General features: G+C 46.1%; 1 protein-coding gene across 2 annotated transcripts; it reads left to right on the plus strand.

The window, feature by feature from the left end:
• The first annotated feature begins 26,406 nt into the window (after positions 1-26,406).
• Positions 26,407-57,786, plus strand: LOC141094287 (oocyte zinc finger protein XlCOF7.1-like). 2 transcript variants are annotated; one of them, XM_073580124.1, is made up of 8 exons: positions 26,407-26,554; positions 26,684-26,863; positions 26,947-27,070; positions 27,154-27,251; positions 27,450-27,540; positions 38,221-38,318; positions 38,513-38,603; positions 54,806-57,786. In XM_073580124.1, the coding sequence occupies exons 1-8, from the start codon at positions 26,477-26,479 to the stop codon at positions 55,756-55,758; spliced, it is 1,713 nt and encodes a 570-aa protein (XP_073436225.1). In that variant the 5' UTR covers positions 26,407-26,476; the 3' UTR covers positions 55,759-57,786. The 2 variants fall into 2 exon arrangements, with proteins under 2 accessions (XP_073436225.1, XP_073436226.1); XM_073580125.1 differs by lacking the exons at positions 27,154-27,251; positions 27,450-27,540.
• The last annotated feature ends 14,303 nt before the right edge of the window (positions 57,787-72,089 follow it).

The following is a 72,089-nucleotide window of genomic DNA, read 5'->3' on the forward strand; positions in this document are numbered from 1 at the left end:
CCCTTCCGAAAGAGAGCAGCCAAGGCATTATCATTCCAGGTAGTAAGGACCGCCCACTTTCGGAACTTTTGACAGTACAACTCTGCAGAATCTCGACCCTGGTTCAATGCCAACAGGGTCTTTTCAGCCTGATCAATAGCATTAGGTTCGTCATACAACAACCCCAAAGCTTGAAAGAATGCGTTCACATTAGTCAGAATAGGATCATCTGGTTTCAAAGAAAACGCCCAATCCTGGGGATCGCCACGCAGCAAAGAGATAACAATTTTAACCTGCTGCGCGGAGCTCCCTGACGAGTTAGGCTTCAAGGCAAAAAATAATTTACAATTATTTTTGAAACTCAAAAATTTAGATCGATCCCCAAAAAATACATCAGGTGTAGGGATCTTTGGTTCAACAGCATTCGAATGAGCAAGGTAGGCGGAAATTCCCCGCACTTCCGCAGCGAGCTGCTCCACATGATCAGACAATTGCTTTATCTCCATTGAGAGAAAAAAAAAAATTCCCCCTACGGCCTCAGAGATATAGAGGAAAGAATATACACACACCTTTTTTTTTTTTTTAAACACAATTCTTTCCTGCTATTGAGTGCCCTAGCATCTGCGGTATGGCGGGTGATTCTGTTATGATTGAGTCACCGTAGGAGGCAAAAAACAGAAATGCTAGCTAAGTCCAGAAAACCAGAGAAGTTGGCAGCTATCGGACTGCAGACCCCTGAACCTATCAACACAACTAGCAGTAGCCGTGGGGGGTTCCTACGATGCCCTAGACCCCTCGATCACAGCCGGAGAATTAAATAGGCCTAAAGAAAGAAAGGGGAAATCTAAACTGCCCCAGAGCAGACCCCAAAGCAATAGGCAGCCCCAACATATAATGACGGTAAAGCAAGATGAAAATACTAACACAGACAGAAAGATAGACTGAGCAAAGACGGGGCCCAAACTAACTAGATTGAAAAGGACAGGAAGGCTGCTGTCTGCAATCCGTGAAAAACCCTATGAAAATAAGAGCCAACAGACTGACAGTAAAAAAGGCCCTGAAGACGCTAGGCTTCAAAAAAGCTATGTAAGTACTCAGGAATATTCTGAAGACAGAGCTACAGGCAAAAGGAGTTCAGCTCACCCCAGCAGGGAATGGCAGAATACAGAAAAGCAAGGAAAACAAAAAACAAAACAAAAATGCAAACAGGCAAAACAGAAAACTTAGCTTTAGAGGAGCAGGAATCAGACTGGTGTCCTAGAAGTCCACAGAGAAATCACCCGCAGGGCAGAAGGGCGTCGGCAGCCTTATATCCAGTCCGTGACTCCACTCAGCCAGTCATCCTCATTAGGCTCAGGTGCCTGATAATCAGGCTCATTACCTTCCTTTACCAGAATAGGGAGTTCACCAGACCTCAGTGACGAAGGGGAAAATGAACTCACAACACAATGAATATCAGGCGGGTCCCGGAGGATCTCATCAAGACCTACAGGCAGAAACCGCCTACTGCCCCCATGTGCCAAGCTAGATGCGCACAAGTCCTGCAGCCAAGAGTCCAGAAAGCTACCAATTTTACCCCTTTGGAGGAAGAGTATCTGAAGGATGCCAACGCATTTATGACCCCTGGAAGCAGTTCCAGTCCAGAAACCCCAGGAGGGGACAACAACTAGTCAAGATACTTACTTAATTTAACTCTCGTTACCCAGGAGGGTATTTGCACCGTTGTGCCTTTGTTTCCTATTTTTTGTACAAGGTTTTCTATTTTTGGCTATCATGTTCTAGGTTTGTTTTTCCAGTGTTGCCCAGTTGTATTGGCAGCCTCCATATTGAACTGTGGAGATCATGAACGCTGAATGATCCAGAACTGTAATTTGTACATAGTTTGCACCTCTTTAGGTGCTCTCTCTTGGTTTAACATAGGACTCTTTTCCTTGAAAAGGGATTACCTCATCATAAGGACCTGTCCAGACATGTTGGCCGGACCAGTGTCTACAATTGCACTTATTGATAATGCTTAATGTTATTCTTTGAATAGAAATGAGGAAGTGATATAATGAATGTATTATTGACAGATTTTATAGGGTTATATTGAAAAAGAAATAGTATTCTACAGTTTTGTTAATAAAGATATCGTGAATCTGAATAAAGAATTGAAGTTACAGGTGATGAACCAGGCACCCACGGTTGTCACTTAGAGAAGCAAGTAAGAGAAGGTGAAAAGTAACAGAAAGCAAATGTGTTGCTAGAAAATGTGAATTGATATTGAGTTGCTTCCATAGCACTTTAAATTAGGTAGCATAACTTTGAATTTAGATAAGTTACTTAACTTATTTGTAACGTTCAAGAAACCGTGCCTCCCAGATTGGGAAGTTTAGTATACGACATGTTTATTCAGCATTACAAAATTTTGTATGTTCCTGTATTGTTAACTCTGTTTGACTTGCAGCCCGCGGACGTGCTGTGTTTAACAGGGGGGAGTGTGGCGCCCCTGAGGACTCAGTTGCCACAGAGGTACTGCACCTCCTCCTGAGGTGTGGTGCCCCACGGTCCAGGTAGGTTGGGAGCTCCTGACCACGCTCCAACACTTGCATCCCACACAACACAGTAGTTCAGCAAAGCCACATTGCGGCTCCCTGCTTGGAGTGTAGCAGAGCACCTTTGGTGGCTCCCTGCTTGGAACACTAAACATGCTGGGAGGCGGGTGGAGTTAGAATACATAAAAGAGCGGGGAGGTTTAGAGTTTCGGGGAGTTCGGAGTCAGTCAGTGAGGAGTGAGGAGTGAAGATCCCTAGGAGAGGGATGGAGGAAGGAGGTGCTGCAGCAGATCTCAGTGACCTGGGTCTGCTGGCACAGGAAAGGAAAGGAGAAAGACATTGAACAGAAGCCTGATCTTCCATAAGAAGGAAAGACTAGTACGTAGGAGTAAAAGGGAACAGAGGATGTGGGTTAGAGGAAGAACCCTGCCTAGAAGTTCTAAGCGCAAGGCCGGGGCCCGGTCCCCGAGGTTGTATGGACACTAATGGTTCTGCAGCAGACATCGGTGGAGTAGTGGGCTGTAAATGCACCACTCCCATCTCAGACTTGGGGGGCACAACAGCAACATTGATAGTGAGCCGGGACTTAAGAAGCAGGGAGTCCCCGAAGCAGGCTACAGCTGTGTTATGATTGAGTCACCGTAGGAGGCAAAAACAGAAATGCTAGCTAAGTCCAGAAAACCAGAGAAGTTGGCAGCTATCAGATTGCAGACCCCTGAACCTATCAACACAACTAGCAGTAGCCGTGGAGGGTTCCTATGATGCTCTAGACCCCTCGATCACAGCCGGAGAATTAAATAGGCCTAAAAAAAGAAAGGGGAAATCTAAACTGCCCCAGAGCAGACCCCAAAGCAATAGGCAGCCCCCAACATAATATGACGGTGAAGCAAGATGAAAATACTAACACAGACAGAAAGATAGACTGAGCAAAGAGGGGCCCAAGCTAACTTGATAGAAAAGGACAGGAAGGCTGCTGTCTGCAATCCGTGAAAAACCCTATGAAAATAAGAGCCAACAAACTGACAGTGAAAAAGGCCCTGAAAACGCTAGGCTTCAAAAAGCTATGTCAGCACTCAGGAATATACTGAAGACAGAGCTACAGGCAAAAGGAGATTCAGCTCACCCCAGCAGGGGATGGCAGAATACTGAAAAGCAAGGAAAACAAAAAACAAAACAAAAAGGGTAACAGCCAAAACAGAAAACTTAGCTTTAGGGAGCAGGAATCAGACTGGTGTCCTAGAAGTCCACAGAGAAATCACCCGCAGGGCAGAAGGGCGTCGGCAGCCTTATATCCAGTCTGTGACTCCACTCAGCCAGTCATCCTCATTAGACTCAGGTGCCTGATAATCAGGCTTACTACCTTCCTTCACCAGAATAGGGAGTTCACCAGACCCCAGTGACGAAGGGGAAAATGAACTCACAACAGTACCTCCCCCTTGAGGAGGGGTCACCGAACCCTCAACCACGCCACCAGGGTGATCAGGGTGAGCCCGATGAAATGCACGCACCAATCTTTTGGCATGAATATCAGAGGCAGAGACCCAGGAATTATCCTCCTGACCATAACCCTTCCACTTAACCAAATACTTGAGTCTCCGTCTAGCCAGACGGGAATCCAGTATTTTCTCTACCTCATATTCCATGTTACCTTCAACCAATACAGGGTCTGGAGGTGCCACCCCAGGAACAACTGGTTCAACAAACCTCTTCAACAAGGACTTATGGAACACATTATGGATTTTAAATGTGACAGGAAGAGCTAAACGAAGAGACCGAATTAATAATCTCCAAAATCTTGTAAGGTCCAATAAATCTAGGCTTAAACTTAGGAGAAGCCACCTTCATAGCAATATTTTTTGATGATAACCACACCATATCACCAATCTTAAACTGGGGACCAATGGTCCTATGTCGATTGGAAAACCGCTGGGCCTTTTCCTGGGAGAGAGATAACTTATCCACCACTTGGTCCCAGATCCGGTGCATTCTCTCCACCACAGTGTCAACACCTGGGCAGGCAGAAGGCTCCACCTGCCCTGAAGAAAATCGAGGATGAAACCCAAAGTTACAAAAAAAAGGTGACATCAAAGTGGCAGAACTAGCTCTATTATTTAAAGCAAATTCGGCCAAGGGCAAAAATGAAACCCAATCATCCTGATCAGCGGAAATAAAACATCTCAAATACGACTCCAAGGTCTGGTTTGTTCTCTCTGTCTGCCCATTGGTCTGAGGGTGAAAAGCAGAGGAGAAGGACAACTGAATTCCCAGCTTGGAACAGAAAGTCCTCCAAAATCTAGACACAAACTGAACTCCTCTGTCAGATACAATGTTCTCAGGAATCCCGTGTAAGCGAACCACCTGTTGCAAAAACAGGGGCACCAACTCAGAGGAAGATGGCAACTTAGGGAGTGGTACAAGATGAACCATCTTAGAGAACCTATCACAAATCACCCAAATAACAGTCATTCTTTGAGAGACTGGCATATCAGAGATGAAATCCATTGAAATATGGGTCCATGGCCTCCTGGGGACCGGCAAAGGCATCAACAACCCACTAGAGCGAGAACAAGATTTAGACCGGGAGCAAGTCCCACAGGACTGCACAAAATTCCTGACATCATGAGACAAGGTGGGCCACCAAAAAGAGCGACTCACCAGATCTCTAGTACCAAAAATACCTGGATGACCAGCCAATGCAGAGCAATGAACTTCAGACATCACTCTCTTCTTCCACTGGTCAGGAACATACAACTTTCCACTGGGACAACGCTCAGGTTTGTCCTCCTGGAACTCTTGCAGAGCAAGTCTCAAATCGGGCGAGATGGCAGAAAGAACTACCCCTTCACCTAAGATGGTAGCAGGCTTGATCACCACAGGAGAATCAGCAAAGAAACTCCTAGAAAGGGAGTCTGCCTTGACATTCTTAGTTCCAGGAAGAAAAGAGACCACAAAATCAAAACGTGTAAAAAAGAAGGCCCACCTAGCCTGTCTAGGGTTCAAGCGTTTAGCCGACTCTAGGTAAATCAAATTCTTGTGGTCAGTGAGGACCACAACTTGATGTTTAGCTCCCTCCAACCAATGTCTCCACTCCTCAAATGCCCATTTCATGGCCAACAGTTCCCGATTCCCCACATCATAGTTACGTTCAGATGGAGAGAACTTTTGGGAAAAGAAAGCACAGGGATTCATTTTAGATGTTACAGGATCCGTTTGGGACAAAACAGCTCCTGCACCAATCTCAGAAGCATCCACCTCTACCTGGAACGGGAGTGAGACATCAGGTTGCCGCAAAACCGGGGCGGAGGTAAATCTTCGCTTCAGCTCCTGAAAGGAAGCAACAGCCTCAGGAGACCAATTCAACACATCAGCACCCTTCTTAGTCAGATCGGTCAATGGCTTGGCAATACTAGAAAATTTTGCTATAAATTTCCGATAAAAATTAGCAAAACCCAAAAACTTCTGGAGGGCCTTCAAAGAAGTGGGCTGAACCCAATCATAAATGGCCTGTACCTTGGCCGGGTCCATTTCAATAGTTGACGGAGACAAAATAAATCCCAAAAATGAAATCCTCTGTACTCCAAAAAGGCATTTCGATCCTTTGACATAAAGGGAATTCTCCCTCAAGATCCGGAACACAGTCCGAATATGTTCCACATGAGAATCCCAATCCTTGGAGAAGATCAAAATATCATCCAGATAAATAATCAAAAATTTATCGACAAAGTCTCGGAAAATATCGTTCATGAAGCACTGGAAGACAGAAGGGGCATTAGTGAGCCAAAAAGGCATCACCAGGTACTCAAAATGTCCCTCCGGAGTATTAAACGCCGTCTTACATTCATCCCCCTGCTTAATGCGGATAAGATTATACGCCCCCCTGAGGTCAAGCTTGGTAAACCAGCAAGCACCTCTAACGCTAGAGAATAGATCCGAAATCAGGGGTAACGGATACTGATATTTAATAGTAATTTTATTGAGGGCACGATAATCAATACAAGGCCTTAAAGAACCATCCTTTTTGGCCACAAAAAAAAACCGGCACCTAAGGGTGAAGAGGATTGTCTAATATGACCCTTCTCCAATGCCTCCTTAATATAGGACCACATAGCCTCGTGCTCGGGTACAGATAAATTGAAGAGCCGACCCTTGGGAAATTTACACCCCGGGCTTAGTTCAATTGCACAGTCATAACTCCTATGAGGAGGCAAGGACGCAGACTCATTCTCACTAAATACATCATAAAAGTCCGCCAAATAGTCAGGAACATCATGCGACTGAGGAGAGGTGGAAAAAACCGGAGCCTCACTAAAGGCACACCGACAACCCCAACTCACCACAGACACAGATTTCCAATCCAAAACTGGATTATGAATTTGCAACCAGGGAAACCCCAGAACAACGGCATCATGCAGACCATGCAATACCAAAAATCTGCAATTTTCTTGATGGTCTGGGGCGACCCGCATGACCACGTGGGTCCAAAACTGAGGTTTATTTTTAGCCAAAGGAGTAGCATCAATCCCCCTCAAAGGGATAGGCGTCTGCAGAGGTGTCATCGGAAATCCACAACGTTTAGCAAAATCCAAGTCCATTAGGTTTAGCGCTGCTCCCGAATCCACAAAAGCCTTGGCGGAAAATGTGGACAGGGAGCAGATCAGAGTAATTGCCAGAAGAAACTTAGGTTGAACACCACCAACAGAAAACATGTGTGCAAAGCGTTTCTCTCGTTTAGGACAAACAGAAATAATATGCGAGGCATCTCCACAGAAAAAACACAGCTTATTACGCCTTCTGAACTCCTGACGTTGCGCCTTAGACAAAACTCTATCACATTGCATAGGTCCAGACGTCTGTTCAACCGGTGGCAACACCTCTCGTGCAATCCTGCGTTCACGTAAACGCCGATCAACCTGAATGGCTAATGACATAGAATCGTCCAGACCAGAGGGAACAGGAAATTCCACCATAGTATCTTTTACGGCTTCTGACAAACCCTTCCGAAAGAGAGCAGCCAAGGCATTATCATTCCAGGTAGTAAGGACCGCCCACTTTCGGAACTTTTGACAGTACAACTCTGCAGAATCTCGACCCTGGTTCAATGCCAACAGGGTCTTTTCAGCCTGATCAATAGCATTAGGTTCGTCATACAACAACCCCAAAGCTTGAAAGAATGCATTCACATTAGTCAGAATAGGATCATCTGGTTTCAAACAAAACGCCCAATCCTGGGGATCGCCACGCAGCAAAGAGATGACAATTTTAACCTGCTGCGCAGAGCTCCCTGACGAGTTAGGCTTCAAGGCAAAAAATAATTTTCAATTATTTTTGAAACTCAAAAATTTAGATCGATCCCCAAAAAATACATCAGGTGTAGGGATCTTTGGTTCAACAGCATGCGAACGAGGAAGGTAGGCGGAAATTCCCCGCACTTCCACAGCGAGCTGCTCCGCATGATCAGACAATTGCTTTATCTCCATTGAGAGAAAAAAAAAAATTCCCCCTACGGCCTCAGAGATATAGAGGAAAGAATATACACACACTTTTTTTTATTTTTTAAACACAATTCTTTCCTGCTATTGAGTACCCTACGATCTGCGGTATGGCGGGTGATTCTGTTATGATTGAATCACCGTAGGAGGCAAAAACAGAAATGCTAGCTAAGTCCATAAAACCAGAGAAGTTGGCAGCTATCGGATTGCAGACCCCTGAACCTATCAACACAACTAGCAGTAGCCGTGGGGGGTTCCTACGATGCCCTAGACCCCTCGATCACAGCCGGAGAATTAAATAGGCCTAAAGAAAGAAAGGGGAAATCTAATCTGACCCAGAGCAGACCCCAAAGCAATAGGCAGCCCCCAACATATAATGACGGTGAAGCAAGATGAAAATACTAACACAGACAGAAAGATAGACTGAGCAAAGAGGGGCCCAAGCTAACTTGATAGAAAAGGACAGGAAGGCTGCTGTCTGCAATCCGTGAAAAACCCTATGAAAATAAGAGCCAACAAACTGACAGTGAAAAAGGCCCTGAAGACGCTAGGCTTCAAAAAGCTATGTCAGCACTCAGGAATATACTGAAGACAGGGGGCATGGCCTATGCCTTGTACCATGAGGACATAGGAACCGGGTGCTCCAGTGAAACCCGCAAAATCCGACTTAATCTGCGGCGGTTTTGAACCATCCAAGCTTAGATGCCTCTTTATTAGCTTCCCAAAATCTACAGGATCTTTCAAGATCATTTTGGACTAATTTTGGCCCTTATTGAAGATGTTGCGGCCTATACCTCATTGCAGACCTGAAGCCAGGGACTAAATTTTCTACATGAGGCCTGGCTCCTCCTCCCCTCTCTCCTAGGAGATCTACAACCATTGGAGATGCCGCAGACCAGGAGAGGAAGACCGGGAGGAGCAGGTGCCACTGCCGAATTCTCGTCACCGGGACACTGCCACGCCAGCAGCTAAAGAGGTGGGTCATCTGCAGTGGCACAGGATCCCCCTAGAGCTGACGAGCACAGCAGGCTCTGAAAAAGCTCTGAAAGATCAGCTAGCCAGCGCTGATATAGAGACAAGGATCACCGCTCACTACGAGCCAGGGAGTAATGCTGTGGTTCTAATTGTGCCAACATCAGGGAAAGGTCTTTCCTTAATAGACAGCTGGGAGCTTAAGAAGCGGACTAGTAATAATACTTAATACTTACCACAAACTTTATTAGCAGGGAGCCGCTGTGGTTGTATATACTGAGGATAACAGACCCTCACATCCCTCTTGCCCCAAGAAATACTAAAATCTGAGGAGGGGTTAATCACACTGCCTGAGTGGGAAGCCCTGTTGTGTTACTATAAAAGCAAGGGTTAATCTCACTCCCTTAAATGGTCAGAGAGCTAAGTTGTGATAACAACAAGCTCAAAGCACACAATTCCTATTAGAGAGACTGGTCTGGGGAACACTCAGCACAATAGCACCACCTGGTGGCTTATATCTTAAAAGGTGAAGCTCTTTTTCCCATACTCTTTGTGAACCTATATCTTCTAAATCAGCCACCACTACTCAAGTAAAAAGGGGGAAACATAAAAACAAACAAGGGGGGTGAGTCGGACAACGCTTTACACATCCATAAAATCTCTCCTTATCTCCAGAATGAGCGCCACTAGAAACAAAGGTTCCTCTCCTGCCTCAAAAATCCCTAACCTACCAAGAGGCAACAAAGCTCTCCCACAACGCCAAGTTAACAGCGATAGAGCTACTACTACTAATAGAAGCAGATCATGCTCACCACGCAGGCTTAACTCTCCCACAAAGCAAACCTACTACCCCCAACACATACCCCTAAATACTGGTAAAAATAACCAGTTCCTCGTGGAGATGGACACTTCTCAGAGACTTAAAAGAAGTGCTCCAGGAGTGTGGGGAAATGTTCATACCTCTTCACACGAACAATCTGGCTCGGACGAAGAGTCAGAGGTTATCTCTCCGAATTCCTCCCCCGCGAAATCCAAGGCCAAGAAAGATCTCCCAAGTTACAATTATGAAGAAGATTTTCCATCTTTAAAGGGTTCCAAAGCAAGTCTCGAATCGCTACAGGGAGACGTACTTTCATACTTGGTTAATCTATCTGAAAAAATGGAAAAAATGGGAAGGGATATGGACAAAAACTTCAAAGACCACAGTAAACAGCTTGACCTCAAATTAAATTCAATCTTCGAAAAGTTCTCTGAAAAAATTATCAATCATGAAGAGAGACTACAAAAACTCGAACGCAAATCAACTGATTCGTCCTTTGACTTAAAGGAACTTTCTGCTGAGGTCTACAAACTCAAACTCAAACTCTCAGACGTGGAGGATAGAAGCCGCCGCAACAATCTAAAGATACGTGGCATCCCGGAAAGCATTCCTCCAGAACATCTCTCTGACCATATTAAAGATATCTTCAAAACAGCTATCCCAAACCTCTCTTCTTCCGATCTCGAGATAGACAGGGCTCATAGACTTCCACGGCCATCAAAACTAGCAGCTGATATCCCCAGGGATACAATCCTGAGGGTACACTTCTTCCAAACGAAGGAAAAAATTCTAAAGTACCTAAAGGACCAAAAAACATTCCCGGACCCGTACAGTGATCTGAAGGTCTTTCCTGACCTGTCAAAATTCACATTGGACGCTAGACGCTCCTTTTCCAGCGTCACCTCTGCCCTCAGAGATAAAGGAATCCCGTACAATTGGGGGTTCCCCCTCAAGCTCCTAATCCACCACCAGGGCAAAGTTATCCCTGTCTTCACCCCAGAGGAAGGCGCCAATTTTCTAAAATCCATCTCCAGACCAAGACAAAATACTGGAAAATGATAAATAACTTTAATGTCTACTAGGTTCTTTTCACGTTTACATTGGGTTTCACTATTACCCGTCCATGTGTAATACCCCGAGTGCTTAGTAGCAGTTCATTATTTAGTGTTCTGCTTATGTTTACTGTTTATTGTTCACAATCTACTTTTCTCTTTATAGGTTGTTTCTTTTGCCGATACATACCGATTGTATTCGAGTATTGGTTTATTCTCTATCATTGTATTCATTTGCTCCAGGTTCCAAGCTACATAGCTCCTTACTGATCATCCCCATACCTAATCCAAATTAGATCTATCATGAGTTTTAAACTCACCTCCTACAATGTGAAAGGCCTAAATAGCCCATGGAAGAGGTTCTCCCTCTGGAGGGAACTAGAAAGATCACACATTGACATTGCATGTATTCAGGAGTCTAAGTTCATGATTAACAACCATCCACACCTCCACCACAAAAAGTTCCCCCACATTTTTACATCTTGTGGCCCTCAGAAAAAAGCAGGTGTAATCACTATGATAAGTTCTTCAACTCCCTTTGAAATCATAGATGAACATAAAGATACTAACGGTAGATACCTCATCTTGATCTGCAAAATTAATGAACAAATCTGTACCCTAGTTAACCTATACGCCCCCAACCGGCACCAGCTTCGCTTTCTAAACAAGCTCCTGAAAATCATTTCCAAGGTTAGAAAAGGTGAACTAATTCTTGCTGGAGATTTCAACATTACACCGGATAGCACTGTTGACTCTTCCTCACACACCCGTAGTCCCTCAAATAACCTAAATCAGTGGATCTTTAAAAACGAACTTTTCGACGTCTTCAGGTGTCTAAACACGTCGTCAAGAGAGTACACTTTCTTTTCAGACGTACATCAGTCCGCATCCCGGATTGATCTAATCCTTACAGACGTGTTCACTCTCCCCAGACTCCAGGAGGTTTCTATAGGCAAAAAGTCCTTCTCTGATCATTCACCAGTACACAGTCTTATTCAATTAGGTCCCCCTCTTAAGAAAGCTAATATGTGGAGATGTAACTCCAACATCCTTCACGACACCTTTCACAAGCAAAAAATAGAAAAGGCCATTTCCCAATTCTTCCTAGATAACAAATCCTCCTCAACCAACCCTTTCAATAATTGGTGCACCCACAAGGCTGTACTTAGAGGTATTTTCATTGATATTTCATCAAAAATTAAAAAAGAGAATAGAAGGAATATCTTGGAAGTCCAAACCAAAATCCACAATAAAGAATCCGAATTATTAGCCCATCATTCCCAATCTTCCTCTCTCCAACTTGAACTCTTGACTCTGAGACAAAAGCTCAAATCACTTATCAGCACTCCTTATGATGCTGTAGTAAAATCCTCAAAATTTAAATATTATTCTGCACTAAATAAACCAACTTCTTTCATGTCAAATAGGGTAAAGAATAAAAGAGTTCACAACAGAATCAACAGAATAGTAGCCACCTCCAAAAACGGCATTCTATCCAACCCCCAAGACATAGTTAACGAATTTGCCCAATTTTACCAAAAATTTTATAACCTCAAACCAACTTCTTCCTCTTCCCAACCTAACTCGCAAGATATCAATGACTACCTCAACTCAATCAATCTTCCCTCTTTATCAACCGACGACCTGGCCTTTATGTCTGCCCCTTTCTCCCCTATTGAAATAGAAGATACTATTAACAAATTCCCCCTCCACAAATCCCCAGGCCCCGACGGCTTCAACAATTCATACTACAAAACCTTCAGTAAACTCTTATCTCCTCACCTTGCAGAAGTATTCAACTTTGCCGCAGTTCGGGGGCTATTTCCAAAGGAAATGCTTGAGGCCTCGATTGTCCTGATTCCAAAACCTAAAGGTAACCCTGAACTAATGACCAATTATCGCCCCATTTCTCTCATCAACACAGACATAAAACTGTTCTCCAAAATAATAGCCAATAGGTTGAGTAACTTTCTCCCGTATCTTCTGGCCAATGACCAAATGGGATTCACCCATGGGAGACAACCCGCAGACGCCACAAGGAGATTAATAAACGTTATTAGGTACGCCAACTCTACTAAAACTCCAACAACTTTAATATCACTAGATGCCGAGAAGGCCTTTGACCGCATAAATTGGGACTTCCTTAGACACACTCTTTTCAAATTTGGATTCAATCAAAAATTAGTGACCACTATTATGGCACTATACTCAAACCCAAGCGCGAAAATAACCTCCAACAATCATATCTCAAACCCCTTTGCTATCTCGAACGGCACCAGACAGGGGTGCCCTCTATCACCCCTACTTTTCAACTTGGCTCTCGAACCCTTAGCCGAACACATTCGTAACAATGCCAAAATTAAAGGTATCCATACCCAACACAAGGAACACAAAATCAGCCTATTCGCAGATGACATCATTTTGACTTTAACTGACCCCCAAAACTCTTCATCTGAGGTTTTCAATGAACTAGACAAATTCTCGGACCTATCTAACTACAAAATCAACCAGTCAAAATCAAACATCCTTCCCCTTAATCTTGACACTAAACAAACAGATGCAATAAAGGAAAAAACATCCCTTAACTGGTGCAACAGAGAGATTCCTTACCTAGGTATTTCCCTCTGTAATAATCTCCACCTTATGGGGAAGATAAATCTGAGAAATTTGACAGATTCAATAAGCAAAGATTGCTTAATCTTTAAAGAGAAAAATCTCTCTTGGTGGGGAAAAAATTATATCCTTAAAACACACATCCTTCCAAAAATTCTATATGTTCTCCGATGCCTCCCTCTGCCCATCCCGGTCATACTTCTGACAAACATCCAATCTTTGTTCAAAACCTTTCTGTGGGGAGGAAAAAAAGCTAGGACTTCTTCCTCATCATTACACAGGAAAAAAGGGAATGGGGGGATGGGCCTTCCCAACATTATTGCCCATTATCAAACTCTTCTGATTAAACAAAGTGTCCATTGGATTTCCCAACATGAACCTCCGGCCTGGTTTGACTTGGAACTATTTTTAAACAATGGTAAACAGTTAAGCAACATCATCACTCAAGCAATCTCAAATCATCTTCCTAACTTTAACGCTCACCCTCTATTCCTGGCCATTGCTCAAGCTTGGTGTAAATTCTCCAAACCAAGCAGACGGACACACAAATTCCCCATTCTAAAAAACATACCCCTTACTCTTATTTTTAGCCTCTCTAACGTAACCCTCCCTACTATTTGGCCAGAATTAAAAATCACAAAATTGGGAGATATCCACAACGGCTCCAATTTCGTAGACTTTGCATCGCTAAGAAAAAACTTTAACGTCCCTCATTCCTTATTCTTAGAATTCATCCTCTTAAAAGATAATGTCCTCGCTTTTCTTAAGTCAAAAATGAACTTTACTCACGCTTCCATAAAAGTCTTACTCAATCCTCATCATAAAATATTTTGGAGTCATGGCTTTCCCTATGACTCCTTCAACAACGACGATAGTTTGTCAAAAAGCCCTTATATGGTTACCTGGGAAAAAACCCTAAAATCCACCTTTTCTCCTGAACAATGGGAAGAGGCTCTCTCCAAAACGTACAACTCCACAATCTCATTTCCACTTCAAGAGACATACTTTAAAACTATTAGTAATTGGTACCTTACTCCGGCAAAATTAGCACACTTCGGTCCTTCAAACTCATCCTCACCCCTTTGCTGGAGAGACTGCGGCTTCAAGGGAGACCTATTGCATATGTTTTGGGAATGTCCCAGAGTCAAAACAGTCTGGTCTTGGATCTCTACCTCTCTCAATAAACTCTCTAACAAAACTTTAACCCTCACCCCTCAAATGGCCCTTCTTTCCCTTAACCTAGACGAACTAGACTTGGCACTCCAACCCATATTCATTCATCTTTGTCTTGTAGCAAAAAATTTCATCACTTTCCACTGGAAAAACAAAATACTCCCAAATCCAGAGGTTATCTTCCACCTAGTCCAGCAACATAGAGCACATGAACTGAATTTTGCTCTGATTAATAATCAGTTTGGAAAATTTTATAAAAAATGGAACAAATGGGACAAGTCCTTTCCGTCCCCTATAACTTAATTTCTCTCACCACCAACTTCTAGGCGCTACCATTTAATTGTATATTTCGTCTACTAATCCTTGTTAAATATTTGCTCACTTATGATTGGCCTTAATTGGCTACAATCTCTCGTTATGCGTTTGTTCGCAGCTGTTTTGTTTATACCTTTTACACCCCCAGTGACCTGGGCATTATATACCCTATAAGTGTAATATCACTCTTGTTATATTGTTATATTGTTGCATTGTTATTTTACCTATGTCCCTCCTTTTTTTTCTTTCCCTCCCCATCCCTATCCTCTCCCCCCCCTCCTTCCTCTCCTGCCCTTACTCCCTATTCTTGCCTGTTATTTTAAAATCCAAATAAAATCTTTGGAAAAGGAATATACTGAAGACAGAGCTACAGGCAAAAGGAAATTCAGCTCACCCCAGCAGGGGATGGCAGAATACTGAAAAGCAAGGAAAACAAAAAACAAAACAAAAAGGCTAACAGCCAAAACAGAAAACTTAGCTTTAGGGAGCAGGAATCAGACTGGTGTTCTAGAAGTCCACAGAGAAATCACCCGCAGGGCAGAAGGGCGTCGGCAGCCTTATATCCAGTCTGTGACTCCACTCAGCCAGTCATCCTCATTAGACTCAGGTGCCTGATAATCAGGCTTACTACCTTCCTTCACCAGAATAGGGAGTTCACCAGACCCCAGTGACGAAGGGGAAAATGAACTCACAACACAGCTGTCTGCCGTACAAGGAAAGTTCTTGGGAACATCTGTCCCCAGTGACCTGGGTCTGCTGGCACAGGAAAGGAAAGAAGGAGAAAGACATTGAACAGAAGCCTGATCTTCCATAAGAAGGAAAGACTAGTACGGAACGTAGGAGTAAAAGGGAACAGAGGATGTGGGTTAGAGGAAGAACCCTGCCTAGAAGTTCTAAGCGCAAGGCTGGGGCCCAGTCCCCGAGGTTGTATGGACACTAATGGTTCTGCAGCAGACATCGGTGGAGTAGTGGGCTGTAAATGCACTACTCCCATCTCAGACTTGGGGGCACAACAGCAACATTGATAGTGAGCCGGGACTTAAGAAGCATGGAGTCCCCGAAGTAGGCTACAGCTGTCTGCCGTACAAGGAAAGTTTTGGGAACATCTGTCAGGAGGAACTCCAGTGTAACTCAGTACTAGGAGTACTTCACTCAAATAAGCGCTAGGAAGGAGACTGCACAGCCCATCTGCTAAGAGAGAATTCCTGAGTTGCTTCCAGGCTATCCTGCTCCGGTACCATCTGTAATCAGGACCCTGGACTGCATTTATCAAGTAAAGGTACAGAAATTACACCCTGCTGTGTCTTTGTCTGCTTCCTACCCTTCTGGCACCACTACATCCCCATGCCAACCACATCTACACTGCCCTGGGACTATAGCTTCACCTGTGGGGAGCTTTTACATCTTTGATGCACCATACCATCAGTCCCAGTGGATCTGCATGAAGCGTCGGCTTAACATCTCCCTTGCTGAGCACCACAGGTGGCGTCACAAACTATTCATTCAACCCATTATATTCCCCCCCATTATTTGGGCGCCCAGGGCCACGGACCGGGTTCCCGCTGCTGTGACACATCCCGCTGATACCGGCCCGGTACTGAGTACCCCACAGCCCTGGGAGGGCGACCCATATACATAATACATACAAGTACAGTAATCTTAAACAATACAAGTCACGACTGGTACAGGAGGAGAGAGGACCCTGCCCGCGAGGGCTCACAATCTACAACGGGATGGGTGAGAATACAGTAGGCGAGGGTAGAGCTGGTTGTGCAGCGGTTTGTTGGATCTGTGGTTACTGCAGGTTATAGGCTTGGTTATTGGATAAGACACATAAGTGGCTTCAGATTGAGTCATTTTATTCTAAATTGACCTCGACGCGGCTGACGTTGGAAATGGAAGCTATTAAATTTAGTAACTACACCCCGTGTCTACCTACCGCATCAACAGCAATACGTTATTGGAGGAAATTTGCTTCAAGCCTTCTAAATATTCCTTTAACAAATATTTCCATATTTCCTTAAAAGCTTTGGAAATGCATATCCCCTTTATTAACTTACAATGCTGGTCCACTGCAGGAGTTGAATCCCTCCAGGACCTGATAGATGGCTCTCTTGTTATCCCATTCGATCAACTCTGTTCCAAATTCCCTAGTATTAGGCGTCTTTTTTACCAATACCTACAGATGAGACATCTGCTCCAAGCTATGCCAGATTCCCTCTTCCCTAAACCCCCTGTGAATCACAAAGCCATGGGCTTCCTCCCACGACCTGAATCAGGCCCCAAAGGTGTTTCAATCCTCTATAGTGTATTAAATGATCCAGAGGTGGATGCTAAATTATCATATATACTAAAATGGGAGGAGGAATTGGAAACAACGTGGGATCCAGAGGAATGGAGGGATAGTTTAAGAGAAATACTTAGAGTATCCTCTTGTATTGGTCACCTAGAACAGTTAAAAAAGATGCATCTTGGGTGGTATAGGTGTCCAAGACAACTGGTACATTATGGGCCAAACCAGACTTCGGCTTGCTGGAGAGGTTGCGGTGGTTTGGGATCGTTGAGCCACATGTGGTGATCGATTTTTGGAATACTATCAATATGTTGTTAAGGGAGGTGACTGGGATTCAGGTTAACTTGACACCATCAATGGGACTGTTGCATATAGGGACAACTGATTTTCCTTTAGATATCAGGGGTATAGTGTCACATATTCTGATTGCGGCTTGACTCACCTTTGCAGCTAAATGGAAGGGGATGTCTCTTCCCACCATGAGAGAAGTGGTGGACAAAATTAATATACATTGTCAATATGAAGAAACTCTGGTGCACTCGACAGTTACCAAGAAAAAGGTTGATCGAATATGGGCACTGTGGTTACTTAGTCAGAGGTCTGCCCCTTTGCATTGAAGATATGACTTTTCATATGATTTTTTATACAAGTGTCGATATGTTTTCTGTTTTATACATTAGGTGAATCTATGAGTATGCGCATTTATACTTATGTTTCCCTTGTGTAAACCCCTACATTGGCTCCGCTCCGTACACCTCGCACACACGCGGCTCCGCTCCGTACACCGCGTACACACGCGGCTTCTTTCCGTACACCTCGTACACGTGGCTCCGCTCTGTACACCTCGCACACACGCGGCTCCGCTCCGTACACCGCGTACACACGCGGCTCCGCTCCGTACACCGCGTACACACGCGGCTTCTTTCCGTACACCTCGTACACGTGGCTCCGCTCTGTACACCTCGTACACAGGCGACTCCGCTCTGTACACCTCATACACACGCAGCTCCGCTCCGTACACCTCGCACACACGCGGCTCCGCTCCGTACACCGCGTACACACGCGGCTTCTTTCCGTACACCTCGTACACGTGGCTCCGCTCTGTACACCTCGTACACAGGCGACTCCGCTCTGTACACCTCATACACACGCAGCTCCGCTCCGAACACCTCGTACACACGCGGCTCCGCTCTGTACACCTCGTACACACACGGCTCCGCTCCGTACACCTCGTACACGTGCGGCTCCTCTCCGTACACCTCGTACACACGTGGCTCCGCTCCGTACACCTCATACACACGGCTCCACTCCGTACACCTCGTACACGTGCGGCTCCTCTCCGTACACCTCGTACACGTGCGGCTCCGCTCCGTACACCTCGTACACGTGCGGCTCCGCTCCGTACACCTCGTACACACGGCTCCGCACCGTACATCATGTACACACGGCTCCGCACCGTACACCACGTACACACGGCTCCGCACCGTACACCACGTACACACGCGGCTACTCTCCGTACACCTCGTACAAACGCGGCTCCTCTCCGTACACCTCGTACACACGGCTCCTCTCCTTACATGCGTGGCTCCTCTTCGTACACCTCGTACACGCGTGGCTCCTCTCCGTACACCTCGTACACGCGTGGCTCCTCTCCGTACACCTCTTACACGCGTGGCTGCTCTCCGTATACCTCGTACACACGGCTCCTCTCCGTACACGCGTGGCTCCTCTTCGTACACACGCGGATCCTCTCCGTACACCTCGTGCACACATGGCTCCGCTCCTTACACCTCGTACACGCGCGGCTCCTCTCCGTACACCTCGTACACGCGCAGCTCCGCTCACCTCGTACACACACGGCTCCGCTCCGTACACCTCGTACATGTGCGGCTCCTCTCCGTACACCTCGCACACACGTGGCTCCGCTCCGTACACCTCATACACACGGCTCCGCTCCGTACACCTCGTACACGTGCGGCTCCTCTCCGTACACCTCGTACACGTGCGGCTCCGCTCCGTACACCTCGTACACACGCGGCTCCGCTCCGTACACCTCGTACACACGGCTCCGCTCCGTACACCTCGTACACACGGCTCCGCACCGTACACCACGTACACACGGCTCCGCACCGTACACCTCGTACACACGGCTCCGCACCGTACATCTCGTACACGCGCGGCTCCGCTCCGTACACCTCGTACACACACGGCTCCGCTCCGTACACCTTGTACATGTGCGGCTCCTCTCCGTACACCTCGTACACGCGTGGCTGCTCTCCGTACACCTCGTACACACGCGGCTCCTCTCCGTACACCTCGTACACACGCGGCTCCGCTCCGTACACCTCGTACACACGGCTCCTCTCCGTACACGCGTGGCTCCTCTTCGTACACCTCGTACACGCGTGGCTCCTCTCCGTACACCTCGTACACACGGCTCCTCTCCGTACACGCGTGGCTCCTCTTCGTACACCACGTACACACGCGGCTCCTCTCCGTACACCTCGTACACATGGCTCTGCTCCGTACACCTCATACACACGGCTCCGCTCCGTACACCTCGTACACGCGGCTCCTCTCCGTACACCTCGTACACGTGCGGCTCCTCTCCGTACACCTCGTACACGTGCGGCTCCTCTCCGTACACCTCGTACACACACAGCTCCTCTCCGTACACCTCGCACACACACGGCTACGCTCCGTACACCTCGTACACGTGCGGCTCCTCTCCATATACCTCGTACACACGCGGCTCCGCTCCGTACACCTCGTACACACGGCTCCGCTCCGTACACCTCGTACACACACAGCTCTGCTACATCCACACTGTAAATCCTGACCCCACACATACTTACCTCAACCAGCACCATGACAACAGCAAAGCAGAGTCTTGCAGACGGTAGAGGCAAGGCTGAGCGCACAGGACCTGTTATGAGGTCACAGGAGGGGCGGAGTCAGGGGTGACATGAACGGGGGTCTGGACAAAGGCTCCTGATCATGTGACCCCCCCTTGACTCCTCCCCTCCTGTGACCTCATCACAGGTCCTGCGAACAGAGCAAGCAGGCAAGCGAGTGCGACGCGGGGGGAGGGGCTCTCATGCTAGGGGAGGATGGGGGGGTGTGGCAGCTTATCTCCCTGCAGTGCAGGAGGAACTTGAAACTATCACCGCCTGCCGCAGAGGGCCGGCGGCAGGAGCAACAGTGGCCGCAGCAGCTGGCAAGCGGCCAGATGCCCGCGGCCCACGTGACAGCGGCCCAGCGGGAAAATGCCCGGTTGGTTATATTGCCAATCCGGGCCTGCACCTCGTACACACGCAACTCCGCTCAGTACACCTTGTACACACACGGCTCCGCTCTGTACACCTCGTATACACACACGGCTCCGCTCCGTACACCTCGTACACACACGCGGCTCCGCTCCGTACACCTCGTACACACACGCGGCTCCGCTCCGTACACCTCGTACACACACGCGGCTCCGCTCCGTACACCTCGTACACACGCGGCTCCGCTCCGTACACCTCGTACACACACGCGGCTCCGCTCCGTACACCTCGTACACACGCGGCTCCGCTCCGTACACCTCGTACACACGCGGCTCCGCTCCGTACACCTCGTACACACGCGGCTCCGCTCCGTACACCTCGTACACACACGCGGCTCCGCTCCGTACACCTCGTACACACACGCGGCTCCGCTCCGTACACCTCGTACACACGCAGCTCCGCTCCGTACACCTCGTACACACACGCGGCTCCGCTCCGTACACCTCGTACACACGCGGCTCCGCTCCGTACACCTCGAACACACGCGGCTCCTCTCCGTACACCTCGTACACACGCGGCTCCGCTCCGTACACCTCGTACACACGCGGCTCCGCTCCGTACACCTCGTACACACGCGGCTCCGCTCCGTACACCTCGTACACACACGGCTCCGCTCCGTACACCTCGAACACACACGGCTCCGCTCCGTACACCTCGAACACACGCGGCTCCTCTCCGTACACCTCGTACACACGCGGCTCCGCTCCGTACACCTCGTACACACGCGGCTCCGCTCCGTACACCTCGTACACACGCGGCTCTGCTCCGTACACCTCGTACACACGCGGCTCCGCTCCGTACACCTCGTACACACGCGGCTCCGCTCCGTACACCTCGTACACACGGCTCCGCTCCGTACACCTCGTACACACGGCTCCGCTCCGTACACCTCGTACACACGCAACTCCGCTCCGTACACCTCGTACACACGCGGCTCCTCTCCGTACACCTCGTACACACGCGGCTCCGCTCCGTACACCTCGTACACACGCGGCTCCGCTCCGTACACCTCGTACACACGCGGCTCCGCTCCGTACACCTCGTACACACGCGGCTCCGCTCCGTACACCTCATACACACACGCGGCTCCGCTCCGTACACCTCGTACACACGCGGCTCCGCTCCGTACACCTCGTACACACGCGGCTCCGCTCCGTACACCTCGTACACACGCGGCTCCGCTCCGTACACCTCGTACACACACGCGGCTCCGCTCCGTACACCTCGTACACACACGCGGCTCCGCTCCGTACACCTCGTACACACACGCGGCTCCGCTCCGTACACCTCGTACACACACGCGGCTCCGCTCCGTACACCTCGTACACACGCGGCTCCGCTCCGTACACCTCGTACACACGCGGCTCCGCTCCGTACACCTCGTACACACGCGGCTCCGCTCCGTACACCTCATACACACACGCGGCTCCGCTCCGTACACCTCGTACACACGCGGCTCCGCTCCGTACACCTCGTACACACGCGGCTCCGCTCCGTACACCTCGTACACACGCGGCTCCGCTCCGTACACCTCGTACACACACGCGGCTCCGCTCCGTACACCTCGTACACACACGCGGCTCCGCTCCGTACACCTCGTACACACACGCGGCTCCGCTCCGTACACCTCGTACACACACGCGGCTCCGCTCCGTACACCTCGTACACACGCGGCTCCGCTCCGTACACCTCGTACACACGCGGCTCCGCTCCGTACACTTCGTACACACACGGCTCCGCTCCGTACACCTCGTACACACACGGCTCCGCTCCGTACACCTCGTACACACGCAACTCCGCTCCGTACACCTCGTACACACGCGGCTCCGCTCCGTACACCTCGTACACACGCGGCTCCGCTCCGTACACCCTGAAAAACCCCTCCTGACCCCACACATAAACTTCCCCTCATCTAGCACCATGACAACCAGCACAGCAGAGGCCTGCACACACTGAGGCCCCTGATCATGTGACCCCTGACTCCTCCCCTCCTGTGACCTCATCACAGGTCCTGTGCGCACAGAGCAGCCATGTATGTGGAGAGCGGCTCTGCGGGTGGAGGTCGGTGCCGGAGGCTCCATTATTCTCTGTGGAGTGCGGCTCTGCGGGTGGAGGTCGGTGCCGGAGGCTCCATTATTCTCTGTGGAGTGCGGCTCTGCGGGTGGAGGTTGGTGCCGGAGGCTCCATTATTCTCTGTGGAGTGCGGCTCTGCGGGTGGAGGTCGGTGCCGGAGGCTCCATTATTCTCTGTGGAGTGCGGCTCTGCGGGTGGAGGTCGGTGCCGGAGGCTCCATTATTCTCTATGTGGAGTGCGGCTCTGCGGGTGGAGGTCGGTGCTGGAGGCTCCATTATTCTCTATGTGGAGTGCGGCTCTGCGGGTGGAGGTCGGTGCTGGAGGCTCGATTATTCTCTATGTGGAGTGCGGCTCTGCGGGTGGAGGTCGGTGCCGGAGGCTCCATTATTCTCTATGTGGCGTGCGGCTCTGCGGGTGGAGGTCGGTGCCGGAGGCTCCATTATTCTCTATGTGGAGTGTGGCTCTGCGGGTGGAGGTCGGTGCCGGAGGCTCCATTATTCTCTATGTGGCGTGCGGCTCTGCGGGTGGAGGTCGGTGCTGGAGGCTCCATTATTCTCTATGTGGAGTGCGGCTCTGCGGGTGGAGGTCGGTGCTGGAGACTCCATTATTCTCTATGTGGAGTGTGGCTCTGCGGGTGGAGGTCGGTGCTGGAGGCTCCATTATTCTCTATGTGGAGTGCGGGTGGAGGTCGGTGCTGGAGGCTCCATTATTCTCTATGTGGAGTGTGGCTCTGCGGGTGGAGGTCGGTGCTGGAGGCTCCATTATTCTCTATGTGGAGTGCGGCTCTGCGGGTGGAGGTCGGTGCTGGAGGCTCCAATATTCTCTATGTGGAGTGCGGCTCTGCGGGTGGAGGCCGCTGCTGGAGGCTCCATTATTCTCTATGTGGAGTGCGGCTCTGCGGGTGGAGGTCGGTGCTGGAGGCTCCATTATTCTCTATGTGGAGTGCGGCTCTGCGGGTGGAGGTAAGTGCTGGAGGCTCCATTATTCTCTATGTGGAGTGCGGCTCTGCGGGTGGAGGTCGGTGCTGGAGGCTCCATTATTCTCTATGTGGAGTGCGGCTCTGCGGGTGGAGGTAAGTGCTGGAGGCTCCATTATTCGCTATGTGGAGTGCAGCTCTGCGGGTGGAGGTCGGTGCTGGAGGCTCCATTATTCTCTATGTGGAGTGCGGCTCTGCGGGTGGAGGTCGGTGCCGGAGGCTCCATTATTCTCTATGTGGAGTGCGGCTCTGCGGGTGGAGGTCGGTGCCGGAGGCTCCATTATTCTCTATGTGGAGTGCGGCTCTGCGGGTGGAGGTCGGTGCCGGAGGCTCCATTATTCTCTATGTGGAGTGTGGCTCTGCTGGTGGAGGTCGGTGTTGGAGCTCCATTATTCTCTATGTGGAGTGCGGCTCTGCGGGTGGAGGTCGGTGCTGGAGGCTCCATTATTCTCTATGTGGAGTGCAGCTCTGCGGGTGGAGGTCGGTGCTGGAGGCTCCATTATTCTCTATGTGGAGTGTGGCTCTGCGGGTGGAGGTCGGTGCCGGAGGCTCCATTATTCTCTATGTGGAGTGCGGCTCTGCGGGTGGAGGTCGGTGCTGGAGGCTCCATTATTCTCTATGTGGAGTGTGGCTCTGCGGGTGGAGGTCGGTGCTGGAGGCTCCATTATTCTCTATGTGGAGTGCGGCTCTGCGGGTGGAGGTCGGTGCTGGAGGCTCCATTATTCTCTATGTGGAGTGCGGCTCTGCGGGTGGAGGTCGGTGCTGAAGGCTCCATTATTCTCTATATTCTCTGTTAAACTGTAAAGCGCTGCGGAATATGTTGGCGCTATATAAATAAAGATTATTATTATTATTATTATTATTATTATTATTATTATTATTATGTGGAATGTGGCTCTGCGGGTGGAGGTCGGTGCCGGAGGCTCCATTATTCTCTTTCTTTTGTGCGACTCTGCGGGTGGAGGTAGGTTCTAGAGATTCTCCATTACTGAGCGTGGGAGATAACCCTTCAGCACTGAGACTCTTTGGGGTCTCTGTGTGGTGTGAACAGTGACGTAACAGCTGTGGACAGAATGCGGCTTTGCTGGTTCCCAAGTCCACATTAGATCCATTTAGACAACTGCAGGATGAGAGGACAGAAGCCCAAAGAAGTTCTCACAAAATGTGATTATTTCTCTCCTAGTTCTGCTCCAGCACAATGTAGATGACAGTGGTGACCGCGCTCTCCAATACGCCATCATGCATCGGGCAGCTTGGATGCGCTTTTTACTAGATAGAGTACCGGCCGCAACACGTTATCGGGTTTACAGAAGACCTGGTGACACAATGATCAGCACACCGTCCTCAGGAAGCAGTTCAAGGAGAGTTGTTACAGGAGGGAGAGCTTAGATTATTGTCATCCCACCTAAATATTATAAAGTTGAGCTTTTTTGTGTCTTTCATGTGGCACTATTGGGGGTGTATTTAACCTTTTTATACTTTTTAAGTAAATTGATTCAAATAAATTTTGTGGGATTCCCCTTATTTCTAATAATTGACAAAGGTAAAGCAGATAGCTAGGGGCTGATATCAGGCTGGCAAGGTCCTTAGATTTTGGCCCCTTCCCAGTCTAAAAATACCAGCTTTCAGCCACCCCAGAAGTGGTGCATTACATTAGATGCGCCAGTTCTATCACTTCGCCTGGCTCATCCAGATTATCTTGGTGCGTTGGCAATTGAGGTAATAAATTTCTAGGGTTATGTTTTCTGGCATCAATTCTAGGGGTTAGTGTTGGGGAGACATCTGTCAGACACCCCATTACTAATCCAGTAAGCTGAAATAAAAAAAACACTCATAAAATTTTTTTATTTGTATAAAACAACTCCCCTACCCCCTAGTTCACCAAATTATTAAAACAAATTAAAAAGCCATGCTGGTTTGAAGGAGTCCACGGATTCTAACATAGTCCAAAAATGGTAACCTGAAAAGCCTAAAAAGAGAGAATTTAATGAATATAGACAAGAGACAGTCCTTCGTTCACCATCATAGTACAACCTATGGAACCTTGATCTAAGATCGAAGCATCATAGGTCACTATGGTTCTCACAGTACAGCCTTTCCCCCACACAGCATAATGTTCCCACACTACCACCATCCCCCCCATACACTGTATATTTGTGACGCTAGTCACTATTCATGGACAAGCCTGGAGGCTGGGTAATCAAAAGGTCCAAAGTCAGGAGGGTATATCATAGACAAGAGGGGTAATAGAAAAAAATCGTCAGGTCATGGTCCAGGGGTCAAAATACCAGGAAGATAGCAGAACAAGCAAAGGGTGAAAACACACAGATTCAGATCACGGTCCTAGGTCAGGCAGCAGTAGAACAGAGCACAGTGAAACAAGGCAAACCTACACCAGTGAGGACCATACAATGAACATTTACATCCATGTATCTTATGGATTACATCTTCTCTGGAGTCATCTTTCTTTCGATCTCCATCTTGTCTAGATGACATGATGACTTTTCACAGCCACAGCTTGTCTCTGCAGACCTCCATCTTCTCCGGTCTTTTGCAGCACATCCTGGCCAGTCCCAACAAACTTATGATTCCTCCAACCAATAAGTTGCCAAAGCAGAGACCAACTTAGCCAGTGATTGGGAGCATGGAGATGTCTTAGTCAGCAATTCAACTTGTGTTGCAGTCCATGCAAGACTAGAGAATGCAACATCATACGTTCTATCTCCTGATATGTTTCCCCTTGTCATTCTTTATGATGTTACATTGGCTCATTTTCTTCCTATCCAGGTCCCTATAATATCAGATTCTCTCAGTGGACATATTGTATATTATAAGATTTTTTTCTGAATTAATCATCAAGTATGGATATGGACAGAGACCAGAAGGCGGAGAGAATATTACACCTCACCCTAGAGATCCTCTTCCAGCTTACTGGAGAGGTGAGAGATTCTGATGACGTCACATTACATCATTTTTATCTATGGGAATTACAGATGGACAGAACTGGAGAGGTGAGGACTCTGGAAATGTCTGTAGTGAGATTTATTAATGTGTCTCTCCATAACCAGGATTACACAGTAGTGAAGAAGACCTCTAGTGAGAGCTGTCAGGACCCTGTGTCTGAGGGATGGGGAAGACCCCTGAGCCCAATCACTGGGCCTCCACCTCACCCCCTGATACATGAGGACATCAATGACCAGAAGATCCTAGTACTCGCCTACAAGATGATAGAGCTGCTGACTGGAGAGGTGACACTGCTGGGAATGCTGGGACGTTATACAGGAACGCTATGAAGGGATCGGGGGGATGACTGTATCATTGTATGTGTCAGGTTCCTATAAGGTGTCAGGATGTCGCTGTCTATTTCTCCATGGAGGAGTGGGAGTATTTAGAAGGACACAAAGATCTGTACAAGGATGTCATGATGGAGGTTCCCCAGCCCCTCACATCACCAGGTAATAGACAGGACTAAATACACACGGCCTATAATTATCTGTATGTAAAGAATGAATTCAGTCCCTGTATGTGTTTCCTCCAGATCTATCCTGTAAGAGGACAACACCAGAGAGATGTCCCTGTCCTCTTCTTCCACAGGACTGTAACCAAGAAGATCACAATGCTCCTCAGGATCATCAGGTAGATGGAGAGAAGGTGTCAGGAGATCTCCCCTATGATGTGTAGACGGCTGTGAAGGTCTTGTGCTCAGTCTTGTTTTATCCACCAGTATTATATGTTTTATACTTGTGTAATGAGAGCGGTGGAGATGGCAGGATTAGAGCTGATCATAGATGGGACTTCTCCATCTGTCTGTGACTTTTACAGTATTTATTTCAGGGTGAAGATCTGACCCATATTAATACTACAGAGACATATGTGAGGGGTGAGGAGCGGTGTAAAGAGGAGATTCCTACATATGACTACCGAGGTGAGTAGTAACCACTAAATGCTGAGAACTCAAAAATACTTCAGTCACCAGCTGTGGCTACTTTATTGGTTGTGTAGTCCGGCCATATCACAATCGTGTGATGACCATTTTGCCTCTAGAGTATAACATTCTCCTCCATCTGAAAATGTTCAAATGATTTTGTGAAAGCCTTTTTCTATTTAACTTACAACCTGGACGATCCACCTACCTCAAGGGATTAGAAGATTCTGACTTTTACCTGTCCAGCTCTGTAAACTACAAAACCATATAAGTGTACGTAGATTGTGCTGACAAGTTAGAAAATCACTTGAAGAAAAATATTATGATGGACCTCTAAAAGAAAGTGGAGGGTAATGATGCTGTTGGCTTTGTAGAATCCCGATTAGGTATGAGCGAACATGCTCTGTGATAACTCTGATATCACTTGATAATCTGGGTGCTGGGATTTGCTCGTTACTCGGCAAACATTAGCCAGTGCTCGATTTGAAACTCTAATCCCCACTCCACATATATGGCGCCTTTTACACAGCCAGAACCATGCAGAGATTGCCTGCAGGTAACTATAATGCTGTAGCTTGCTTGATAATGGCATTACTGTCATTCCTGGCTGTGTGACATCATCAGGGCTTTATTAAAAAGGTAGACGCCATCAGGCTCGGCACACTGACGCCATTGCACAGCTCTGTGACAGTTGTTATTGGAGGAAGAGAGTGCTTGTCCAGGCGTGTGTTATGAATGAGTCACCGAAGGAGGAAAAAACAAAAATACAAGCTAAGTCCAGAAAACTGGAGAGGTTGGTAGCTATCGGATTGCAGACCCCTGATCCTATCCACAACAACTAACAGTAGCCGTGGGGGGTTCCTACGATTCCCTAGACCCCTCGATCACAGCCGGAGAGCTAAATAGGCCAAAAGAAAGAAAGGGGAAATCTAAACTGCCCCAGAGCAGACCCCAAAGTAATAGGCAGCCCCCAACATATAATGACGGTGAAGCAAGATGAAAACACTAACACAGATAGAAAGATAGGTTGAGCAAACGATGGGGCCCAAGCTAACTAAAAAGGACAGGATAGAAAAGCTGCTGTCTGCAATCCGTAAAAAGACCCTACCAAAAAATGTCCCAACCGTCTGATAGGAAAAAGAGGCCCTGAAGTTTCTAGGACTTCAAAAAGACTATATCAGCTCTCAGGTAAATTCTGAGGACAGAGCAAAGAGATAAACTGATCAGAGACAAAAATGGAACTCGGCACACCCCCGACCGGGGATGGCTGAACTCCAAAAAACAAGGTTAGCAAAACTAATAAGTTCAATAGCAGAGCAAAAACTTATCTTTGGGAAGCAGGAATCAGACTGGTCTCCAAGAATCCAGCAGAAATCACCAGCGACTCAGAAGGGCGTCGGCTGCCTTATATCCAGTCAGAATTTCCTGTTACCCAGTCATCATCTACCGGATCAGGTGTTTGGTAATCAGCCTCACTACCTTCCTTCACCAGAAGAGGGAGTTCATCAGACTTCGACGGTGAAGGGGAAAATGAACTCACAACAGGCGTGTATGTGCACAGTACGATTAATCAGAGTCTTGTAGTGTAGATACTTGTGCTGAAGCTGTACCATCATACTAACAGCTGTTCTAATCTTGTGCTTTGAAGTTTGTATCAGATACAATCTGAATTTAGCCTAGGGAGGAAGAGAGAGTTGGAGCAGGGAGAGTGGCTGAATACTGTCTGTAGGCTCTGATTAGAAAATCACTTACCGTATTTTTCCGACTATAAGACACACCGGACCATAAGACGCACCCCAAGTTTTCAGAAGAAAAATAGGGAGAAAAATTAATGCGTCAAATGAGGGTCCGTCTTACAGTCCGAATTATTCAACTTACCTGGGGGGTAGGGTGTGATATGAAGCGCTGGTGGAGTGGGGTCACAAGCGGTGGTCTGGCTCATCCCTGGCTGGTGCAGCAGGTTCGGTGGTGTGGGGGCTCTGCCATTTTGTGAAAGCCCCCACACATCCATCCTAGGCTGATGAGCGGTGATTTTTTTAGATGATCGGTGGTGCCGGGGCTCCGCCGGCATTGGTGGAAATCCCAGAGCCCCCGCACATCCATCCCGGGCTGGTGCGGCACTTTTGCAGGTGATCGGCGGTGTAGGGGCTCCGCCGGTGTTTTGTGAAAGGCCGGAGCCCCCGCACTTGCATTGTTGCATTGCTGAATTGAAAATGGCCGCACATAGTGAGATCTCGGGAGACGAGATCTCGTCTCCGGAGATCTCACTCTGTGCATGCGCCGCCTCCGGCGGCCATTTTCCCGAAGCTCAATTCAGCATTCCATTGTTGTAATGCTGAATTGAGCTTCAGGAAAATGGCCGCCAAAGGCGGCGCATGCGCAGAGTGAGATCTCAGGAGACGAGATCTCGTCTCCCGGGACAATATCTCATCTCCCGAGATCTCACTATGCGCTGCCATTTTCAATTCAGCATTACAACAATGGAAGTGCGGGGGCTGCGGCCTTTCACATTATAATTCTAAGGCGTTTACATGGTAATCTACAGAAACAGGTATTTTAGAATATAATAATATAATATGTCAATATTAATTAACATTTCCTCACACAACATCAAAACTCATAAGTCATTATGTATGGCTACTGTCCTCAATCTTATCATTGCCTCCAGACTATATCCATAAATTCGCGCATTTTGACATTTTAATGAGTTTGCTCTTTCTACCAACAATATCACATATACACACATTGACCATATATTTGGTAACCCTATTCCCCTATTGATCAAATCTTCCTCTAAGCACGTCTGCTGAGGTTGCTAGGAGACATGATCTCATTTTCCATCCTCCATTTAGTACATTTTATTAGTTCTTTTGTAAAAGTGTTATCTTCCCCTAACTTTCACAGTGGGCTCCAGCACTGCTCGTAGCCAGGTCAATGGGAATCGGGCTTCCTCCTGAGGAAGGAGAAGATCACACCTGAAGAAGATTACTGCATTACCCTCCTTATAATTTTTTCCCGGCTTTGCACATTTTGCCAAGCCTTTTTTTGAGTGTAGGAGTACAGCAAATACATTTTAAAAATATTTGAGGCCCGCCAGTTGTTGCTTTTCAGTTGTCTATGGATTACATTCCATATGTTTTCCTTTCTTTGCACTTTCTGCAAAGCCTTTATAAGTGTAGAAGTACATAAATTACACTCTCATATTTTTATTTAAAAAAATATTTCTGGATTTAATTAGTCATCCATACAGTTGAACACGTTTATTGTTACATTACGGTGGTATATAAAACTGCAAAAAGTGTTGAAAAATATTTCTGGATTTAATTAGTCATAAATATAGTATTTGGTGATACAGTTGTGCTCAAAAGTTTTCATATCCCAGCAGAATTTTTGCTTTCTTGGCCTTTTTTCAGAGAATATGACTGATAACACCAAAACTTTTTCTCCACTCATGGTTAGTGGTTAGGTGAAGCCATTTATTGTCAAACACTGTGTTTTATCTTTTTAAAGCATAATGACAATTCAAAACATCCAAATGACTGTGATCAAAAGTTTACATACCCCATTTCTTAATACCGTGTATTGCCCCCTCTAGCATCAATGACAGCTTGAAGTCTTTTTTGGTAGTTGTGGATCAGGTTCTTTATTTTGTCGGATGGCAAAGCTGCCCACTGTTTTTGCCAAAAGCATCCAGTTCCTGTAAATTCCTGGGCTGTTGTCATGATCTCCACTCTGTTCCTGTCTGATATGTTACTTTTTGTAGGGGTTGTCAGTATATTTTGGTTGTGCTGGGTTTGTGCAGCATCATCTGTGTTCACTTTCCTTGGTTAGTCTTCTACTTAAGCATGCTATCTCCCTCACTCAGTGTCAATCGTACACTTGCTGCTGCCTGTGTAAGTCTGATCCCTCTGTGCTTTGTGCCTGACTTTATTCCCTTCCTGAACTTGACTCTTTGCTTGTGACCTGACTTCTCTTTTGCCTGATCCCTTTAAACTATATTTGCGTTTCTGGTTTTCCTGACCCCTGCTAGTGAATTGGATTTAGTCTCTGACTACCCCTTGTTGTACTGCGCCACTTCCTGGTCCTGACCTCGGATCGTTTGACTTCCTTGTACTTATCCAGTAAGTAGTATTATATTACTATCTGCTATTTTAGTTTTTCTCTCTATTTTTGGGACTTATTACTATAGTGACTCACGTCACAGCTGCATGCTTGAGATCTCCCCAGAGTGGCTCATGTTATTGAGGTCAGGAGACGGAGATGGCCACTCCAGAGCCTTCACTTCTGCTGTAGCCGATGACAGGTCGACTTGGCTTTGTGTTTTGGATTGTTGTCATGTTAGAACGTCCAAATAACATAGTTAGCAAGGCCGAAAAAAGACAATTGTCCATCCAGTTCAGCCTATATTCTGTCAGAATAAATCCATAGATCTACGTCCTTCTAAAGAACCTAATTTTCACGATTCCACCCCTCAGGGTGTCTGGGATGCAGATGCAGTTATTGGACGGCCAAGCTGTCAATCTGGCACAGGGGTGTGCTGAAGCTCAATACTTTGATGGACAGCATGGCTATCCAGTCTGGTTCTAGGGCACGCTGAGCTGTCAGTGTGTTGATTGACAGCTCTACTAGCCAAACTGTGACTGGGAGGCGTTGGCTGTCTCAGGTGTTCCCTATCCTGGGTAATTGCAATGCCTATTTAACTGAGCAGCTTCTCTCAGACCACTGCCAGATGTACATTCATCCTGTGAGGTTTGTGCTGTATCCTCTCCTGTGCCTTGTGTTCTGTTTGCTTGATCTGTTGCCTGACTTTGGACTTCGCTCTAACCATCCGCCTATTTAACCCCTTCAGTTCTGATCCGTTAACCTCCCGGTACTCTGACCTCGGAATGTTACCTGACTACACTTTTGTCTCTTCCTTCTGTTTATGACGTGCCCTCCTGGCTTCTGACCTTGGACTCCTTGACCACTCCGACTCACGGCTTGGCTGTGAGAAGTGACTGGCATCACATTACGTCTGGCCGCTACGTTTTTCTTTTTCGCCAGTATGGATCCTGTTCACACGCTTTGTGACCAGGTGGCGAATTTGATGCAGATGGCTCAGGATCTGGCAAAGGATTGCCAGAGTCTGGAGTCTTTGTAATATCAGTTGCAGGGTCAGATAAAAATCTTAATGAAGACCTCCCGTAGCCCCCCACTGCCGGCTGTGGCTGTGACGTCAGTACCCTCTGATGTACAGTTGGTCTCTCTCGAACCTGTTATATCCCTCCCTGGTAAATTTTCAGGAGAGAAAGACCAGTTTAGGTAATTCAGGGAGAGCTGTAAGTTATGTTTTACCCTGCGCCTCTAGTCGTCAAGGGAGGAGTTCCAGCGGGTGGGAACAATCATGGCCCTACTGCGAGGGGGTCCTCAGACCGGGAAATTTTCTTTATTCCCCACAAGCCCCAGAACGGTTTTCCATTGATGCCTTTTTTGACAGTTTAGGTCTGATATATGACGAACCCGACAGAATTCAGGTTGTGGAGGCTAAGATCATGAACCTGGCACGGGGGGGTCGCACAGCTGAGGACTACTGTACGGAGTTCTGGCAGTGGTCCACAGAAGTTCTATGGAACGATGCTGCTCTCAGGTGCCAGTTCCAAAGAGGCCTTTCCGAGACACTCAAGAATGCTCTGGTCTACCATGACGCCCCTTGTTCTCTGATGGAGACAATGACTCGGGTCTTACGAATGGACCGCAGAATCCGTGAGAGACATGGTGAACAACAGGCCGCATGTACTACTTCCCTGGAGCAGGTGCATTTACCTGAGGTTAGAGTTGCCAGTCTTCGAGTTGCAGAGAGAAGACGGAGACAAGATCTTGGACTTTGTCTATACTGTGGTCTCTATGGACATTTTCTTTCAAGAATTGTCCAACTCGTCCTCAAGCTATGAAACCATCGGGAGAACATCTGGGTCTGGGTGATGGCCGAGAAGGTCACCCAGATTCCCAGGTACCTTTTTTCGTCCTCTGATAACGTGCTGATAAATTTGATGATTTCCTTCGAGAACTAGGTGTTATCAACATTGGCGTTCATTGACTGTGGGTCTGCTGCTAACTTTTATTGATTCGGGACAGGTTCTGATGTTGGGGACAGTTAGATTGGAAAGACCCATTCAAGTCATCACTCTTGACAAGACACCGTTGGCTCACAAACTGGTCGAGAGAGCAACGGTGGATTTCACTCTCCGAGTGGGAGACCTCCACTCTGAATTCATCTCTTGCTTTGTGTTGGATAATTTACCTGCTGGATTGGTACTGGGGTTTCCATGGCTGCAGATTCACAATCCAGTTATTGATTGTGTCAGAAGGAGATTGTGAAATTGAGCCCCAATTGTGCTCCACTAGTCTGGAGGGTCTTCCGGGTTACCCAAAGGACTTCGGAGATGTGTTCTCGGAAAAATAGGGGGAAGATGCTACATCCTCATTGTCCCTAAGATTGTGCTATTGATCTTATTCCTAGCGCCAAGTTGCCAAAAGCTTAACAATTTGTCCAGGACTGAACGGGCCTCCATGAAAGAATATGTTAGCGAAAATTTACGGAAGGGTTATATCCGTCCTTCCTCCTCCCCTATAGCTGCTGGATATTTCTTTGTTAGAAAGAAAGATGGAGGGTCTCCGTCCTTGCCTTGATTTCCGAGAACTAAACAAGATCACAGTTAAAAATACCCACGTCCACTCATCCCCGACTTATACAATCAGCTTCTGGGGGTAAGGGTGTTTTCTAAACTCGATCTTAGAGGGGCTTACAATTTGATACACATCCGGAAGGGTTATGAGTGGAAAACTGTGGTTTTAACGTCTGAGGGTCTTTTTGAAAACCTTGTCATGCCTTTTGGATTATCTAATGTTCCTGCTGTGTCATGATCCAGGTCGGGGTTTGTTTTCTGCTTCCCAACATGGTCAGGCGGGGGTTAACCTTCTCTGCCTCTCTGGTGTGTGGATGTCTATTTCCCTGCGCTGTGGCTGGCAACTGATTTCAGTGATAGTTCATGTCTTCGGTGAGAGCAGCTGACCTAGCATACTCAGTGTGTCCTTTGCTACTTGTCTGCCCGTATTTTTATTTGCCCCATTCCCTACCTCTGACTCAGTGTTTTCTGTGTGACCGTTCCCCGCAGTGTATGACCCGGCTTGACTTCTGACCTGCCCATCCGTCTTCCGTTCCTGTTTGGTGTGTTTCTGGCTGTGTTTTCGTCTCTTGTTATCGCGCTCGGGGATTTAGTTTTCATCGCCTCAGCTGCACGATTTGCGGTTGCTAAACAGGCTGAATACATGTGAGGAATGCCTGTTTGTTAGGGAATCCCCACATGTATTCAGGCCGTCCAGCAGCTGCAAATCATGCAGCTGAGGTGATTAAAACTAAATCCCTGAGCACGTCAAAATACTCGGAGGACACCCGAGCATGCTCGGGAAAACCCGAGCAACGAGTATACTCGCTCATCACTACTACTTACACATATTTTCCCCTGTCCCCATTGTTCTTATTTTATGTATCAACCTTTTCTGTGGCACCATATCAAAAGCTTTTGAAAGGACTGCAGACCAGAGCTAGTGGTATATACCACGGAGGTACCATCCAATGTGACAGTTGGACCCACCCCCTTCCCACCTCCTGCCTGCTCGGGCTAGCTCCGTCTCCACCTACCGAAACCCCCCCCCCCCCCCCTTCGGCTCCCGGCTCTGGTACACTGAGCGGTGCAGGGCTTCTCCCGTGCGCCTCCAGCTCTCCTACCTCCCATCTTCCCTGAACAGAGAAGCACCTGCCTGCGGGCGATGCGCTGCATTTACTCATCGCTTTGGAGTGCGGTGTTCTCCCTCCACTCTCCCCTCCATCTGTCACCCGTGACGGTATACCGGCGGGCTGGATCTGAGGCTGTGGTACTCTGAGTTTTCCCACCTCTGGCCGGCGCCATATTGAATAGCGCATCAGAACGCTAAGGGCCTGGGCGGTGACATCAAACATCAACAGGAGGCGCAGGGCCACCTCACAAACGTCACCGCTGCCCAGGAAGGGGTTTAAAAACAAAAAACCCCATAAAGATATAGGGAGAGGAGATCGAACAGAATTAAGAGTGGAGTCAGAGAGGACCAAAGGGGGCAGGAAATAAGACGCCCTATATTACCTGAAGTAATACATACTGGGAAGGCTCTTCAATTAATTGGCTAATAACCCTGGAAGCTCCTAGCCCTTGGTTTCCTGTTGCTTTTAGACTACGGCATAAACTACAAAGATAACAGAGAAGGGAAACTGGAATTACCATATTCTTTTCATGATCAGAACTTTCTCTGGGACAACAGGGATATTTAGTGGTTTTCTACAGAACTGCACCCAAAAAAAATTTCAGAATGTAAAAGAGGACGCGTTCTGGTTTCTCATTCATTAAAAATGTAACCTTTTCTTTGACTGCTTACACTGGGGGACTTTGTTTGGTGCCAAGATAATTACTCGTCGGGGCTGAATTTGCCAAGTCCTCACCCTCCTTGGGCTTACAATCTCCTAGTGACTCTGACTCTGAAATTGAAAGTTAAATGGAAGATTGCAGAACTATGGGAGAACAGCCCGTATCCAGGTCCTTTTATAAAAAGGATACTTGCCAAATCTCTAGAACCGGTCGTTAAAGACTTGTCTGACATCAAGCAAGAAATTTCACAAATGGGTCATAGGGTGGATGCGCTTCGGGTCCTTTAACTCTACCTTAATCCAACGCTGTTATAGCCTACTCACAAGGTCAAGGGTGTCATATCAACGAAATATATTCTATTCTCATGGTCTTTCAGAATAGGGAAAGACGGAATAACCTGCGAATAAAGGCCATCACTGAATCAGTCGCAGCTGAAGCTCTGTCTCCGACTCTGATAGAGATATTGTCCCAAGAGGACCCCTCCCACATTGAAATAGTGAGGGCTCACAGGTCATTAAAACCCCGGCCTAAATCAGGAGCCCCCCCCCACAGAATGTAATTTGCTGCGTTTTGGACTATCGCACTAAGGACTTAATGTTAAGAAAGTCAAGAGAAACAGAAAATATAGTATTTGAGGACTCGCCGATTTTGATCTTCCCAGACCTAGCGGCATCAACACTCAATAAGAGACGCCTATTGAAACCTTTCACAGAAGCCTTGCGTCATGATCACTGTCAATTCCGTTGGCTATATCCCTTTGGCTTTGCAATTACATCCAAAGATAAGCGTATTCAAGCTAGGACCTCTGCGGAAATCCAAGAAGCGTGTAAAGAGTTGGGGATAACCTTGGAAAAATACCCGGATTTGGAAGCATACCAGTCAACACCTTCCTTGAATTCTTTACCCCAGCCAGCATCTTGGAGTGTGGTCCAACCTGCAAGAGTCCATCGAGACAAGCGCCAAACAGTGAAGCTCCACCCATATCACTGGACGATGAGAATGGATGAATTAAACTGCATCTGTCACCCCTTTTTTCGAATATGAGCTGCTGGCTCAAAAAAACTCCTTTTTCTTATCTTTCAGATTACAAAGGGGGCTTATCTACAGCATTACAGAATGCTGTAGATAAGCCCCTGATGTCGGTGCTGGCAGCTCATATTTGAAAAAAGGGGTGACAGATTCCTTTTAATGGACTGGGTACTGGATTAGACCTGGTCGCAGAATTTCCATTTCCAGGCAAGGTTGACCTATAATGATAGAACAGCTTGAATTTTGTTATGTTCTGTCTCATTGTTACTTGTTTATTTTCTTCTCTCTTTTTCAGGTAGAGGTGCTTAGATTTGGATTTAGCCGTCTGAATAGTTTCTAAATACTCTGCCTGTTATTGAGCTGTGTTCACTAATAACAGTATGTCTCGCTTCCTATGGGGCTTGCCTAATTCGCTCTTTAGCTTTATTCGGACTCAGGTAGGCGGGTGGGTACTGCCTCATGGATCTGGAGAAGATTGACTAAATACGGAGCCTTGGGCATAGGCGCCATCACAACCCCCCGCCCCTTCCCCTTAATGATAAACGTTCCATATCAACATGGTTCATGTTAATGTTTACGGCGCTAGCCGAGACTTGTGTACCACCTGTTATTGTAGTTTTAATGTACCCCAATTATTCTGACATCCTTTCCACTCCTTCTCCCTTGGTCCGATTTGGTTGCAATACAGACTAAAGTTCCGCACACTCACTCTCTTTTATGGAGACTAATCAAGGTACTAAGCTAGCAAGTTTCAATACGCATGGCCTAAATTCACCTATTCCGAGAGCGCAGACACTTAATAGAATCAGAAAGTAAAACTTTAATATTCTCCTCCTGCAAGAAACCCATTTCCAAAGTGAAAAACTTCCCTCTTCTGATGGGTCACTTTATAACCATTGGTATCATGCTACTCCCCCACCCCAGAGAGGCTCTCATCTGTTGAAATTTTGCATTCCTGAAGTTTAGTGTCCTCGTAACCCCTCTTCTGCACAACTTATTAAACGACACATGAAAACTTATTATTTTGTGATCACTATTACCCAAGTGACCCCCAACCCTTATATTTGATATGCGGTATGGCCTGTTGGTTAATATTAGGTCTAGCAGTGCCCCCCCTTTTGTTAGGTCCTGAACCAGTTGTGAAAGGACTAAATACACACGGCCTATTATTTGTACGTGAAGAATGAATTCATTCTCTGTATGTTTCCTCCAGATCTATCCAGTAAGAGGACAACACCAGAGAGATGTCCCCGTCCTCTGCTTCCACAAGACTGTAAACAAGAAGATCTTGATGTTCCTCAGGATCATCAGGTAGATGGAGAGAAGGTGTCAGGAGATCTCCCCTATGATGTGTAGGCGGCTGTGAAGGTCTTGTGCTCAGTCTTGTTTTATCCACCAGTACTATGTTTTATACTTGTGTAATGAGAACGGTGGAGATGGCAGGATTAGAGCTGATCATAGATGTAACTTCTCCATCTGTCTGACACTTACAATATTTGTTTCAGGGTGAAGATCTGACCCATATTAATACTACAGAGACATATGTGAGGGGTGATGAGCGGTGTAAAGAGGAGATTCCTACAGATGACTACCCAGGTGAGAGGTAACCACTAAATGCAGAGAAGTCACAGATTCTTCTCAGTCACCGGCTGTGACTACTTCATCAGTTCGGCCATATCACAATTGTGTGATCACCATTTTGGCTTTAAGAGGGCTTTACACCTAGCGATATCGCTAAAGCGTCACCGATTTTGTGACGCAGCAACAATATTGCTAGCGATATCGCTATGTGTGATACTTGCCTCCGACCGGCTCCCCCGCTGGCTATCGCTGATCGCGTGAGATCGTCCAGGTCCACTTCTCGTCAGCTGCTGGGCTTCCTGCTGACGCCGACAAGCGACACGTGGACGCGGGCAGGAGGACGTCTTCATCGCCGCGTCTGAAAGGTAAGTTACGACCGCTGCTGCGTCGCTGGTGAAATCTGCCTGTTTGGCAGCTCACTAGCGACCATTTAGCGATGCACCAGCGATCCTGACCGGGTCATATCGTGGTCGGGATCGCTGTTGCATCGCTAAATGTAAATGGGGCTTTAGAGTATAACATTCTCCTCCATCTGAAAATGTTCAAATGATTTTGTGAAAGCCCTTTCCTATAGGACTTACAACCTGGAGAATCCCCCTACAATAAACAATGGACATAAACTAACAGACCCTGTTGACAAGAAGATACATGTAGGGGGAACCATCCATCACACTAACAGCCCTTATTATGGCTAATCTTCTGCTTTGAAGTTTGTATCAGATACAATCTGCATTTAGCCTAGGGAGGAAGGGAGAGTTGCAGGAGCAGGGAGAGTGGCTGAATACAGTATCAAAAGAAAAGAGCAGAGAACCGACCATATAGTCCAAAAATGATTTATTATTAAATTCAGGTAAGAAATAACAGAACAAACAGCAATGAATTGGATAAAATATAAAGTAATAAAAGAAGGGACGCACACCCAGGGGTATACTATTCAGATAAAACTGGGTGAAAAAGTGACATTATGGTGTATATAATACAAACAACGAGTACACACTCTCAAGAATCAATAGAACAAATAGTGCAAAATATCACTAAATATAAATAATGAATAAACAGGACTTAATTAATAAAAGTTCTAGTGCAGTGTAACAAAAAGTGTTACCATAGCAGCAATAGAGGTATTAAGTGTATACAATCAAGTGGTAAAGGTACAAAGTGGCAACACAATGTAAAACTGAAATTAAGTATGTTACCATAGCATAAAAATCTATGTATAAATGTATACCATATAGTGATTGGAGCATCAAAGTAGCAGCATTAGGTGAGGGTATGATAAAACGTGCGTAGGATCATGTGAAGAATTATAAAAAACTAGATGGTGGCCCGATTCTAACGCATCGGGTATTCTAGAATATGCTGCATGCGCCATCGTCCTCCTCTGTGGTGGCGTCACCGCTACCCGGTGTTCGGGCACTGTGGAGATTTCCTTCTGAACAGCATCTGCGTCCTGCCTTAGGCTTGCCCCTTGCCAGCTGGTGGGGTTTTCATGCTCCTCTGATCAAGTTATGGTAGGGCACATCATTGGTGACGTTCCTGTGGAGGATTGCTGCGGGCGCCATCTTCCTCCACTTTCAGTGACGTCAGCGCTACCAGCAGTCGGTGCTCAAATTATCTTGGATCTTCCTCTGTCACCTTCCTTGGGGATGCCCCTCATGGCCTGAGGGGTCTGCGATCTATTTTGGACTTTTTTTCATCGGGCACACTGCCCTAGAAGATCTTGCTGCAGACCGCTGTTTCCGGCTTCTCCGAGGCTGGTGACATCAACGCTGTCAGCGATATCCGTGTCGGTGCTCAAATTGTATCGTAACATCCTCTGCTGCCTTCCTTGGAGCTGCCCCTTGAGTGCTGAGGGGTCAGGAGTTGTTTGTAACTTTGTTTTCATAGGGCACACCGCCCTGGAAGATCTTTTATGGGGCCGCTGATTTCTCCTGCTCTCTGGCTTCTCCTCCCCTGCTGGTGACATCATTCGTGGCTGGACTGCGCCTGTCGCTGATTGGTCGCACCTGGCCTGGGCGACCAATCGGCAAAGCGGGATTTCCGTTACAGACAGACAGAATTAGACGATTATATAGTAGATAATAAGACCAAGGTAGGAAACAACTCGCAATGATGGTGCAGCACGCTGGCTCCTAGATGTCATCCGCCCCAATGCACGTTTCGGCTGCATCAAGTGGCCTCTGCTCTTCTTCTTCCAACTTAACATCACATACAGTATAGTCCTCAGTGGTGGCACCCCAACTAACCTTCCCCCCCTTCACATCGCAACTCTCCAAGCGCCCAACTGACTGTGGGGAACCAAAGATGGGCCATTCTGCAGAGCTTCACCCCCCCCCACATCACAACTCTCCAAGCACCCAAATAAATGTCGGGAACCACAGATGACTGAGTCTACAGATCTCTTCACACATTCTATTCCATGGGTATCAGAGGTTTGATCTAAACATTCACAGAATAAAGTTTAGGAAATCATCTGCACTGTTGGCCAAATTTTTTCTGATTTATTCTATGGCCGGACAATGTTTTGTCAGAACATAAACCAAACCCTCTTCAACAGACGTTAACCTCATTGGGTGAAGGTGATCCATTTGTGACGAGACTCAGATATTTGAAGTGCCTGCGGACTGTACTGTGCTGTCAAGGCAGGAAGAGGAGGAGGGTGACTCTCAGGGCAAGGACTGGGAGAACAGAGAGGATGACTATAAGGTAGTAGATCACACTTGTAAACTCTGAGGCATGCAGCTGAGTAGCTTTTCATAGGAGGAGGATGAAGATGAGGTTACATAGACACAGAGTTATTTTATCACGACAACCAATGCATCCTGAGGCCCAACTCTTGCAATGGACAGCATTGTTCGCGGTTCTGCAGTTACCTAGCTTGGGTCCTTTTTTGCATATTAGCATGATTTTTAAGATTCTTGCAATCTGTCACCTTTTTGAAAAACCTAGCAGAGTTAAAAAAAAAAAATCATTTCAGTACTACATGCATGACCTGCCACATGTGTGATAAACATGCGTTAATCTGGGAATGTCATTGTACTAAAAGGCAGACTAGCTGGTCTCGCCAACCACCGTCCACCTCATCAACCGCATCTTCTGATTCTTCCTCCTCCCTCCCTGTGGAAAGTGTTGTCACACAGGTCTGTGGCCGAAGAACCTTGGGGTGATTGATAGCCTGTCAGCTGATACAGAATTGGACATGCCTGCTGTTTTTGACTGATCTTGCCTACCAAGCACACCCCTATATTTCTCAATCCACCGTAACATCTCCGCCTGCACCTCTCTCACAGTCCAGCAGCTTGTCTTGTTCACCCTACTCCACCCTGTGTCGGCACAGCAGCAAACCCTTGTTTCTGCAGTTGTGCTCACATAAAAGATTCTTCACTCCTACACATGGCACAGTTAACAGATTGAATTTCACCATCTTCAACCTACTAATAATACCATACTTTATATAACACAAACACATTACGCATAGCTTTGAGTCAGCACTTCATATAAAACAGTCAAAAATTAACAAGTTTAAGACAATTCAAGCAAATATAATTCCAACCTGCTAAGATCACAGCGCTTGTTTCTTTATGACTCATGGCCTTTGATCTCTGTGATTATTGCAAGATCACTCCCTTCTGTTGCCCACAGAAATGCAGACTTTCCACCTTTATGGATACAGACTATTTCCGAAAGCTGATGGCTGTCGCAGTCCCCCCCCAAATACAAGTTGCCCTGGCACCATTACTTCTCTAAGAAAGATGTGCCTGCGCTATAGCAGCAAGTTGCAGACAACATCACTCATTCCCTGAAGAAAATTTTGTCTGCTAGGGTGCATTGAAATAATGACACCTGGACGTGCAAGCATGGACAGAGGAATTACAGCTAGATGACTGGGTGACTCCGGTGGCTGTAGGGGCATTCGTGGAAGCGTGTGCTCCACAAGTTTTGCAATACCCAAGGCTGGTAGGGCGCTTGGGGATGGAGAAATAAACCACAACACACCATAAGATGGATAACTAAACTTTTAGACAACAGGGTTTGGAGAACTAGACTACTAAACAGCTATGATTGCAGAACTAAACAAATATACACACCAGAACATGGAAAACTAAACTACTAGACAAGAGGGGTTAGAGATCTAAACTACTAAACAGCTTGACTTGTAAAACAAAACTACTACACACCAATCGGGCCGCTTTGGAATTAATATGCCTTGGAGATCACAGTCATACAGATCAACAGTTGTAGACACATATCGATTCCGAGGTTGAGCAAAGGCTAGCTACACTCAGCCTGTAGCCAGAGAAGGTCGTGTGCGATAACGGTGCAAACCTGGTGGTGGCCCTACGATGGGCCAACCTTACACACGTGCCTTTTATGGCTCGCATCCTCAATCTGGTGGTACAGGAATTCCTACACCACTGTCCCAGCATGGATGTCCTGCTGTAGAAAACACTGTCGTTGTGTGTTCACTTCCACCATTCCACATAAGTGGGTATAGAGATCTTTCGGACTACTAGTTGACCAATTGATATGCAAAGTGACCACACTGTAGAATTCAAGTCTGCACATGTTGCAGCAACTGTGGCAGTAGCGCCGAGACCTGGTGCAGTATGACATTTTGCATAGCCTGTCACATCGCTGGACGCACATGTTGCAATTCACACTTGCGCAGCAGACACAGATGAAGGACCTCTGCACCCTTCTGCATGTTTTTGGAATGGCTGATAAGATGGTTAGGGGTGACGATGCTGTAAGCTGCATCACTGTTACTGTCATCTAATTGCTGGACCACACTTAAAATAGTTTGGGTGATGAGTTGCTGGTGGTCCCAGGGGAAGGCAAGTAAGCAGAGGAGGAAGCCTTTAGGGTTAACAATATCTCTAAGTTCAGGTCTGTTGTCTCATTGGCGGTTGCCATGGGAGGAACAAATGGAGGAGGGACAAATGGAGAAGGACCATGGAAATTATGAGAAGGAAGAGGTGATGGTCGCGCACCAGTTAGGAGATGAAGAGGGTAATGATTCCCTCTCTGTTGTCCATGGTTGCCATAAGGGGATGGATGAAGAAAGCTTGAGTGTTATCCCGCTACCAACACACTATGGAGTTGGACCTCATGAAAGAGACCGAAACATGTACCCTTCTTGCAGCACTATCTGTAACATGATTGTTACCTGTATAGTTATGATTCAAAATAGTGCTGACTTCTGGGTGCCAGTGTGTCCTATCCATGAAACAAAAGTACATTTTGACAGTTGCCTCCCCACCTGAAAAAGGGACGCATCCATTCTGCAGTATCATAATGTGTGAAGACAATCTTGACAGTGGGTTTCCCCAAGATAGCAGTGACGTACACAGTTTGCATCACAGTGATAGGCTTCCAAACACAGAAACGTTGAGTCGTCAACGCAAAAACATTAGCAGCCTTGCAGTGCTGGAGTCCTGTGTTCCAACCCCACCAAGGACAGCATCTGCAAAGAGTTTGTATGTTCTAACAATGTATACAAGGGTTTCCTCCCAGTACTTTTCTACCTACACTCCAAAGACCTACAGATATTACATTTCGATTGTGAGTTCCAATGGTGACAGTAGCAGTAACGTCTGTGAATGTCTGTAAAGCAAATGTTGAATTATTGGTACTATATAATTGATAAAAAAAAATTTGTCATTGATGCACCACAGTAGAAATAATATAATGGGGACTGACAAATCTTCCACTACAGCCAACCCAGCAGATGTACACCCAACCACTCATGCACATATTTGCAAAAATTAGTTGGAGTCAACAAGAAAGTGGTATAAATTTCAAGAGAGTAGGAATAGTATAATAGGCACTGACACATCTTCCACTACAGCTAACCCTGTAAATGGACACCCAACCAAGAGTGTACACGTTTCCAAAAATTAGTTCCAGACACCAATAAAGTGGCATCAATTTCACCACCTACCCCATTTACACCTCTAACACCGAGCCTAATCTTTATTAATTATAATATGTCTTTGGAATGTGGGAGGAAACCCACGCAAACACGGGGAGAACATACAAACTCCTTGCAGATGTTGTCCTTGGTGGGATTTGAACCCAGGACCCCAGCGCTGCAAGGTTGCAGCACTAACCACTGAGCCACCGAGCCTAATCCCCCTTCCACCACGACCTCGCTTTTTCACAGTCATATTGCTCACATAGTGTGCTATGAGCACAGTATTAGCAACCAAAAATTAGATCTTTTACTCTGCACCACCTCTGCACAGCCGAATTTCACTGTGGCACTACTTGAGAAGGTGAAATATGACGTGCTGAATCGAGGTAGTCACAGTAAAAAAAATTTTTTATGTGTGGATGAGGCCTGTACGACAAATTTTAAAACTGAGAATAAAAAATTCACAGCACCACATAGTAATAAGGGGTTAACTCTACCCACAATAGAGGTGCACGTCAATTCCAGAGAGTCCTTCCCGCAAAACATCCAGCCATTCAAATAAAAAATGAAGACCGCCTCAAAAGTTGGTGAAAAATTTGCAGTTCCTTTATTCTGCCCTCTGTGGCGACGTTTCGATCTACATGATCTTTTTCAAGCACAGCACATGACACAATAACCCCGTTTAAATAGTCTCCAAATCCACCCCTTAATTAGCAATAACCAATCACCAACAAGCAACTTATATATCAACAATACACTTAACATCCCAACTCATCAGGGATCATGAGAGCATTGATGTAGCATTTTCGTTAACATGACTATCATCCGTTGTAGTGCCGTCTCCTGTTCACCTTGTCCAATGAGAAAGATGTGCGATCTGCGCATGTCTCGGCGTCCTCTCATTGGTCGTTATCCAGTTCTCAATAACACTCTGCGCAGGCTCTGACGTCACAAAGGTCCTTCATCGATTCCTGCACAGTCACTAGCATCACATGATGCAGTCACATGATTCAAAAGGTCCTTCAGTAGTAAAATTTCACATATAACTCTCATACGTCAAATTTACATAGTTATCCTTCGCCCTCTATTAATTTATAATGACATAACAAAATAGACTATAGCTCAATGAAATAGTTTAATAATCTGTTATCCACCAATTGAATATATTAACCCTTGTGTGTCTAACCCACATAAAGATACATTAATCATTACCTTAACTCAACGATAACACTTCTACACTTGCACTGACCCGTAGAAGCGCTATTAGGTGCGAAACAGCCGTCGTCAGAGTCTGCTCACTCCTTTCTTCAGCCTCCCGGCCATGAAGTTTTGATATGGTTTGCCAATAAAGCGGATTTTCTACTTGGATCGGTGAGTGCTACAGTCCTCTTTTCTTTGATGGTGGATTTGCATACACTGTATTTTCTGGACTAGCACCTGGGATCACGGTGTTAAGCCTTCACATGCAGAATGGATTTGACAGCTTAGACCTGCAGCGGCACTGGCGGTGCCGACCGGCTTTTCTCTTGTTACGTCAACTATAACACTGATCATCATAATCAAACAATCAAGATACATGCAGAACATATATGAATAATTCATTAGTCCCATCCAGGACTAACGTTGCCACAGAGGGCAGAATCAAGGAACTGCAAATTTTTCACCAACTTTTGAGGCGCTGTCTTCATTTTTTATTTAAATTTAAAACTCGGATCTCCTCTAATGTATGACTTAATGTATGTCGATAAGGCCTGTATAAGATTGAGTGAATGTTCAAAACAATTTAAAAGTGCCATGCCCCCTGCTGTATGATGTTGGTAACCCAAGAATTTTTGGGAGCATGAATGGGAACGTACAACAGGACCAGTAACAGGGCTGCTGTGAGAAGTACAACATCCAGGATCCAGCCTACAACTATTACTCATCTACCCAACACCAATTATCAGAGAGCGTTTGATGCTCGTCAGAAGATAGGTGCAACAGATGCGTGTCTCAAGCTAGGCATAAAAGATGCCCGTCAGAAATTGGATGCCAAAGAAGCACATAATCTAGAAGATAGGCGCAAAACAATTTCAATCTCAGATCTCACCTGATGTATCACGTTTTGTAAAAAAAAAAAAAAAAAAAAGTGCAAAAGCTCTGCACACAGAAGAATTTCAACGGCACTAAATGAAAAAGTTGGGTATAGCGGGCTGTATCACGTTTATCAACAGAAAAAATTATATAATTTTTTTAATGCGCATTAGGTCTTCAAACAGTTTCATATCAAAACAGTAAAAAATGACAAGGTGGGATACAGCAGGCTTTTTCACATTTAGCGATTAAAAATATTATTTAATATGCTGTACTTGTGCATGGAGCACAATAGAAACCGTGCACAACACACTTGTAGGACATGTGCCCTGCTGGCTTTGTCTGAGAGCCTCAGTTAGGCCTCTTTCACATGTCCGTTTATTTCTGTTACTGGAAAAACTGGTACTGGAGATGTCCGTGTGTACTACGGGTGGCCGCATCAGTACCACACAGACAGCCGCTGGGGATGAAGTGCTCCAGTAAGTGCTGTTCCCCGGTGGCAGGTGCTGAAGCCAGCTGTCATCCTCCCTTGTTCTGCCGACGAGCAGAGGAGAATGATGAGCGTTATATTAAAGTCTGAATGACAGCAGGTGGGGGGCTTTTGGGACTCTTACCCCCATCATCCACACCTACTGTCTGTTAGGAACGGCGGAACGCACTAAAATAAAGTGCGTTCGCCGCTCGGGGTCCACCGTGCACAAGGTGTTAATACTGCTGCTAAATAATGGCAAACACTAAATATGGCGGTATTATTGCATGCGGGTTGGACGTCACCAGGTGTGCGCTGGGTGTACTCTGTTGGCTTCACAGAGATGCCAAAGGCATTAACATAAATACTGAGCCTGTTGGACTCAAAGGACTCAGAGACATGCATGCACGGTATGTGGTCACAAGAGCTGGACCCTAGGCAGAGGGTCAGAGTCCGTCTAGACCTACCGTGCGTGCGGCGTCCCAACTGCAGATGCCGAGAGGAGCTGCAGCGCGGCGACAGACACTGCCACTAATCGACAATGCCTGGTAGCAGGCGCACTGTTGGACGCTAGCACTGTGGAGGATGCTGTTGTGGCTTGCAGCTTGCCACTGGCTGGCGCTGACTCTAAAGCTAAGTCCCTATACACACTCGTAATATCAGAGGAAGGGGATCTTAATGAGTCATTCGCAGGTTCATGCATCCATCATCATTCACACAGTAGCAACTAGAGACTATACTAGCGCATGGCCGAGCGGCCATGCGGACCTTTTATAGCCGTGCGCTTCCTGGACCTTCCAGATCTCTGAGATGGACCAATGGGATCAGGCGAAGGACCTGAGCATGTGACTCCTGATCTCCAATGGGAGATCGTCTCGTGAGCATGCCCAGAAGCACGACGAGAGGACTTAGCCTCTGGAGCATTTTGCTGCAAAGCAGCCTGCATTGCTATTGCTGACCCAAAGGTGGCAGCAACAGCCAGACCCGCAGAGCGTCTGGGACGCTGAGACTGCTGAGCAATCTCCTCTGCGGTCGATAGACAATGAGAGACCGCAGAATGCAAGGCTCTGGATTCCTGCTGAGCCGATGCAGGAACCCGACGCCTAACATTACCCCCCCTCCTAGGGGCCCCTCCCCTCGGAGCCTTCCAATCCATCAAAAAAAAATTTCTTGCCACGTACCACCTTGTGTCCCATAGAGGTATAGGCCTCAGACTCGTCCAAAGACAAGTCTTATATCCTGGCAGATGTCTCGAAAAACCGGGACGTGTGAACAGGTTTGAGAAGGGACATGTGGAAGGCGTCAGGGATAGCAAAGTCACCAGGAGCAAAAGTTGGAGCGGGGTGCCGATATGTGTCGGCGGGCGTCTTCATTCTCTCTTTAGAGGCTTGAGTGACATGCGGGGTGCGACCCAAACGGTCGCGAACCTTCACTGCCCGGTCTGCCACCGGCAAGGGATACAGTAACCCAGCAGGCCTCTGTTTAGAGGGGCTGCTCCGAGCACAAGAGGCGCATGCCTGAATGTATTTTTTTGTGTCCCAAGCCCTGTGCGGCCACCATTAAGACCTTGCCAGGAGTTTTGTGGTTCACTTGTAACCAAAGTGACCACCCATCTGGGATGCGTATGCCCACGCGAGAACCTTGGACCGCAGGTGAGGCGGGACAAAGGTCTTGGCCGACGGCACTAATTCAAGGGCGGCCGTAACCGTGGACCTCAGATTCCCAGTGGAGGGCGCAGCAAGACCCGTGGGCACCTCCGCAGAGGCTACTTGGACACTGCCCCCCATGCACCTTCCCACACAGTCCTTGCTCCAGCCCAGTATACTCCCCGAGGACCACTCTATATGAGGGGAATGGCAACGGAGCCAGGGAAGTCCAAGAAGCACCTGGTCAATGCCCTTTGGCATAATGAGCAGGGACAATGTCTCGTGATGAGACGGGGAGATTGAAAACCCCAGGGGTGCTGTCTGGTGGGTAATCTGAGATGGTAAGGTAGATCCATTGACCACCCTGACGGTCACAGGGTGAGGGAGTGGCACCAGTGGAATAGCGTACTTTTGGGCGAAGGCCGAAGACATACAATTTCCTTCTGCCCCAGAGTCCACCGTGACCTCTACCTCCCAGGTGGAAGCTCCACTGTCTAACGTCCCTCGGAATACCGGTTTGGAGGAGAAAGTTTTCATATTATGTAGATCCCCACCAACTACTTCTGGAGGTGAATGTTTTTTCGATTGCTTCGGACACCTGTTAGCCAGGTGGCCAGACTGGCGACACAGGTAACAGCATGTGGAGCCCTGTCCCGGACGCGGTTTGGGACCGGTACGAGACACATCCATGGGTTCAGGAGGTATGACTTCCAGATCACGGGGTTCAAGAAATTCAGAGAAGTCGGGAGCCAACCCAAGCTTCTGTCTGGATTGAGTACGCTCCAGCCCGCGCTCCGTAAAACGGAGGTCAATACGGGTGGAAATGGCAATCAACTCCTCCAGACTTACGAGAACCTCCCTGGTAGATAAAGCATCTTTGACATGCTCAGCCAACCCTCTCCAAAACACAGGGATGAGTGTTTTATCAGGCCACTCCAGCTCGGAAGCCAGTGTCCGGAAACGGACGGCGTACTGACTGACCGACAGGGATCCCTGTGTTAACGCTAGTAACTGGAGAGAGGTGTCGTGAGTGAACCGGGGCCTCAGAAAGACCTTCTTTAGTGATTTTAGAAACTGAGCAGCGCTCAGTACCACAGGGTCATCACGCTCCCATAGTGGCGTAGCACATTCCAATGCCCTGCCTGACAAGAGGGAGACGATAAACCCCACCTTAGCCCGCTCTATAGGGAATCACGTGGCCAGTAACTCGAGCTGGATAGAGCCCTGGCTCACAAAACCCCTACAGGTGGCGCTGTCACCAGAAAATTTATCGGGCAACGGGAGGCGGGAAATTGTCGGCGTGGACATGGACGTACGGGAAACAGCTTCTGCAATTGTCTGAGCAGCGACCGCAGCAGCATCCGCAGCCGAGGTGGAACTCTCGAGGGCTGCCAACCTTCCCTCCAGCTGCCGAATGTACTGCTGTAGCTGCTGCTGGTCCGCCATTATTAGCCACACCCTGACGCTAGTATAATGTTAGGAACGGCGGAACGCACTAAATAAAGTGCGTTCGCCGCTCGGGGTCCACCGTGCACAAGGTGTTAACACTGCTGCTAAATAATGTCAAACACTAAATATGGCTGTATTATTGCACACGGGTTGGACGTCAACCGGTGTGCGCTGGGCGTACTCTGTTGGCTTCACAGACGCCAAAGGCATTAACATAAATACTGAGCCTGTTGGACTCACAGGTCTCAGAGAAGTGCACACACGGTATGTGGTCACAGGAGCTGGACCCTAGGCAGAGGGTCAGAGTCCGTCTAGACCTACCGTGCGTGCGGCGTCGCAACTGCGGACCCCGAGAGGAGCTGCAGTGCGGCGACAGACACTGCCGCTAATTGACAATGCCCGGTAGCAGGCGCACTGTCGGATGCTAGCACTGTGGAGGATGCTGTTGTGGCTTGTAGCTTGCCACAGGCTGGCACAGACTCTAAAGCTAAGTCCCTATACACACTCGTAATATCAGAGGAAGGTGATCTTAATGAGTCATTCGCAGGTTCATGCATCCATCATCATTCACACAGTAGCAACTAGAGACTATACTAGCGCATGGCCGAGCGGCCATGCGGACCTTTTATAGCCGTGCGCTTCCGGGACCTTCCAGATCTGAGATGGACCAATGGGATCAGGAGAAGGACCTGAGCATGTGACTCCCGATCTCCAATGGGAGATTGTCTCGTGAGCATGCCCAGAAGCACGCCAAAGGACTTGGCCTCTGGAGTGTTTTGCTGCAAGCAGCCTGCATTGCTATTGCTGACCCAAAGGTGGCAGCAACAGCAAGACCCACAGAGCAGGTCTAGGCAGAGCGTCTGGGATGCTGAGACTGCTGAGCAATCTCCTCTGCGGTCGATAGACAACGAGAGACCGCAGAATGTGAGGCTCTGGATTCCTGCTGATCCGCTGCAGGAACCCGATGCCTAACACTGTCACTGTTGTTAGTGGCAGTAGGTGTGAAGATGGGAGGCGCTGGACCGGATCGTGACACCCACCGCCCCCGACTCCACCCCCCAGTGAGTATAATCTAATGTGTTTTTCTTATCTTTCAGGTTTCATCGGGGGGGGGGGGGGGGGCGGCTTATCTACAGCATTACAGAATGCTGTAGATAAGCCCCTGATGGCAGTGTCCGCATCTTATAGGGCTAAAATGGGGTGACGGATTCCCTTTAAGGGAAAAAAAAGGACAGCTGTGCTGTGCATACAATAACGCTGCACCTCTAAGCTCTGCAAACCCCCTCTCCTCATCATACACCACCATTATCGTTGTTAAAGTGCTGAAAATATTTTTGATGGCAACACAAATATTTTCCTGCACTTTTACCGAATTTTGTTTTTACCAATTTTATGAAATTTTGCTCGGGTTTGCAATCACAAATCCGAATGTGCCATATTTGTGCTGAATTTATATTTGGCAAACATTTTCCTAATAAATTCGCTCATCTCTAACTACAACTACACTTTGTTCACAATATTTGAATGAAGTAGTACAGTTGGTACCTTGGAGTGTGTATGAATGACTCTGCTGGTAATTATTGGCACTTGGCGTATAGCTTTATGAGTTTAGAAGTACCACTGCATGACCATTTGAACAGAATGTGTAGGAGGACCTCCCTTATGTCTAATACAGGGTGCATCGGAGTCCCTCATTTTTGGCACTTCTTGCTTTCTGCATAAATTACACTGAAATTTCCAAGTTTTTTAAATAAAAATCAATTTTGGTTTACTTTTATTTATAACTAATGAATATTTTTAAAATTTTGCCTTATATACAAGTCATTATTGTTTTAACATTTTTTTTTCCCTGTAAACTCTTAATTTCTCTATTCTCGAATGACATGTTTGACTGACTCCCCGTGGCCGAATGTTTCACGACTGTTGGACAGCCACAAAACATGCGGGGATTAGCATGCGACCAACTCTAGTTACTCCAGAGAGGTTTCACCACTAGTTACTCATTCATTACTGATGAAGACTGTTGAGTTTGATTATTTCAGTATCTATACTCAGTTTTTGACTACAGAAGTTAGTTCCCCAAATACTCTGATTTAACCACTTCCCGCAGTCAGTTTTATCTTCCTAATTAGGTCCCATATTTCAAATTTGATATGTGTCACTTTATGTGGTGATAACTTTGGAATTCATCAATAAGTGTAATAGGAAACAAATTGACCTTACAAATTATTTTCCAACTTCTCTTGAATCCAGCTATACACTACATACTGTGGTAATCCACTGTCTGGGCACATGGCGGGGTCAAGAAGAGAAGGAGCGCGTTTAGCTATTTGAATTTGTAAATCTTGCTGGAATAGTTTGGAGACACAATATATCGGGGGCACTGTTCATGGTCACCTGGCAGCTCAAAAGATGGCTACTACTGTCAGGCTTGGTGCTATCTACTCCATTTTCCATGTCTCAGAGATTGTCTTGCTCATCAACCCCTTAACGACCAGAGGTATTTTTGGTTTTACGTTTTCGTTTTTTGCTCCCTTTCTTTCCAAAGCCATAGCTTTCTTATTTTTTGGTCAAAATGGCAGGACGAGTTGTACTTTTGAACGACACTATTGGTTTTATCATGTCATGTACTCAAAAACAGGAAAAAAAAAAGTCCAAGTGTGGTATTCCAAGTGCGGTGAAATTGCAAAAAAAAGTGCAATCCCACACTTGTTTTTTGTTTTGCTTTTTTGCTAGGTTCACTAAATCCTAAAACTGACGTACCATTATGATTCTCCAGGTCATTACGAGTTCATAGACACCAAACATGTCTGGAATTTTTTTTTTCACCACAGATAAAAAAGGACATAAACTTTGTTTTTGAAAAATGGCATGATCTCGGGTTGGGTGAGGGCTTATTTTATGCGTGCTGAGCTGACGTTTTTAATGATACCATTTTGGTGCTGATATGATCTTTTGATCGCCCGTTATTGCATTTTATGTTCAATCTATTTTATTAAACATTTTACAAACAAAGAATATATTATATGAAAACCGATAATATATAGAATCATAGAAAATATCTAGTATTCAAAAATGAGAATACAACCTTTTAACAGTACGTCAAACACACCATGGCAGACAATAACAATAACCAGATGGTTGCGCCAACAAGTTATTCAAGAGAGGAAGTATCCTCAATATTATGCAGAGGAAAGACATAGGATAAAAAAAGAGGGAAAGAAAGACAAGGGAAGAAAAAAAAAAGGGTTATGGATAAAGGGGTCCTTTAAAATTATATATATATATATATATATATATATATATATATATATATATATATATATATATATATATATATTATTAATGTGCAATTTCCTATGTAACTGAAAAAGTCAGCCAAACAAATTATGGAGATCAGGTGGGTCCTGAAACAAAATCCATCCACTCCAAATCTGTTTTAATACATTGTTGCAGCGACCAAAAAAACGTAATTCTGGTGTTTTCAATTTTTTTTCCTACTACACCGTCTAGCGATCAGGTTGATCCTTTTATTGATAGATCGGGTGATTCTGAACGCGGTGATACCAAATATGTGTAGGTTTTATTTTTTATTTTGTTTTATTGTGAATGGGGTGAAAGGGGAGTGACTTGAACTTTTTTTTTTTTTTCTTTTTTACTTTTGGCATGCTTCAATAGTCTCCATGAGAGACTAGAAGCTGCCATAACTCAATCAGCTCTGCCACATACAGGCGATGTTCAAATCACCTGTGTGTAACAGAATTACTAGCAATCTGGCAGTGACAACCATAGATGTCTCCAGGAGACTTATGGTTGTCATGCCGACCTATCGGTGAACCGCGATCACGTGACGTGGTAACCGGTGGGCAGGATTTCCACCCATGATTGCCGGAAGAGCATTTTAAATGCCGCTGTCAGCTTTTCAAAACAGCTGACGTGCCGGGAAAGATGTGGAGCCCAAATCCAAGGGAGGGTGTCCGACATCGGCGTACTATTACACCCATTGTCAGAAAGAGGTTAAAGGATATACATGGATTTGGACTTACACAGAGAGCCCGAGTCTTGGGCCACATTGTTACCTGCTGTTCTGTTGTGTGAGATGGAAAGATGAAAAGTTAGGTTACTGGGTCAGAACCAGGAAAGCAGAGAAAATACCAAATCAGAAGATGCAAGAGTAGTCAGTAAATGGGCCGGGGTCACAACAGGTGATTAATACAGAAGCCGGGAGCTGACCACAGAGGAGAACAAGCTTGTATCTGGCACCTTCTGGCAGAGCTGATATTGCTGGATTGGTTTACAGAAGCCATGCTGCTTTTCAAAAGACTTTGCGCCACTAATAATGTGGAAACCTGTTTTTCCACTGACAGATTATGGACCTGAGTGGGGACTTTTCTTCAGATGATGAGTTTTTTTTATTGGTATAATTTTTGCTTACTATACAGTTTGGTGGCTTTTTATTCGATATTTGGGAAGCAGAGTGAACAAACAGTTGAGCTCCACGATCTACTCGTTCATCTTATGAAGTTTTCTATGAACTGTCATTTTCTTGGTATATCAATATTTTTGCATAACTTGCTATTTTTGCAGATAGTTTAAGTAGAAATGTTCAGAAATATAAGTCAAGGATATTTTAGTCAAAATTAATAATTGATTTTATTCTTGGCAGATAACTGCACCAGGAGATCAGAGGGACAACTGACATCTTCACTTTTTAAATCAGCTGATCTTGAGATTCCACAGGATACAATTACAATGAATGCCGTTACTCCAGATATACCATCATCCTTTAACATCGATAATCTCTCATCTGATCCTTTCAAACAGGTCCTGTCTTCTGATTTATTACAGAGTGCTAAGGAAAATCAAAGTCACAAAATAAGCATTCAAAAACTAACTGCTCATAAAGCAAAAAAATCATTTTCAGATTTAGAATATAATAGTTTTTCTTTTGAAAAATCGTTTGTTAAACATCAAAAAACTCACACAGTAGAGAATAACTATTCTTGTTCCAAGTGTGGTAAATGTTTTAGCAAGAAATCAAATCTGGTAAGTCACCAGAGAATTCACACAGGGGAGAAGCCATTTTCATGTTCGGAATGTGGGAAATGTTTTGCTGCGAAATCAAGTCTTGTCAAACATCAGAGAACTCACACAGGGGAGAAGCCTTTTTCATGTTCAGAATGTGGGAATTGTTTTACAGATACATCACATCTTAACGCACATCGGAGAACACATACAGGGGAGAAGCCTTTTTCATGTTCAGAATGTGGAAAATATTTTACAAGGAAATCAAGTCTTATCACACATCAGAGATGTCACACAGGGGAGAAGCCTTTTTCTTGTTCGGAATGTGGGAAATGTTTTAATCGGAAGGCGCTTCTTGATACACATCAGAGAACTCACACAGGTGTGAAGCCTTTTTCATGTTCAGAATGTGGGAAATATTTTACAAGGAAATCAAGTCTTATCCATCATCAGAGTGGTCACACAGAGAAGAAGCCTTCTGCATGCTCAGAATGGGGGAAATGTTTTGTACTGAAATCAGATATTGTTATTCTCCAAAGATCCCACACAGGGGACATGCCTTTTTCTATTCAGAATGTGGAAAATGTTTTGTGAAGAAATCATCTTTTCTTGGTGACCAGAAAAGTCTCTAAGGCTACTTTCACACTTGCGTTTTTTTGCGCTGCGCACAGTGCAAACGCACATAAAAAAGCGCATCATGCGTTTGTGAGTGTTTTTTTGCGGTTTTGAGCATGTTTTTTTTTTTAAACGCATGATTTTTTTGCGCTGACTTGCGCATTACCATGCACACGCCAGCGCACCCATAGACTATAATGGGTGTTTGGGTGAAAAAAATCCGCATTGCATGCGCATGCGTTTTTTTGGGGACAAGTTGGACGCACAAAAAATGCAACAGGATGCATTTTGTGAGCCCGAGCGCACACTACAAAAAACGCATGCGCGTACAAACGCATGTGTATGCGCACCCATGTAAAGTATAGGAAAAAAACGCATGCGTTTTTTTGAGCAAAAAAAACGCAAGTGTGAAACTAGCCTTAGGGGAGAAGCCTTTTTTATATTCCTTATGTGGTAACTATTTTGTTTGAAAATGAACTCTTCATAAACAGAGCAGTCACACAGGGGAGAAGCTTTTTTTCATGTTCGTTATATTCGAAATGATTTAACGGACAACCCCTTGTCATTCCTCATGTTTGACTTCGTTAAAATAAAAACACTCATCTCCGCTTCCGTGCCGGCGCCATTCCAGTGGTTTCGGGACTCACATTCCTGAGGCTCACATGTGGTTGTTGCATCACACGAGCCATGCTCCCAATCAGTGCCAGCTTTACTGGCCCCCTCTTTGGATGTATTGAATATCAACTGAATATGCATCAACAGTGTGATGCTGCAGCAAAAAAGGCAAATGCAATTCTAGGATGTTTTAACGGAAGCATACAGTCTAGATCACGTGAAGTCATTATTTCCCTCTACTCCTCTTGGGTCAGACCTCATCTGGAATACTGTGTCCAGTTTTGGGCGCCACATTTTAAAAAAGACATCAATAAACTGGAGCAAGTTCAGAAAAGAGCGACCAGAATGGTGACCGGTCTTCAAACCCTGTCTTATGAGGAAAGGTTGCAGGATTTGGGAAATGTTTAGCTTGCAGAAGAGAAGACTGAGAGGAGACTTAATATCTGTCTACAAATAACTCAAGGGCTGTCACATTGTAGAAGGATCATCTTTATTCTCATTTGCACAAGGAAAGACTAGAAGCAATGGGATGAAACTGAATGGGAGGAGACACAGATTAGATATTAGAGAAAACTTTTTGACAGAGTGATCAATGAGTGGAACAGGCTGCCACGAGAGGTGGTAAGTTCTCCTTCAATAGAAGTCTTCGAACAGAAGCTGGACAGACATCTGTCTGGGATGATTTAGCGAATCCTGCTTTGAGCAGGGGGTTGGACCAGATGGCCCAGGAGGTCCCTTCCAACTCTACGATTCTATGATTCAAGTGAAATTGTACAAAAAGATATAAACAGTCATATAATTAAATAAAAAAGGGAAATTAATTTACAACTAACCATAGTTTGACTATAAGACAGTGGTATAGAAAACCTTAAAATCCATAAAGCAATACCTACCTATAAGCCCCAAATCAGTAGCGGTCGGATTGCTGACTATAGCCATGTCATGTTTACTAACTATATAGAAGAAAGGTATCTCTATAAAAAAAATACTGGCGATGTTGAACTTCTGCGGTCTTCAGGAGTGAAGCTGTTGTTAATGTTGGGAATTTTATAAAATCCTGAAGAGCTGAGAACATCCCAAAACCCGGCCCATGTGAGGTCATCAAGGAGAGGTGTCTGGGAGTAACTTAGATGCAGATAAAAGGTGAAGGCTAATTATCATCTGGGTTCATTTGGAAAGATAAATATCACTGTATGCACAATCCCTTTCAATGAACGTTCCCAATCGCTGTGCTCCTTCGCGAAGCCAAATCATCTCTGTGATCACCATAGTAAGTTTCCCACTTTAATCTTGTTTATTTTATGCACTGCATATGCGGTATTGTTTGTCACCTTTGTAAAACCTTCTGTATATTTTTTATAAACACTGCCTATCGTTTTGGATTAAACACAACATATAATTCTGTTCCTTTTGTTCTGTAAACAACACCTTGAAGCCATATGCCACCAGAAATCAGCCTGTATAAATAACTGTTGGTGGCAGCAAGTAGTTCTTGGTTTAGCGTGGAGTTAGAAGTGACCGTACCCAGGGTATATATACAGTCCATGCATTGAAATCAGGGGTGTATATACCATACACTTATTGTTATGTTCCCAATAACCATCCTATCAGTGGAAACAGCCTGAGGTCTGCTCTGTTAATTGTATGTCAATCGAGCAATTGTTCAGAAGATGGGGCGCGGCAGAGAGCTGTTCATGACAAAAAGATAACAGTGCGCAACCTCCGAGGTGGTGATCTTTCACAATTGGTGGTTGTGGTGAGAATTCTGTCTGATCACTCCTGTTCATTTCTTGACAATTGGTGGCAGCGGTGGGGTTTAGCATACCCCCCCCCCCCCCGAGTGTGATCTTTGACACACACTTTTAGCAAGAAAAAGATCTTGCTAATAAGTGAGTGCGTCTTATAGACTGGAGGCAGCTTCCTGTGACAGATGAGAATGCTGAGACAGTGCAAAGAAACAAAAGTCCACTTCGCTTCGCAAGAAATAAGCCAGAGTAGCTGCAGCACAAATACCAAAAGTGGGAAAAATTCAGCGATGAAGGTTGTAGATTCTTTGTAAAACTTAGCTTTTAATTAGCCATATGAAATATGCTCTAAACAAACTTGATGGCAATATGGAGGTTTTAGACCTACATGTTTTGCCAAAAGTCTTAATCATGGTCCTCTTGCTATCTCAACAGTCTGGCATTTCAGTAACTGAAAGTCAGGTAACAGACGTTGCCATACACATATGTGGTATCCAATTGGGGAACATCAAATGCCATACAAAAATTAAAAAAAAGTGCTCGTACAAAATAAAAATTCAAATCAATTATTAAAATCATATGCAAAAAAGCATAGCAAGTAATGACCTATCTATTTGCATATAAAAATATTGTTAATATTGAAGAATAACCTCTCTTCACACAGGTAATCAACTGAGCCACCCTGCATGTATTTACTCCATTCACTGCTAGCAAGCAGCCTGAATGATAGAACTTCCCACCTCTGCTGCCTCTATTCTCTGCTGTAATATATCCAAATGGTAATCAACTGAGCCACCCTGCATGTATTTACTCCATTCACTGCTAGCAAGCAGCCTGAATGATACAACTTCCCACCTCTGCTGCCTCTATTCTCTGCTGTAATATATCCAAATGGTAATCAACTGAGCCACCCTGCATGTATTTACTCCATTCACTGCTGGCAAGCAGCCTGAATGATACAACTTCCCACCTCTGCTGCCTCTATTCTCTGCTGTAATATATCCAAATGGTAATCAACTGAGCCACCCTGCATGTATTTACTCCATTCACTGCTAGCAAGCAGCCTGAATGATACAACTTCCCACCTCTGCTGCCTCTATTCTCTGCTGTAATATATCCAAATGGTACAACTCCATACTTCTGCTGCTTTACCATTTTGCTGCATATTTAAATGTGCTTGCTAAAGCTTTGGTATAGTTCATTTGTTGCACTGTATGTAATACTTACTGCTTTAGATCTGTGACTGGGGCCTTTCTAGATCTTATCAGGTGGAAGGTGCTATAGCATATTGCCACATCTTGGTCTAGTGCCCTTGATCATCTAACCATCCCCTGGTGTGCTGGCCCCAGCTGCCAAATTATACCCAACCAGCTCCCACAATCCCTCTCTCCTGACCCTGTAGTGTGGCCTATATATGTAGTAGTTGCTAAGGGGAAGCACGCAGTGTTGGGTACAGCACGCAAGCATCCCATAAGCAAAGCATCACAGAAGCTAAGCATCCAGCAAAACGGCAGTTATACATGGCAGTTAATCAGGGCAGGAGTCAGGTAACCCACACTTTGCCTTCCCCTTTAACCATGTGCTTTATTTTTATCCTCCTGTGTTCCCTTGCCATCCACATTCATCACCCTATCCCCCCTCCATCACGACTCATACACATCAGCCCCTCTATACTTCCTTCTCCCATGTACAGCTCCCACACACTCCTCACCTTCCTGAGAAACCTCAGCCCATCTTGCCCAAACACATCGCAGAAAAAAACTACTTACAATTCCAACAACTAGTGGCTCTTTATCTTCCTTCTACTGATTTCAGGGGACATCTCCCCCAACCCTGGTCCACCATCCCCCAACCTCAACCCTTACCCTACCTCATATCGAAACCACAATAATCTGATTAACATTACTTGCACTCCCTCATCTCAATCTTTTAATTGTGCCCTCTGGAATCCACGGTCTGCTTGTAACAAGCTTCCTTTCCTACACAACTACTTTCTGAACAACTCTCTTAATCTGTTGGCCCTCACTGAAACCTGGATTCAGGATTCTGACACTGTCTCTCCTGCGGCCATTTCCTACGGTGGCTTACAATTCTCTCACTCCCCGAGACCCACAAACAGACCTGGTGGTGGAGTTAGCATACTCCTGTCCCCACAATGCACTTTCCAGGTCATCCCCCCAGTCCCATCACTCTTATTCCCTTCTTTTGAGGTCCACACCATCAGGCTCTTCCGTCCCCTCTCCCTCAGGGTAGCGGTCATATACCGGCCCCCAGGCTCACCCACCCACTTCCTTGACCACTTTTCAGCCTGGCTGCCACACTTCATGTCCTCAGAACTACCAACCCTCATCCTGGGAGACTTCAACATCCCCATTAACAGCCCTAATTCCACATCTGCATCCCAGCTTCTATCACTAACCACCTCTCTAGGCCTCTCACAGCTTTCAACCTCTGAGACACATAAGGACGGTAACACCCTTGATCTGGTCTTCTGCCGGCTCTGTTCAATCTCCCACCTAAACAACTCACCGCTTCCACTCTCTGACCACAACATTCTCTCCTTCACGCTCACAAATCCTTGCCCACCCCAGCTCATTCCTACCTACCACACAGTCAGAAATCTACAAGCTATTAACCCTCAGACACTTTCAGATTCCCTATGCTCATCTCTGTCCCCAATCTCCTCTCTTTCCTGTCCTAATCTGGCTGTTCATCACTACAATGACACTCTTAGAAGCACCCTTGACCAAGTAGCTCCCCTCACCCTCAGAACCTCCAAACACAGAGTAAAACAGCCCTGGCTCACATCGCAAACTCAACTTCTCCAGCGATGCTCCAGGAGTGCTGAACGCCTATGGAGAAAAACCCGCACACCAGAAGACTTCATACACTTCAAATTTATGTTAAGAACCTATAACGCTGCCCTTCACCTTGCCAAACAGACCTACTTCACCACCCTGATCTCCTCACTAGCCAACAACCCCAAGAAACTTTTTGACACTTTTCACTCCCTCCTCAGGCCAAAAGCACAAGCCCCTATCACAGACATTTGTGCTGATGACCTGGCCTCCCACTTTACAGAAAAAATAGATAATATCCGTCAAGAAATCTGCTCCCAACCACCAAGTGCTGTGACTTCCATCCCTTCCTGCATCTCCCCTGGCTCACTCCACATTTGATCCCATCACAGAAGAAGAAGTCTCCAGACTCCTCTCTGCTTCTCGTCCGACTACATGCACTACCGACCCCATTCCCTCACATCTCCTCCAGTCTCTCTCTCCAGTCGTCACAAACCATCTAACTACAATCTTTAATCTCTCCCTGTCCTCGGGCATTTTCCCATCCTCCTTCAAACACGCCATCGTTACTCCATTACTAAAGAAACCTGCTCTCGACCCATCCTGCACAAACAACTACAGACCAGTCTGCAATCTCCCCTTCATCTCTAAACTTTTGGAACGCCTAGTTTACTCCCGCCTTACCAGTTACCTCTCCATTCACTCCCTTCTAGACCCTTCACAGTCCAGCTTCCGCCCCCTACATTCGACTGAAACTGCACTCATCAAAGTGACCAATGACCTTCTGACAGCAAAACGTAACGGTGACCACTCTCTGCTCATTCTTCTTGACCTATCTGCAGCTTTCGATACTGTTGACCACCATCTCCTACTCTCTAGGCTCCAGTCACTAGGCATTAAGGACACTGCACTCTCCTGGGTCTCTTCCTATCTCTCTGACCGCTCCTTCAGTGTTTTGTTCTCTGGCTCCACGTCATCTCCTCTTCCTCTTGCTGTCGGGGTACCTCAGGGCTCAGTCCTTGGCCCCCTTCTTTTCTCTCTCTACACGGCCCCAATTGGACAGACCATCAGCAGATTTGGCTTTCAGTACCATCTTTATGCTGATGACACACAACTATACACGTCTTCCCCCGACCTTACCCCCGCTGTACTACAGAACGCCAGTGACTGTCCGCAGTCTCCAATATCATGTCCGCTCTCTATCTGAAACTCAACCTCTCCAAAACTGAACTTCTTCTGCTCCCGCCGTCTACTAACCTCCCTAAATCTGACATTTCCCTCTCCGTGGGTGGCACCATAATATCACCCCGACAGCAGGCACGCTGTCTGGGTGTTATGTTTGACACCAATCTCTCCTTCACATCCCATATACAATCCCTTGCCCGCTCTTGCCGCTTACACCTAAAGAACATCTCTAGAATCCGCCCTTTTCTCACTATGGAAACAACAAAAACCCTCACTGTTGCATTGATCCACTCTCGCCTGGATTACTGCAACGCTCTATTAATTGGCCTCCCCGTCACTCGACTATCCCCTCTCCAGTCCATACTTAATGCAGCGGCCAGGATCGTCCATCTGGGTAATCGGTACTTGGATGCGTCCGCTCTTCGCCAGTCCTTACATTGGCTGCCCATTCATTATAGGATCCAATTCAAAGTACTTGTTCTAACCAACAAAGCTCTCCACAGTGCGGCACCCCCTTACATCTCTTCTCTCATTTCTGTCTATCGGCCTAGCCGATCGCTGCGCTCTGCAAACGACTTTCGACTAACCTCTGCACTAATCCGTACCTCCCACTCCCGACTCCAAGACTTCTCCCGTGCTGCTCCTATCCTCTGGAATGCTCTACCCCAAGAAATCAGGACTATCCACAATTTGCATAGTTTTAGGCGCTCCCTCAAAACACACCTGTTCAGAGCGGCCTATCACATTCACTAATCAAAGTCATTCTCTGTGTAAGTGTGCGTGTGTAGCCCATTCACTATCTCCATCCATCCTTCACTCCCGCAAAATGGCTGGACCTTCATTGTAAATACACCATTGTAAATACACACCTGTACTCTGTATCTCCCTCACCTCATTGTAGATTGTAAGCTCTCACAAGCAGGGTCGTCTTATTTCGTCTTATTTTGCTTTAATTATTGCATTGTTAGCGTTGTTACTTATGACTTGTGTTTTGAAACTGTTAAACTGTAAAGCGCTGCGGAATATGTTGGCGCTATATAAATAAAGATTATTATTATTTATTATTATTAATAAGATCATATTAAATTCAACCCATCTGGTTTCTAACATAAATAACCGAAAAGATTCTCTTTTAAGTAGTTTCAGTTCATGGTATCCCTCCACGTATAGGTTTATTCACTTTTTTCGATCCCTGAAAATTTTAAACTAGAGACATCTCCGCTATGGAACATTTGAAAAAATGTTTAGACATCAGGTTCTTTGAAAAAGGGACTTAGAATGATTGGCTTCTGGATGTACGCAAGGAAGGAATTGGGTATCAGTAAGGAGGCTGGCATCTTCAGTTTGTAGGGTACCGCATTAAATGAGAAACTGGGTCTGAGCAGAAAAAGTAAATTAATGTGCATGCAAAATGTAATTGCACATGAACACATGACCTTTACACAGAGAAAACCAAAAGCAAAACACAAAACAAATATCCTGGAATAAAAAAGTAAAAAAATATATTGCAAAAATTGCATGAAGGTAGTAATAGTAATAATAAGGGTATTTAGTTAACATAATTTTGATCAAAATAATGTAGAAGCCATCCCGCCACGTCACGGCAACCCTTGTGGGACAGTCCTAACTCTTGTATTTAAAACCTTTCCACTTGTCAAGTGACGTAAATGTGAACAAGGACAGAGGGACTGAACCACCAGTAATAGTATAGGCCAGACAGGATGGATTTTCCAACTCAGAAAAAGGGCGGTCACACCCTTATATGCACAGAATGCACAATGAAACAAATGAGAAACTGGGTCTGAGCAGAAAAAGTAAATTAATGTGCATGCAAAATGTAATTGCATGTGAACACATGACCTTTACACAGAGAAAACCAAAAGCAAAACACAAAACAAATATCCTGGAATAAAAAAGTAAAAAAATATATTGCAAAAATTGCATGAAGGTAGTAATAGTAATAATAAGGGTATTTAGTTAACATAATTTAGGACTGTCCCACAAGGGTTGCCGTGACGTGGCGGGATGGCTTCTACATTATTTTGATCAAAATTATGTTAACTAAATACCCTTATTATTACTATTACTACCTTCATGCAATTTTTGCAATATATTTTTTTACTTTTTTATTCCAGGATATTTGTTTTGTGTTTTGCTTTTGGTTTTCTCTGTGTAAAGGTCATGTGTTCATATGCAATTACATTTTGCATGCACATTAATTTACTTTTTCTGCTCAGACCCAGTTTCTCATTTGTTTCATTGTGCATTCTGTGCATATAAGGGTGTGACCGCCCTGTTTCTGAGTTGGAAAATCCATCCTGTCTGGCCTATACTATTACTGGTGGTTCAGTCCCTCTGTCCTTGTTCACATTTACGTCACTTGACAAGTGGAAAGGTTTTAAATACAAGAGTTAGGACTGTCCCACAAGGGTTGCCGTGACGTGGCGGGATGGCTTCTACATTATTTTGATCAAAATTATGTTAACTAAATACCCTTATTATTACTATTACTACCTTCATGCAATTTTTGCAATATATTTTTTTACTTTTTTATTCCAGGATATTTGTTTTGTGTTTTGCTTTTGGTTTTCTCAGGGTACCGCATTAATTTGTTTGACTTCAAAGGTACCGATGAAGCGAGCTCCTAACTTGTAGGGTGGGATTTTAAGACAGATGTACTTGGAGGACAATCACACCTTATCTCCAGGACTATAACAAGGTGAATCCAATTGTCTTTAGTATACATGTTTATTCATACGCAGAGTCTCTGCAGAGTGACTTTAGTGTCAAGCCATATCTTCAAGAAATCCCTAGAAAGATCATCGGCGACATGAACACCAGAAGCTGCCGATACCTGAAGAGGAATTCCTGGCTGTTGCCCAAACACAATTGTGATGACACAGCATTTGCTCTTTATTGACCAGACATCTATTTTCAGTAGGCCTGGAGATATAAGCTATTGTCTGAAAGTTGACTATTGAATTGGTGTTTTTCTTTAGTCCATGTGTCTTGAACAACTATTGTCATATTAATCTGAATGTTGATTCTAGAATTGATGATTGTGAAATTGCTGAATGGGTGCTGTTTACCTCATATTGGATTGGTTCTTGCAGGTTATTGTCTGCTATCTTTGCAAGAAAGGGAGGCAGGGTCATTGAACAATCGATGTTTGCTATTATGTTGATTACGAATTGTACCAGGTCATCCAGTTTGACAAAACAGGACAAACTATGCAGAGTCATTAAATATTCAAAAAATGAGAGATGAGCACCTGCCACCATCTCTCAATCGTGTGGAAAAGTGTCTGAATAAGAGCTGTGAGCTATAAAAGGGATCTGCCTCTGTATCAGAGGAACTTTACAAAACCACAGCCAGGAACACTCTACTGGACATCTGCCAGGACACCATGGCTCCATCAAAAGCGACACAGATTTGCCCCATGGAGATGTACGGAGAAGTCAGGCTGTTACCCTCCAGTCACATGCCTCAATGGACTGTGTGCTTTCTAAGCTTCTCCTTACCTCCTCTCTGTGGGTGCCTGACAAAAGTGGGGTGCCACAGGTGGGGATAATTGGCCCTGAAAGCCTTGAAGATGAATCTGCTCTAATCCTAGCGAGTCAGTGGAGGGTGAAACTATGTAATTTTGCACCATCATGTTATTGTCTGTTGGTTCAATAAATTATCGCTACACTGTTTTACCCTCACCCTGTGTTGCCTGAGTGGTAATACGGCCTTGTGGAGGTTAGGATGTCAGAAGCAGGTCTATAGTGCAGTCTTGTGGCCTATGTGGAAGTAACGTCTCCGCTTCTTTCTTGTCAAATATGTCAGCACATGCCCAGTAGGCAAATGGTAATCCCAATAGAGAAGATGGTGCCACCAGTGGCAGGACTGGTCATACATGTACGAGACACTTCTCATAGCAATACTGACCCCCAATGAAGCACCTCTCCTGATCACAAGTCCAAAATGGGTTCATGCATGCGGAGCCACAGAAGGCCCAGAAGATGCGGATGCGACAGGCAAGGAATCATGTGAAAGGCGATCCTCTCAGAGTGCAGCATTCCTATCTGGAACTCAATTTGCTTGGTAACCAGTTGAACGGTGTAGTGTCTGAACTGTAATTTGGTATAGATTTACCACAGCTTGCTGTATGAAGTTCCCTGCTGCACTGGAATCTAGATAAGCTATCTCTACAAACTAGGAACCTCCACAAGTCACAGATATGGTGAAAATCAATGGCAGAGCGGAATTGTTCTTGCCCAGGGCAGCCTCTCCTAGCAGCCCTAGGCTTGGAAGTTCTGGTTTCTTGGGACAAGCATGAGTGAGATGACCTGTGTCTCCACAATAGAAGCACAAGCCCTTGAGTCGACAAATCTCCTGCCATTGCTCAACCAGACCCATTTCTTCAACTTGCATAGGTTCAAGAGATGCTGAGGATGTGACAGGATGAGAAACAAGCGACCTTTGGAAGGACAGAGATAGGCAGTGTGACTTTTGCTCCTGGAACCGGAGGTTAATTTGAATGCCAGAGAAACTAGGTCGTCCAATGTAGTGGGAATGTCTCTGCCTGCTAGTTAATCCATTATTCTTCTGGACGTCACTTCCCTCAAGGCAGCTACCAGCGCCTCGTTGTTCCCGCCGAGTTCAGAAACAAGGGTGTGGAAACTGTCTGTAGGCCAATACTCAATCCGACTGGCCTGACATAGTCTGAGGATGGATGAGGCAGCAGAAGTAACAGTCTCGTTCATCAAACATTTTGGGGAATGTCTCCAGGAAGGTTTGCAGATCCAAGACTCTTGCATTTCCTCTTTTCTACAAGGGGTTGATCCATGCCAGAATTTTTCCTCCCAAGATGAGACATTAGAAAGGGTACCTTTGCCCTATTGGTGGAAAACTGGGGGGCTGGCAGCCCAAAGTGGAGTGAGCGCTCGATAAAACCTTAGCATTGCTTTGGATCCATCTCAAAGCGTGGTGGTGCAGACATATGGGGTCTAAGGCTACAAACATGACTTGAAGATTGAATGCCAAAGTTGCCGTTGCTTGAACCGGGGCGATTGTGGCTGTTATCAAGGCATCCAGATGGTTATTAACAGTTCATAGGTACGATAGGATCTTGTCTTGCTGATCTTTCCGAGTCATCTCATGGCATAGGTCCAAGACTGGAGGGGTATGAGAGTCAGCGGACTCCATGGCCTTAGCAAACTGTTATGCATGTGGTTGTGGAACCACTGTGCCACTGTCCGTGGAGAGCCTGGATGGCCATAACTAAACCCGCCCCTGACGCTTCGCTAGAGTCCTTCATGGTTGGCTTAGACTTGGCTCCAGGTGCATACCAGGTTTTACTGCAAGATGGACCCACGGATTCATTGCTGCTGACCCCCACGGGGGGACAGAGAAGCAGGACCAGCCAGTAACTAATAAGGTGGTACAGTCCAAGCATGACTGGAACAGGAACATGGGATGAGCACAATAATGGATCAAGGTGCAGGTTCTCAGGTGCAAGTTCAAAGTGCGTAGATAAGCGTCACGAGGACAGGTCAGACGAATCAGCATTGGGACAAGGCACAGGCAGGCCAGATTCAGTGATGGAAATAGCAGGGTGGACTGGCACAGGAACAGAGTGGATCGGATCAAGAGCACGGGGACCTAAGTCCACTCCCAGGAGATCTGCGTGCCACGCACAAGTTCTGGAAGCAAACATACTCCGAGGGAGTGTAGATGGGAAAGTACACACACCCGTGTCCCTGCAGGATGAAGGAAGGGGACACATGCAGGGGCGACAGTAATTTCCAAACACCACTAATGCACATGCTACCCATGCAGCATTTTCCTTGCCCTGCAATGATCAGAGAACCTCCTCATTTTGAAGAAGCTTACAAACCTTGAGGTCCAATAAAGACTTAATGAGATACTTAAATTCTTTTACATTTTTATCCATTGTCTTCACAAAGTTCAATATGATAGGCAATGGTGGTAACAAAATTTTATGTGGATCAACAAGTACTGCATGCAGGACCTTTTTACACCCTGGCTGAACTGAGTGATGGAGAGGCCTGACAGATACACACATACAGTACATGTGTGCGTGTGTGTGTGTGTGTATATATATATTACATAGTCTCTTTTATTATGTATATTTCTTATACAGTGCCCTCACCGGCTGCTCCATCAGCAGTCATTTTATATCTAAAAAGAGAGGGGACTATGTAATAAAAGAGGGTGATGTGAATAACAAAATTAACAAGAATGCACTATGTAAGAGAAAGCACTGTACATAACAGCAGAGGAAGCTATATAATAAGGAACGGCACCATATATAACTAGACAGGTTGGTACGTAATAAGGGACTGTGTTATACATAAAAGAGGAAACTATGTAACTAAGGATGGTGTTATACAGAATTAGTGAGTACACTATATGCTAAGGGACTGTGTTAGACATAAGGATAATGTCTTCCTCCAACTCTCCCTGTTCCTAAGGCCATTATAAGTCCCCCTTCCTCCCAATCCCCCACACCCCTCATTGTCCTCCTCCCCCCGCATCCCATTATTGTTCTCTCCCCCACCTCCATCATTGCCTTCTCACCCACCACTATCATTGCTTTCTCCCCTGCCACCCCATCATTGCCCATTCCACCACCACCACTCCCATCATTACCTATTCCACCACCTCCATCATTTCCTCCTCCCCCACCACCCCATTATGATTGCTTTTCCCCCACCACCTCAATCATTGCCTTCTCCTCCACCACCCCATCATTGTCTTTTCCACTACCATCATCATTCCCTTCTCCCCCAACCCCATCATTGCCCTTTCCACCACTTCCATCATTCCCTCCTCCACCACAATCCCCATCATTGCCTTCTCCGCATCATTGCCTTCTCCCCATCACCCTCATCATTGCCTTCTCCACCTACACACACAGACACACACAGCACCATTCACCTCTCTGCACATTCCCCCGCAGAGCTGCGCATGCACATGCACACACACTGAATGATGACGTCATCCATCGGCGCTGCTGTCTGTGTCAGAGACAGGAAGCGTGGGCGCCAGGCAGGAAGCAGGACGGATCCCTGCAGCTCTGCTCTGCTGCTATTTTCTCTTGCAGGCAGCGGAGCTGCTGGGATTGCCCTCATGTGCGGCGGGCAGTGAGCAATCTGGCCAGGGCCCCCCTTGGAGCCTTCAGGCCTGGAGAAACAGGTCAGATTTCCCTCATTATTAGCCGCCCTGCAGGGGCCCCCTGGAGCCTCTGGGCCCCGGAGCAGCTGCACAGGCAGTATGTGCGCCCATGACCTAGAAAGCATGTGAGAACAGGCAGATCGAGGGGCTCCTGCCGAGCTTCTAGCTATGTATCTGATATAGGACCTGAAGATCATTCTGAAAATTGCCACACATCTAACAGATAACTTTGTGAGTGTTGAGTTATTTATTTCCTGAGGAAAAAAATGACTGGGAAAAGCTACAGAAAGATGGTGGGAGAAGTGAACATTCAGCTCCAAGCTGATACCGTGGTCATCACGCTGGAGACAGATTGAGCAGGGGAGACGAGGAGAAGTGAAGTGGTGGCCACGCTGGAGCAATTTTTATTTTTTTTTGCCCACAGGAACCCAGATCTCAGCAGGTGACTGTTGGTCTTCATATAGCGCCTACCCCGCAGCTGTGCATGGGTTCTAGATCGGAAGAGTCAGGTGTGGAGGAGATGGGAGAGGCGACTGTATTAATTGAGATGACGAAAAGACCGCGGAACTGGCACAGTACTATCTACCCCACAACCTAATCTTCACCAAGGGGATATACAAGTCCCTGAGGAACCTACTTTAAAAGACGTTTTCATGGCAGTGGTACATTGTAAATCATCTCTATCTGCTTTGAATGTACAGTTTGGTCGTCTTAAAGCTGAGCAGGTATAAGTCACAAACTGCAGAAAATAGATGCCATAGCAGGGGCAGTGAGTCAGCACCACTGAGAATCAGATGGTCGCCACAAGCAATGAGAACAGGTTTACAGCACAGCAAATATCACCGCTGTTGGCGAAAACAGATGACCTTGGAAAAAGAGCAAGGCGTAATAACATGACTTATTGGTGTGCCTGAAAAAAAGAATGCTCCTCTCCTACTGAATTCTTTAAAAACTGGCTGATATATAATTTGGCTTGAAAACTTAACCCCCTATAGGCTGTAGAATGGCCTCATTTGATGCCGATACATCCTCTTCCTCCTGAACCTCCACCAAAACTTGCACTGGCTAAAATTTTACACTAATGGGCCAGAGATATTATCCTGTGACAGGCAAGGGATCACCCAGATCTAGCGATGGATCCAAAATCTCGATCTTTCAAGACTACAGAAGTGCAGAAACAAAGAGCCAAATAAATTGATTTCAAATAAAGACCTGAGAGATCTGCGCGTTCCGTATTCAGTGATATACCCTGCCAAGATAAAGGTGGTAGCCGGAGGTCCTGTGCACTTCAAGATTCAAAAGAAGCCCTTCACTGACTGGATATGAATGAGAAGCAAATATGCCGGTATAAAATTCGGGATGTTACAAGTTGAAAATCCTGTGGCATAAACCCTAAGGCTATGTGCCCACATTGCGTTTAAATCCGGACACTGAAAACCGGACTCCTTCCCAGAAATCGCGCGTTTTTTCTGCGTGATTTTACCGCGATTATGATCGCGATTTTGCCGCGATTTTCATGTGCGATATTCAAGCACTTTCCAAGTGATTTGAAGCATCGCTTGGAATGTGATTGACAGGTTGGTCACACTCGTCAAACATAGTGTTTGACAAGTGTGACCAGGTTTTTACTATTGAGGCCGCCTATGCGGCTTCAATAGTAAAAGACTGTAAAAAATAATTTAAAAATAAAAAAAATCGGGGTATATTTACATTCCGAAGTCCCGTTCCCAGCGATGCCTTGCGAGACCTGTGATGACGTTGGTCTCGCGTTGCTATAGCGATCTCACGAAACCGTTAGAGTCACGCGAGACTACGTCATCACAGGACCTTGCCGCAAGGCATTACTGGGAATGCTGTGGCCCGGGAAGGCAGCGCGGGATGTCGGAAGGTAAATATACCCCGATTTTTTTTTTTAAATTTTTTTACAGGGGTATGGTACCCAGGGCCTGGAGGACAGTCTCCTCTCCTCCACACCGTGGGTGCCAACCGCACATGAGACGCCTAACTTCGCGCATGGTGGGCATAGCCACATGCGGGAAGTAAGCGATTCTCATGCATTCCTATGGGTGCGGAATCGCGGCAATTCTTTGTGATTCCGCACAAAAGAATGATCATGCTGCGATTTTTTTTTTTTTTTTCCGCGATGCGATTCCGCCGCGGAAGAAAGCGCAGCATTAGCACAGCATGTGCGGAATGCCATAGGAATGCATGGGGTGCGTTCTGTACAAGATTTTTAAACGTTTTCGCGGCAAAAACGCTTAAAAATCGCATCGTGGGCACACAGCCTAAATCTCCAAAAACACGGTGATTGGTGAGTATATGGAAAGAGTTGTGTCCCTGCTTGCTGGACAGTTCTTTACAAATGTTTTTTTTCCTTCATGTTCTTTTATGATGATATCGCTGTTCTTAAGCCTAATTGGGGTTGAATTATCCCCCAAGGAGGTTCTAGGGGGGATTCAACCATATGCTCAACAGTGACTGAGCTGCTGTTTTTTCTACTTTAACCCTTTAACCCCCAAGGGTGGTTTGCACGTTCATGACCGGGCCAATTTTTACAATTCTGACCACTGTCCCTTTATGAGGTCATAACTCTGGAATGCTTCCATGGATCTTGGTGATTCTGCCAATGTTTTCTCGTGACATTGTACTTCATGTTAGTGGTAAAATTTCATTCATATAACTTGCGTTTATTTGTGAAAAAAATGGAAATTTGGCGAAAATGTTGAAAATTTCGCAATTTTCCAACTTTGAATTTTTATGCCCTTAAATCACAGAGATACAGCAC

This window comes from Dendrobates tinctorius, unplaced genomic scaffold (genome assembly GCF_039654945.1).
Source record: "Dendrobates tinctorius isolate UK_male_01 unplaced genomic scaffold, ASM3965494v1 ptg000063l, whole genome shotgun sequence".
Classification (NCBI taxonomy): Eukaryota; Metazoa; Chordata; class Amphibia; order Anura; family Dendrobatidae; genus Dendrobates; species Dendrobates tinctorius.

Excerpts from the sequence above, each read along its gene's own strand:
- LOC141094287 (XM_073580124.1), top strand. The coding sequence starts at position 26,477 with ATGGATATGGACAGAGACCAGAAGGCGGAGAGAATATTACACCTCACC. Across the intron at positions 26,864-26,946 it reads TAGAGCTGCTGACTGGAGAG|GTTCCTATAAGGTGTCAGGA; the intron begins GTGACACTGCTG and ends TGTATGTGTCAG. Across the intron at positions 27,541-38,220 it reads TCCTACATATGACTACCGAG|ATCTATCCAGTAAGAGGACA; the intron begins GTGAGTAGTAAC and ends TGTTTCCTCCAG.